This window comes from Acomys russatus, chromosome 28 (genome assembly GCF_903995435.1).
Source record: "Acomys russatus chromosome 28, mAcoRus1.1, whole genome shotgun sequence".
NCBI lineage: Eukaryota > Metazoa > Chordata > Mammalia > Rodentia > Muridae > Acomys > Acomys russatus.
This window is the reverse complement of record NC_067164.1, coordinates 26,923,746-26,990,425: the sequence shown is the minus strand read 5'-3', so window position 1 is coordinate 26,990,425 and position 66,680 is coordinate 26,923,746. Positions and strand designations below refer to the sequence as shown.

At 44.9% G+C, this 66,680-nt stretch overlaps 2 protein-coding genes across 2 annotated transcripts in view; both read left to right on the top strand.

The window, feature by feature from the left end:
• The first annotated feature begins 16,908 nt into the window (after positions 1–16,908).
• On the top strand, positions 16,909–56,807 carry Nup107 (nucleoporin 107). The gene is made up of 28 exons (XM_051170864.1): positions 16,909–17,073; positions 18,947–19,041; positions 19,468–19,554; positions 20,716–20,831; positions 23,166–23,310; positions 26,668–26,771; positions 28,260–28,387; positions 28,937–28,985; positions 30,614–30,685; positions 30,928–31,016; positions 32,083–32,161; positions 34,098–34,211; positions 35,157–35,247; positions 35,363–35,439; positions 36,907–36,966; positions 37,825–37,970; positions 38,086–38,134; positions 38,834–38,903; positions 39,221–39,339; positions 40,451–40,489; positions 41,243–41,393; positions 43,193–43,305; positions 44,347–44,449; positions 47,571–47,731; positions 48,741–48,866; positions 49,392–49,505; positions 55,518–55,685; positions 56,146–56,807. The coding sequence occupies exons 1-28, from the start codon at positions 17,066–17,068 to the stop codon at positions 56,251–56,253; spliced, it is 2,781 nt and encodes a 926-aa protein (XP_051026821.1). The 5' UTR covers positions 16,909–17,065; the 3' UTR covers positions 56,254–56,807.
• Positions 56,808–62,040: 5,233 nt separating this feature from the next.
• Slc35e3 (solute carrier family 35 member E3) overlaps positions 62,041–66,680 on the top strand; it is a 13,821-nt gene continuing 9,181 nt past the window's right edge. The window contains exons 1-2 of the mRNA XM_051170854.1: positions 62,041–62,618; positions 62,948–63,058. Coding sequence (XP_051026811.1) covers positions 62,217–62,618; positions 62,948–63,058 — 513 coding nt within the window. The 5' untranslated portion in view covers positions 62,041–62,216. The remainder of the gene's footprint in view (positions 62,619–62,947; positions 63,059–66,680) is intronic.

The following is a 66,680-nucleotide window of genomic DNA, read 5'->3' as shown; positions in this document are numbered from 1 at the left end:
CTGTTTGCCCGTTTGTACTTCTGTTTATAGTGTGGTAGTTTGTGTCCCCTGTGAGCACTAATTTCAGAACAGGAAACTATTACCGTCAAACTTGTAACGTGTGCCGGGCCTGGGGAAGAAGTGATGAGGTAAACCTGGTGTGTGCAGACAGGTTCAGTAAGTTACTCACAAATACACTACCAAGTGGAAGACTCAGGGTCACGTGAGCAAGGGACAGCTGAGTTGGACTTAACCCTGAAGTGATTTGGGCAAAAAACACTAAGAGTGCCTGGAGAATGGGTTAACCATGACCCAATTGGTTCTCATCCTGTAACAAGCACTTTCATTCTCCGCTTTCAGTTGTTGTCCGGGAGGCTTACGGCCTCTGTGGTAACCTAGGCCTAGAATGTTCTCAGCCTCTGAGACTTACTGCTAAGTAAGTTCACTCTTTCTTGTTCTTACTGAGCTCTGGGCTGGCTGGTTCAACTCAGCTGTTCTGGCTCAAACTCCTCTCCCAACTTATTCAGTCTGGCTTCTCTCTCCTGGAATCGCTCTGCTTGGCCTCAGACTAGCTCAGCAATCTGCTCCAGCCTCCTGGCTCCTTATTCTCTGGCTTGTTCTGCCTTCACCTGTGTCTGGCTTGTTCTCTCATTCAACCAACCTCTCTGTAAAACTCTCCTGGTCAAACTGCCTCCTCTCTCTCATTCTGTGTTGCTCCCTTAAGCAGCTTCCCTGTCCTCTCTGTTCTCCTGAGAGGTGGATGTATGCCATTCTGTCAAATCTTCTCTGACTCGTCACCTTTTCTGCCACTCAGTTCGACGTCACTTTCAAACATAGGTGCTTCCTTCTACAAACTAACTTTACTTTCATCGTTTGGGATTGAAGGCCTGTACCACCACGTCTGGACCTATGAAACTTGCTCTATACCAGGCTGGCCTTGAACTCAGATCTGCTTGCCTCTGTCTCCTGGATTAAAGGCATGTTTGTATTCCAGCCAAATCACACAGAATTAGGTCTTTGGTTGTGATCTCTTGCCAGAGCAGCCGTGTTCTGAATTAAAATTCCTCTACAGCTTCCCCCTTTCTATTTATAAGCTAAGAATTTTACACAGTTTACCTTTTACAATAGAAACAATTATCAATCCCACAAACCTGACAGTCCGTATTTCCTCATGCAGATCCACTCAGCCACTGACGTGAGGATCCTCCATAACTGCAGTCCTTCAACAACAGTCCATTTCCCAGTCCGTCCCGCTTAAGCTGGTTTGTTAAGTTGTCGCCATGCAGGGCAGTCTGCTTTCTGCGTCATCTGCATTGCTGTCTTTCTGCTTCGCTTCCTTGGGTCATGCCTTTCATTTGGAAGCTTCTCTTATTTGGATGGAATCTTTATCAATTTTGATGCATCCTGTAGTCTTTCATTACCTCTGGGAATATAGGCAAAACCTCTTCCCCAACGTAACATACCCAAGTGTCATTCTGATGTTAAAACATCTTTAAAGAGTACAGGTTGGTCTAACTCAGAGTTCTTTCCCACCGTCCAGTGTCTTTAGCTAATCTTATTCCCCTTTCTGGTTATCAAGGTCAATTAGATCTTTATGAATTCACACATAATCTAGACATTTAGGTACCACTATTTTGTTTCCGGCTATATGCCAGTGAGCCGGGGTCCACTCCAGCGAGCCAGGCTTCTTACCTCATATCAATGGGCTGTCTTATCTTGGTTCTCATTTCATTAGGTACCATAGGGTCACAATTAAGCACTTTCTATTCTCTTAATTCTTCTTGTCTCTCAAGCCTTTGTATTATCATAGCTAATTTTTCTTGTACAGCTATTTTTTTCAACCTTTTTTGAGATAAAAGATAACAAAGATTCCAATTGACAGTAGAGAGGAGATTATTCCAGTGGTCATAATTCAGTGAGTACTGCAATGTTTTGCAAGTAACTTTTCTTTCCCCTCACTTTCCTAATGCTATGACCCTTTAATACAGTCCCTCATGTTATAGTGACCCCCAACCATAATTTTTGTTTGTTTGTTTGTTTGTTTTTGTTTTCAAGACAGGGTCTCTCTGTGTATCCTTGGCTGTCCTGGACTCACTCTATAGACCAGGCTGGCCTCGAACTCACAGAGATCCACCTGCCTCTGCCTCCCAAGTGCTGGGATTAAAGGCTTGTGCCACCACTGCCCGGCTATAAATTATTTTTGCTGCTACTTCATACCTGTAATGTTGTTAATGTTAGGATTTATAATGTAAAATATTTTTGAAGGTAGAAGCTTGTCAAATGGGGTCTAGACCCACTGGTTGGTGCCAAAGCTTGGGAAAGAATGTGTAAGGATGGTGTGGACCCAAGGGATTGATTGTCCATGAAGATAAAATAGAGAAGCTGGCAAGGAATTGTAGTTAGGGATACATTTTTAAAGAAATAATACAATAATTAAAAAAAAAAAAAAAAACCTGGAGAAGAATGACTTTATGTTGAGCAGTAGCTGCTGTCCTGATACCCAGATTTGAAGTTGCCCTTACTATTAAGCATGGGTGAAGTTTATTCTCCTAAGAACTAAGCGTGACAACTCGGTATAAGCAGATTAGGGTGGAAAGGATAGGATTACGAGAGTGAATTGATGGGCGGAGCGGTGGCAGTCATGAGTGTCATTTCTCACCCACACAGCACACCATTTCTGCTCTCATTCACCACTTTCTAGTGAGGAATTGACTGTTAATCCAAGGAAAAGCTGTCTTCTGGTGGTACCGGGCCTGTGTGTAAGGGCCAAGTGTCCTGGTGCAAGTGCTAGCCAGCATCCAAGTTGAACTGTGCCACAGCTACCAGTACAAGCCGCCACCACAGATGCGATATTGCATGTTTCTTCCACGCACTTTCCCAATAATGTCTACCATCATCAACATATCATATATTCCTCTCCATTCTCCCACCCCGTTTTTTTGGGGGGGAGAGGGGGTGTTTGGTTGGTTTTTTGTTTTTCAAGACAGAGTTTCTATGTATAGCCCTGGCTGTCCTGGAACTCACTTTGTAGACCACACTGGCCTTGAACTCAGAGATCAAGATCTGCCTGTCTCCTCCCTTGCTGGGATTAAAGGCATGCGCCACCACACCATGCGCCCCCCCCCCCTTTTTTTATTTTTCTTTTACTTTGCCAGAAATGTTTTAAAGATAAATTATTAACTGGGTTTCTGTAATAAGCTTTAGCTCTCTTTATCTAAATTTCGGGGGGGGGGGGATGCATGTGTGTCCCAAACAGAAAAATGTTGTAACAGATGGGGTAATTTAAAGCCAGAGAAGTAAAAAAAATAAATAAATAAATAAAGCCAGAGAAGTGCACCCTCACATCCTCAAATCAAAGCATTAGGGCAGGCTGCACACCAGCTAGAGGCGCTAGAACAGAAACCATTCTTTGGCATTTAAAGATACTTGTGATGCCATTCAAAGCCCATCTGGATAATTTGCCAAACCTTTAATTGCATCCGCAGTTACCCTTTTGTTCAGTTGAAGGTAAACGTTTGAGAAGTCAAGGGTTTGAGATTTGGGGTGTCATTGTGGCCTATGGGGGCCACTGTCGGGCAGAAGCACCTCACGCAGTCCTAATGCAACCTGCTCTGCAGAGATTGTGAGCATCCCAGGGTTAGGTGAGACGTCCATCAGACGTCTGATCCACAAGGACGGAAAGGTGCTAGCGTCTGAGTGGTGGTATTAGGTTGCAAGATTTCAATCCTCCTTGTCCTGCTGCTTGGGGAGGGGGTTTTATTTTGGGAAATGACAGGTAAACTGGGTATGATGACACAGCGCCTAAAATCTTAGTGCCCAAGAGGAGACAGAAGGACACCAGCCTTGACTAAGAAAGGGAGTTAATGGGTGAGGAGGCTTCATGGTAAAGCTTTTGCCCTAGACAGGGTTGATCCTCAGTACATACTCCATAAAGGGGGATGGGTTGATGGAACTAAGTGACCTCAGCTTTGGGGCTCTTCCATCAGCTAACAGGCTCTCCCATTCTTAGGAGTAGTCTTTTGTTAATAATCTTTCTAGTCCGTGCATGACTTTTCCTCTATCTCTCTCTACTATACTTTCCTCTTAAGCTAATAAAATTTCCTTGAGCTGGGAGGTGTGGGGTTAATTAAATGACCCTATCTGGCAGGTCACATGTAGTTCATTAATACAGCACTTTCCTAGCATGTATGAGCCCTTGGGTTCCATCCTAACACCATGAAATTCAACCCACTGATTGGGGGTGGGGGTGGGGTGCATCTAACATCAGGGCTAGGATTTCTGCTTTTATAATCACATCTTGAAAATGAACTTTGATTCCCCCAAGTAATGCTGTGTATCCCCCAAAGTTTTGATTCAAATATCAGCTATTGTAGAAAAATTTTGCTTCATTTCTGAATATTTAGATTCCAGTAAAGCATGGCTTGGGTCTAATAAAGTTTGAATTGGAGTCAGATGTGTTGGCGCACACCTTTAATCTAGCAGTGCAGAAGCAAGCTGATCTCTTGTGAGTTGGAGGCAAGTCTGGGCTACAGAGTGAGACTGTGTCTTTAAAATAATGAAATCTACTACAGACTTTAATACCGTTAGCCACTTACCATATTTTAGAGGACTTCCTCCGTGGAGGAAGTGGCACCCACCCGCCGTGCTTTTCCCCCACTTGCTCTGAAGCAGTACAGGATATTCTAGCAAGGCATCTAGACAGGATGTGGCTGGTGACAGGTGCAGACTTGGTTGCCCTCTGCCCTTGTTTAAGGGAAGATGAAGCACAGGTCTCAGGATGCCATTCAAACAGGGTGGATACAGTACACAGAGCACGTCAGCCATGGAACGTTGACATTTTCAGTGCCACCTCCTCCGCCTGCCAGGATTGTCTGGTGCATACTGTCCCATCTTCCTAAGATGGTTATAGGGAACGTTGGGTTTTTTTTTTTTATTTTAAAGCTTGGTTACTCCTAAAACACCTGGGAACAGTGGAATTAGCCAGTGCCATGACTGCTTTATTGTACTCTGAGAAGGTTGTAAGTTTTAGAAACCAGAAGATTTTGTGATGGGTCTCTGTATTTATTAATTGGGATCTTGAGAGGATTTATTAGACTGACTTACATAGTAGAGCCAGGGTAGTACCTCCAACAATGACAAGCTTCCTGTTGGGCCAGCTTCCCAGAACCCAGTAGCCACTCAGATGGAGAAGCTGGATGTCTCAGCAGCCTGGAAATCCCTGGGAAATCACTGGTCCTCAGTCTGTGTGTGTAGAAGGCTGAAGGAGCTGGATTTTCTCTTGTCTGTGTACCCTGGCTGCTCTGTGGGCAGTGCTGGCTTTGAACTCAGAGATCTGCCTGCCTCTGCCTCCCAAATGCTGGGGTTCTAGGTGTGTGCCGCTGCCACCCAGCTAAGAAGCTAGGTTCTAATGTCAGAAAGGATGAGAGGTGTCTGCCCTAAAGGAGCAAGCAGCAAGAAGGGGAAGCTAGCAAGCACACAGCACTGTTTTTTCCTGGGACTTTGTGGGGATCATGCTGTAAAGGTGAAGTTGTGAAGCTAACAACTACAAAACAATGGAGGGCATAGGTCAGCTTCTGCACAGTACTCAACAAGAAAGCCAAAACATTAATCTCTCTGTATTATCTAGTTTTGATTTCCTGATTCAGCTCTGATTTTGAAATAAGTGAAAGGAAAAAAATCATCACTAGCCAGCAGAGAAGACTGAGTTTAGAAGTATGCACAGATAAAAAAAGAATGTCACTTTGTAAGATGCCACCACCAAACACAGAAACCCACCTGAAAGTTCAAGACTGGCAGGATGGCTCAGCAAATAAAGGCTGGATGACCTGAGTTCAGTCCTCTGAGAAAACCAAATTGTCCCCTGATCGCCACACACGGCTGTGGCAGATGTATGTGCACCACACACAGAATAAATACAGACAAAATAAAAAGCGTATTATGAAAAAATTACTTTTCAGACAGGGTTTCTCTGTGTAGCCTTCATCGTCCTCTACTCACTTTGTAGACCAAGCTAGTTTGTTTGTTTAATCTTTCAAAAAGCCAAAAAAAAAAAAAAAAAAAAAACTAGCTCTCTGATATTACCTGAAACTCAGTCTTTTTAAACAGCTAACTCAGTTTGATCTTGTGAAGGACTACGAAGCGAAAACACTACCCTGGGATTGTGAGCTTTACCTGAAGATTAAACTCACTTATTTTAAGTTGCAAATGGGGAGCCCGGATGGATTCTGAAGCACAGATTTACCTACTGCACCTTGCAGAGCGAGCAAGCTTCCACGCAGCCTTCGAGGGCGAAGTTTACAGCAGTCATTCTTAGTGTTTCTCAAATGGCCAAGAATCCAGGCCCATCTGTGCATGCTTTGAAGTACACTTCTATTTTTAGAAGCCACATAGTCTCTCCAGCCCTAGGAGGCAGTTTTAATGGGAGTTTTGCAGAGACAGGTTGAAGAGGGAACAAGCTAGACACAGATGAAGAAAGAATGAGAAGGATACAGAAGATTATAACATATTTCTAGAGTTAGTTTGAGACCAAGCAGGGCAACTCAGTCAGAAGCTGAGAGAAGCCAGTTGACTCAGCTTAGAGAAGAGTTTGAACCAAAACTGCTGAGTTGAACCAACCAGCCCAGAGCTCAGAAAGAACAAGAAAGGGTGAGCTTATTAAGTAGTGAGTCTCAGAGGCTGAAACCATCCTAGGCCTAGGTTAGATTGTACAAAGGCTAGAAGCTTCCAGAACTAGGCCTAGGTTAGCAGACAGAGGCAGTGAGCCTTGGAGACAACATTACATCAGAATAAATACTGCTTTTGCATTAATCTCCATAGAGAGATCCATTAAATAGTTTCCCGAGATGAGAAACCTTTCTCACAAGTGGTGGTGTTTTAAGATATATCCCTGGCTGGCCTTGAACTTGTAACGGCTATGGCTTCACCTGTGTTTTTGTTTGTTTCAATTTGTGTGTTTGTTTCAGATAGGGTCTCATTTTACCCCTGGCTGGTCTGGAACTTGCTATGTAGTCCAGGCTGGCCTTGAATTCAGAGAGATTCTCCTGTCTCTGCCCCTTGATTGCTGACATTGAAGGCTTCCATCACTATGCCCAACTTTACCTGTGTTCTTACGAGCACAGGAGTGATTCCTCCAGGTGCTGCTTTTAAACACCAAAGGAGAGGTACCTCTACCACACTTCCCCTAAACATCAAACCAGGCAGGATGACAGTGTAGTGACACTAAAGACCAAAGAAGAAAAAAAAACCGATCAATTTGTATAAAGTTCATGCCAGCCACATTCAAAGAATACAACTGAGACAGAACAAAAGCCGTCCTAATTAAACGGCCAGACTTGTCTAATAAGTCATCCCAGGGAAATGTGGGCGTGGGTGGGGTTTGCAGGATGTCTGTGTCTGCGGAGAGGTGTGAAGATGCAGCACGGATGCTGAGCTTGCAGTGACGGTTTTGTGGTTTCACTGGAGAACGTCCTGGGCAACTGGGGAATAACGCTTTTAGTTTTTCAGTTGCTCCTAAGATCATTTCACTATTGATGAGGCCTGCAGTGTCTGCAGAGAGGAGTCGCCGCAATTGACTTACTTGTCTGGCGAGTCTTTCGTCAGCAAATTCGCACTGCCTTGAGAATGTCACCAAGTACACTATGCATGGGATGCTAGAGGGAAAAAGCACAGTAAAAAGGTAAATTAGAACAACGATACAAGCAACGTGACTTAATGGCTAAAAGTACTTCTGACGACTTGAGTGCAGTCTCAACCTGTGGTAACAGGAACGAACTGACTCTGAAAGTTGTCCTATGACCTCCACACATGTGCCATGGCATGCTTAACACACACACACACACACGACTTAAAAGTGCCTGTATTGAAAACATCACTTTGAATTAATGGTAGGAGTCTAAGAAGCATTATCACATTTATTATTTCATGTTAAAAGTCTATCAGATGTCCTAGCTTGGTTTCTGTTGCTGTGATAAAACACTGATCCAAAGCAACTTGGGGAGGAAAAGTGTCCTAGTTAGGGTCACTACTGCTGTGATGAATCACCATGACCAAAAAGCAAGTTGGGAAAGAAAGGGCTTATTTGGCCTACACTTTCAAATCATAGCCTATCACTGGAGCAAGCCAGGACAGGAACTCAACAGGGCAGGAACCTGGAGGCAGGAGCTGATGCAGTGGCCATGGAGGGGTGCTACTTACTGGCTTGTTCAGCCTTCTTTCTTATAGAACTCAAGACCGCCTGTCCAGGGATGGCACCTCCCACAATGGGCTGGGCCCTCCCCCATCAGTCACTAATTAAGAAAATGTTCTACAGGCTTGCCTACAGCCTGATCAAATGGAAGCATTTTCTCAATTGAGGCTTCCTCCCTTCAGATAACTAGCTTGTGTCAAGTTGACATAAAATTAATCAACACAGTCCATCATCCAGGGAAGCCAGGTCAGGATCCTGGAAACACAAGCTGAAGCAGGGACCATAAAAGAATGCAGCTCATACCCAGCTACTTTCTTTTTTAGATAAACCTTATTTTTTATTCATTAATTGTGTGAGCATGTGTGCAATGCATGAGTGCATGGGCGCACATGTGAGTATGTGTGTCTGTGAGTGAATACAGTGCCGATGGAAGGCAGAAGAGAGTGTTGGATCCCCCTGGAACTGAAGTTACAGGTGGTTATTAGCCACCTGATGCAGTGCTGGGACCCAAACTCAGATCCTCCATAGAAGCAGTATATGCTTTTCTTTTCTTTTCTTTCTTTCTTTCTTTCTTTCTTTTTTTTTAAGCTGTGTGTCCTAGCCGGTGAGCCCTCACTCCAGTCTTCCACTACTCTTGCGTGACCCTCTGCCTAAGGGTGGGACCACAGTGAACTGCTCCATCCCACATCAATCAATCAAGAATCAAAAAATTGCCTGCCCCCCAACTTCCTGTTGATGGAGGCAGTTCCTCGCTGATGTTCCCTATTCCCAGATGTCTAACTTTGTGTCAAGTTGACGGAAACTTGTTAGGCACAGATGTCAGGGTTTTCTTTTTACATTGGCTTTATACTTAATGTTTATTGGCATTTTAAAAGCATTTTTGGAAGCCGGGCATGGTGGCACACGCCTTTAATCCTAGCATTCCCAGAGGCAGAGGCAGGCAGATTGCTGAGAGTTCGACACCAGCCTGGTCTACAAAGTGAGTCCAGGACAGCCAAGGCTACACAGAGAAACCCTGTCTCAAAAAACGGAAGGGAAAAAAAAAAAAGCATTTTGATTCAGAGTAGGGCAGCACAGTCCTGTAATCCTAGCATTTAGGAAGCTGAGACAGGAAGATAGCCACAAGATTGAGGAACATGGGGAGATGGCTCAGCTGGTAAAGTAATTGTCTTGCAAACCTCAAAACGTGAGTTCAGTCCCCAGCGCCCTGGAGAAAGGAGGTACGGTGGCTCGTCTGTAATCCCAGGGATGGAGAAACAGGAAGACCTCTGTGCTTGCTGTGAGTCTTGCCTGGCAGGGAAACAACAAGCCAACAGGAAACCCCATCTGCAGATGACATCTGAGGTTGTCCTCCAGCATCCGCGTCCATCACACATTCACACACACACACACACACACACACACACACACACACACACACACACACACGGAACATGCATTCATGTGTAGAGGAATTTCAATTCAGAACACGGTTGCTCTGGCAAGAGATTATGTCCATCCAGCTGGAATACAAACATGCCTTTAATCCAGGAGACAGGCAATTTTGCCAGGAGAGTTTTACAGAGAGAGAGGTGGCTGGAGAGATGTTTCGGTGGTCAAGAGCACTTGTTGCTCTTGCAAAGAACCCAGGTTTGGTTCCTAGCACCCACACAATGGCTTACAACTATCTGTAACTCCAGTTCCAGGGAATCTGATACCCTCTTCTGACCTTGGTATTAAGTATGAATGTGATGCACAAACATGCAAGCAAGACATGTATACACATAAAAATAAATCTTTTTTTTTTTTTTTTTTGGTTTTTCAAGACAGGGTTTCTCTGTATAGCCCTGGCTGTCCTGAATTCACTTTGTAGGCCAGGCTGGCCTCGAACTCATGGCGATCCGCCTGCCTCTGCCTCCCAAGTGCTGGGATTAAAGGCGTGTGCCATCACGCCTGGCTCAAAAATAAATCTTAATAATTAAAAAAAAAAAAAAGGAAATCATTAAATCTCTTCAAGTTGAGTTTGTCTCTCTGAGTAACTGAGGTTGACCTTGATCATTTAAGGCCCAATTCACTCCTAAACGAGTTAACACAAAGTCAGAATACTTCGCAGTTCTCTGCTCTGTTTCCATCTTCAAACTGAACAGAGCTTGAAAGAATTAAAGATGTTATGCAGCAGCCAGGCCGGGCCACTCATGCCTAGGATCCTTTCACATTGGAGATGGAGACTGGGGGATTGCTAGGAGTTCAAGGACTGCATTTCTCACCTAGGAAATGCCAGGCCAGGTAGGATCCTGGGGGATGGGGGCGGGGGGTGGAGAGGAGTAGAAGGATTTGAGTTCGTCCTGCTTCTAAGCTCCGTAAGAAGGGGACAATGACAGTACCATTGAGGCGATTCACTGTATTGTGAAGCTTGTATGTGACAAGACAAAAACAAACGCGGACTTCTCACGATCGATTTATCCTTGCCTTCCCTTCTGCCAGAATACAGTCGAAGATATGAAAGGCAAATGCATGGACTGAAAACGAATCATTTGTTCAAGAATCCAACACCTATTAAGCACAAGTAGGTGCAAGTAGTGTATGAGTTTGTAAGTGTTCCTCCCTTTACATTTCTAATAGTTACAGGTAGGCATAAGTTAATTCTAGTGCATTTTCAGAAAAATGACCTCAAATTCATATGGATGCATGTCAGAAAAGAATGTGAATTAAACTGGCAAGTTATCAAAGACAACCAAAAAAAAAAAAAAAAATGCAGTTCCGTTTTCTCAGAGCTGAACAAAATGTAAAAACTAGGTATCTCCTCATAGTGTGCAATAGGAGGCAATGTTCACTGAGTGCCTACACCAACATTATACTAGATGACTTTTTTTTTTCTTTTTTACATGGAAGAAGAGAGTGTAATTTATCCAAAATTCCATTATGAGAGGGAGACCTAGAACTCTAACCTATGTGCCTGTCCTGTAAACATGTCTCTCTCTCTCTCTCTTGTTGTTTTTTTTTTTTTTTAGTTTTTCAAGACAGGGTTTCTCTATGTGTATCCTGGCTGTCCTGGACTCAGGCTGGCCTCGAACTCACAGAGATCCTCCTGCCTCTGCCTCCCAAGTGCTGGGATTAAAGGCGTGTGCCACCACGCCTGACTGTAAACATCTCTTAGCAGCAAGTGAAACATTATTTCATTCTCTGTAAACTTTTTAGGATTACCTGGTTACTCTTTCAGTTTTATATATGAAGCATAAATACCAAAAGGCAAAATAGTTCACAAAAAGTAAAACTGAGCTGGGTGTGGTGACACAGACTTATAACCCTAGCATGTGAGAGTTGGGGGGCAGATGATGAGTTCAAGAGACTCCCAACTATGTAGCAAGTCTGAGACCATCCTGGGTTACCTGAGACCCTGTCAAAAAGAAGGAAGGCAGGGGGGAAAAAAAGTTATAACAACAAGGGTCCTACCCTAAACTATGCTGTTATCTAGGAAGACAAAGGACAGCCAGACTCCACGTTCAGTCAGAGTCCACTGAATAAACCAGGAAAGTCGCATCTTAAAAGATGTCCCGCATGCAGATCAATAGCTTCCTGCTCCCATCGCCGGCAGCACATCCTTCCAGGAACCGGCCAGCAACTTGTGAAGTTGGACAGCCTTCCCTCCTCTACATGAAATTCAAGCAAAACACCCGAGTTTCAGGACACGCAATTTACCTTCCATGTGCAGCTGTTTTTCCCTCTCCTGATCATGAGCTTCTGAGTTTAACATTTTCCTGTATGTTCTTGCTATCCAGACCAAACTCATATTGGTGTCCGGTATCCACAACAAAGCACTGCTCGGACACAGGTGTGAGCCAATAGAAAGCCTTATTAGCCAGCTAGCAAGTGCACTGAGTGTTCCAGATCCTAGGGTAGACCCCCCCATCCCCACCCCCACCCCCGAGCCTTTTCCATGGTGAGCTTTTAGACACAAAAGCCACATGCCAGGTTGATACACCTCAGTTAATAAGAACAGTTAGCCAGAATCAGAACCACAGAAGCCAAAAGGCAAGGTTCGTACACTTAGAAACTTTCCCAGAATTGTGGTCTTTGGTGGATTAGGTCATTTTGCCAGAAGGTCCTGTCTGCATGCTGAATTTTATGGCCTGAATGGTACTTCCATCATGGAGTCAGTTGTGCTAAGGTCTGAGGACCTTACTGCATAGTTTAGGGTAGGACCCTTGTTGTTTTACCTTTAATACCAGCACTTGGGAGGTAGAGGGATCTCTGTGAGTTCGAGACCAGCCTGGTCTACATAGCAAGTCCAGAACAGTCAGGTCTACACAGAGAGACCCTGTCTCGAAAAACCTCTAATATCTCTAGCACAGTGTATCAAGTCTGATGTTGCCCAGTGAGCTGGTAATCTTTCTTGAGTTGGGTCAGCAAGATAGCTCAACAAATACAAGTATTTGCTGCAAAACCTGGGTTTGATGGCCAGGACCCACATGGTAGAAGGTGAGTACCAACTCCTATAAGTTTTCCTTTCACTCCCTACACATGAACTGTGGCAAGGACTCATGTACAAATCAATCAATTTGTTTTTTGATTTTTTGTTTGTTTGTTTGTTTGTTTTTTCAAGACAGGGTTTCTCTGTGTAGCCTTGGCTGTCCTAGACTCACTTTGTAGACCAGGCTGGCCTCGAACTCACAGCAATCTGCCTGCCTCTGCCTCCTGAGTGCTGGGATTAAAGGGATGCACCACCACGCCTGGCACAGATAAATCAATAAATCTAATATTTTAAAGCTGACATAATGATGAGCAGAGGGAAGGTTATGTTTGGACAGGACACTATGTCACAGATGTTATAGTGCCTTACACACAGATGGTTCAGTATTCCCAATAATCCTATGATCAGGAAAAAAAAAAAAACCAAAGCCTGCATAAGTGGCCAAGGCTACACAGTTAAAAGTGATGGAGCTGGTAGGTGACCCTAGGCGGGTGATACAGCTGTGAAGTCTAAGCTTTTAGACATTTTTCTCTGGTGCAGCATTTTTTTTTTTTTAAGATTTATTTATGCCAGGAGTGGTGGCGCACGCCTTTAATCCCAGCACTCAGGAGGCAGAGGCAGGCAGATTGCTGTGAGTTCGAGGCCAGCCTGGTCTACAAAGCGAGTCCAGGACAGCCAGGACTAACACAGAGAAACCCTATCTTGAAAAAAAAAGACAAATACAAACAACAATAACAACAAAAGATTTATTTACTATGTCTACAGTGCTCTGCCTGCATGTGTGTCTGCACATCAAAAGAGGGCACCAGATCTCATTATAGATGGTTGTGAGCCACCATGTGGTTGCTGGGAATTGAACTCAGAACCTGTGGAAGAGTAGTCAGTGCTCTTCACCTCTGAGCCACCTCTCCAGCCCCGAGACTGGGCATTTTTTTTTAAATGTTTTTTTTTGTTTGTTTGTTTGTTTTTCAAGACAGGGTTTCTCTGTGGAGCCCTGGCTATTCTGGACTCACTCTGTAGACCAGGCTGACCTTGAACTCACATCGATCCACCTGCTTCTGCCTCCTGAGTGCTAGGATTGAAGACATATACTACCACCACCACCCAGCTCCTTTTAATTTTTCATTCACTCTTCTTACGATTTAGTGCCTTCCTTTAATGTGCCCTGTGATATATATTTAAATATATACAGACACATACATCTAAAACATTGGGAGCTGAGAGATGGCTCAGTGAGTAATAGCACTTGCCTTGCAAGTATGAGAAGAACCTGAATTCAAATCCACAGGCCAGGCACAGCTACACAGGCCGGTGGCATTGGCACTGAAAGATGAAGACAGGTGGGTCCCAGGAATGATGGTCAGTCAACCTGGCTATCGCCCTTGCTGAACACTGAGTCGCCCAGCTAAAAAACCTCTGGGACCCTCCAAGAGAGGGAATGAATGAAGATCGCCTGTTTGACAGAAAGCAAAAATGCTACCATCAAAGGACAGATTTACATAAATGGAAACTAAAGGTCTTAACTAGTTTGATGTATGATCCTAGAAGCAGGCAATACTCCATCCCACAGGAGAGAAGTGTTCCAGCGAGCTGAGCAGAAAAAGTTTGCTCTCCCAGCAGAAAAGGGTCAGCAAGCCGCTGCAGACTCTCCCGCTGTGGCCCCACCACAGCTGTCTGTGACAGGAGGCTGCCGCTCTACTCAGAAGTCTCCACTGAGGCCAGAGGAAGAAACGAACACAGCATTGGGAAGCAAGAACAGCAGCCAGAGGCTAAAGCAGGCAGGCCAGACATCCAAAGCCAGCCTGGGCTAATAGCAGAAAGTGTTGAAGAACAAAAGAACAAAAAATGGATTGGGAATCTGAACGTGATCTTTTGCATAAGGCAGGGACGGGGGTGGGGGGTGGGGGGAGACAGGGAGACTGAAACCTAAGCGGCAGCATTAGGCTACTTTTCTTGTAAAATTAAAGCAGAGAGAATTTCACTATGCCGATCAAAACTGGCCTGTTGGAAAATCTGGTTATCTCCCTGTCTCTAGTTCCCTGAAGGTCAGATCATTTACCCTCGTTTCAGTAAATGCGACTCTTGTCAGTCGTTCCGTCTTGGTGACTCTGACTTGTTGCGGTCCCATGCAGGTGCTTATCCGCATCAGAGTTTTTATTTAGTAAATGAAACAGGGAACCTATCAACAGGATAATTTAATAGATAGCTAAGATATCTGTGCACGTGTGTGCGTGTATGTGTGCATGTGGTATGTGGTGTGTGTGTGTGTGGTGTGGCACATGTGTGTGTGGCGAGTGTGATGTGGTATGTGTGTGTGTGGATATGTGTTTGTGTGTGCGTGTGCCTGTGAGTATTTAGCATGCATGGAGGAGGGGCTGAGTTTGGAAGCTGGGAGACAATTTCGTGTAGTTGATTTTCTCCTCCCACCTTTACCAGGGGTCCAGGGACAGAACAGATCATCAAATTTGCAGGGCAAGCTGGCTTGCTATTTATTTTTATTTTTTTTAAAGATTTATTTATTTATTATTTATTATTATGTATTTATGTATTATGTATTTATGTATTTATTATTATTTATTATTATTATGTATGTATGCTGCATGTACACCTGCAGGCCAGAAGAGGGCATCAGATTACATTATAGATGGTTGTGAGCCACCATGTGGTTGCTGGGAATTGAACTCAGGACCTCTGGAAGAGCAGCCAGTGCCCTTAACCTCTGAGCCATCTCTCCAGTCCTGGATGGCCCGTCTAACATTATTTTTGTAATCTGGTCATTTAATAAAGAATGGCTGCTTTCAAAGTGGGGGGGGAAAAAGTAACTAAACTGAATTCTTTAGGTCCTGAATGTACTGCTTTTTACCCAGACAGCACTTTGAAGTAGAAGGGAATATTACATTACTACTTTTTTCTCTTGTTCTGAGACAGGGTCTCAAGGCAAACAAATAACAACAACAAAGGTACCTGGCCTCTAACTTGGTAGGAGCTGACCGTGACCATGATCCCTGCCTCCTCTGTGTCTAGGAGAGGGCAGAATAAGGAAACTGCCGACATGGCTGCTCCGTGAGGGATATGGTTTTTAGTGTGGTTAAGTGAGAGAAAAGACCCAGATGCATCTGGAAGAGTCCAGAGCAGAGAGAAAGAGAAGCCGACTAGACTCCCTAGGGCTAGGGAAGCCGACTAGGAGGGAGTAGTTGAGTTAGCAAGACGTATGAAGTGGCCTAGAAGTTGGCAGAGAACACACCTGGACACCACATTCCCAGCAGAACGGAGATTTATTTCCCCCGAGGGACAAGCAGGGGTGCTGCCTCTGGATGCAGCAAAGACAGCAGCAGGTGTGGCTTTTAAGGAGAAAAGGGGGAAAGTCTGTGTCAGGAAGGGTTGCTAAGTCCCGATTGGACAATGTCAGCCAGTGTAGCCAAATAATGAATTTTGATTGCTGGACCTTGATGTTTTGATAGTTGGACCTTGGAGTTTTAGTCAGGCATAGGGAAGTGGCCAAACGAGGGAACAGGCCTTGGTGGCTAGCTTTCGGAATGTCATCTAACGGTTTAGCAAGGGACAGGGAAAGACCTGCCGGGGCCGTGTCAGAGCCCTTCAAGATAAGAGTTTCATGAGGGAGGTGAGAGAGCAGAAAATAGGAATTAGTGCGGAGTGGGGATTGTGAGGACAGTAGCTAAGGAGAGCGACTCCTTTCGAGGGTGGAAAACGCGTTTCCCAAGTTTTTGACGAATGCCAGCTTTTATCAAATCGCCAGAAACCCTACAGTTCAGCCTGAACTCATTTCCAGACATATAGACATATGGAGGGCCTGAGACATGAGACACTTTGAGGGGCTGACACAGGTCAGTATCCCCATACCCCAAACTTTAAGAAATTGTTATATATATATATATATATATGTGTGTGTGTGTGTGTGTGTGTGTGTGTGTGTGTGTGTGTGTGTATGTATGTATATATATATGAAACTACTTCAAAACCCGTGCACTGAGGCTACACGACAATTGAAGGAGAGAGGTGAGCGCCCCGAGACCCACCCACCCGCTCCTGCGCAGTGCCTCAGAAGGAACGCCAAAGCCAGACTCTTTGCAACAGACTCCTAAAACCAGGTTATCGACTTCCGGCTTCCCAGAAGGACGCCCCACCCAAACCACGCCCACAAGTCCCGCTCGGGCACTGAGCCCAGGCACCGCCCCCTTCCTAACTGGCCAGCCCCGCCCAGGCACGCAGTCACGCACAGGCACACTTCCGCGCCTGCGCCCACTGCGCCTGCGGCTGTAGAACGAAAGTCGCGCATGCGCCAAGCGGGACCACTGATTCTTCCCCCTACCTGGCCTATCAAGGGCATACTTCCGGGTCGAAGGATTTGCTTCCGGAGAGCGGGAAGGCTGAAACGCGGTGTCCTGGCTGCAGTCAGATTTGTAAGGTTATAGGTGGAGAAGGTGGCAGCCATGTACAGGTTAGTCCTGGTGGGGACGCCTGGGCCAAGATTTGTGACTGTCGTCTGTTAGCGGGACGACATAGGTGGACTACCTCTGCGGGAAAGGAGGAGCCGAGGGTAGCCCATTCACTTCTCCCTTGACCCTGCCGCGCATTTGGCCCCTGATGGAGGAAAGGCCGCTTGGCGTGGGTGGGGCCGGGATGCTGAGCACGGGAATCCCCGCATTCCACGCCGCGGCTCCGGGGTCTGTTCTGCATTCTCGCGTCGCCTTTCGTTCTGAAGTGGGCGGGGTCGACGGTAATTCGGCATTCCAAGTGCTAAGCGAGCAGTCGGCGGCCACCACCAGTCAGTGCTGCTGGCCATTCAGAACAGACGTCCTCAAAGTGATTTTATTGTGGTTATTAGCTCATTATCAATAGTACGTTCATGGGTGTCACTGGGATGATCCTAGACTTTAAAGTGTCAGCACCAGGTGGTTGAATTTCTCATGTGATCGTCTGCGACAAAGATGGGTTATTGAAGACCCTTGGCATCGGGGAATTGATTGTGTAGTGTAGACAGCCAACCAGTGCATTACTGTACGAGGAAAGATAAATGAAGGAGACGTTAAATCCCCCTGTCACAGGAGTTTCCGGTCTTTTGAGCAATAATATATAGCACATTATTATTACTGAAGACATTGTGCTAGGGGTTGTTTTGTGTGAGTTCCTTAAGCTTTAAATAGCGCGTTTAAGCCGGGCATGGTGGCGCACGCCTTTAATCCCAGCACTCGGGAGGCAGAGGCCGGCGGGTCGCTGTGAGTTCGAGGCCAGCCTGGTCTACAAAGCGAGTCTAGGACAGCCAAGGCTACACAGAGAAACCCTGTCTCGAAAAACCAAAACAAATAATAAATAAATAGATAGCGCGTTTAGTTTTAGAGCAATCCTATGAGGCTCTATCTATATAGAACAATGAGCCAATAAGAGGTTAAGGAGCCAGATGCTTACATGGAACCAAGTTATGGAGCTAGGGATATAACGTCATCCTTTTGGCAGAGAACAGTGAGCCTGTGAAAGAATTGGGTACCAAGTTGTGAGACTGGGGATATAGCTCAATGGTAGCTTGCCTAGGAAGCCTTAGGTTCTGGGGGGAGAGGGGGGAACCAGAGTGCCAATAGGGAACTCTATCTCTATAAAGCTGATTGATAAATAATCTAAATAGATACACAGGTGGCAACGGAGCAAATGTAGACCTGTGTAAAAGAAGCAGCCACCATGGTGGCACACGCCTTTAATCCCAACACTCGGGAGGCAGAGGCAAGATCACTGTGAGTTCCAGGCCAGCCTGGTCTACAAAGTGAGTCCAGGACAGCCAAGGCTACACAGGGAAACCCTGTCTCAGAAAAACAACAACAAACAAAAAGCGAACTCAGGGATAGAGTTACGAAAACGGCATGACGTCTGTGGATGGACATCATGGTCTTTTTCATGGTATTGTTTTCGAGGCAGGGTTTCACTCCGTATCCCAGGTTGGCCTGCACTTCTTTGGATTACAGGTGTGAGTCTGGCCTAAAACCTATCCTATCAGCAAGCAGTGAAGTCATCACGGTATTTTAGAGACTGCGGAGTCTTTGTAGAGAATTCTGCAGTTAAGCAGCTCTTCTGTTACCTTCATGAAGCTATGCTGAAGTACGGACTTTGGCTTCTAAAATAACTCCTGGGAAACATACCATCGCGATACTAGAAAATCAAAAGGGATGTTCTTAGCTGGGCCCCCAGTGGGGTTTGGGGGAATAAGCAGGACAAGAGGGTATTCTTGGCCAAAGAGTTGGCTGCCCCAGGATCCTTTGCTCTGACTGTAATGATGAAGTCCTTTGTAGATGCTGCCTAAGATCTTAATTATACTATTCTAGGAGTGGCTTTGGGGAGATGATGTCGTCCCCTGTGATCCGGGAGGCAGAAGTGACTCGGACTGCTCGGAAGCAAAGTGCTCAAAAAAGAGTTTTAAGTATCCTTTGTGGTTTAAGAATTATACAAATTGCCCAATGCTTTGAATCAGTGTTGCAGGATTTTCTTTGAGGCGTTAACATTAGCTGTGATAAAATTGGTTTCTTACTTCCATTGGTGTTTTAGTTGATGGGTACATGGTCTCAGGAAACTTCAGTGAGGTTAAGATCCGTTTCTGGGAAAAGCATGTTCTATTTCCTTAGTAGCATGTCATAGTGTTAACTAGTAATCAGTACAAATTATTTAATACCGAAACTGAGAATTTAAATGACAGAAGGAATTAACAACTACATACAAGAAAGGCGGTAGCTATAAAATGCTTTGTTCTTTAAAAAAATGTGTTCATTCATCTTGTGTAATAAACCTATGCTTAATTTTAATGATTTCTTTTTCTCTACATGGAAAACTTTCCTTAATTCTTCCTAAGTTCAGGCCAACCAAGATGAAAATTTTGGTAATACTACACCAAGAAGCCAGATTATTCCTCGAACTCCGAGCTCATTTCGGCAGCCTTGTAAGATTTTGCTTTTGCTTTTAAAGTATTTAGTGGAGTAGTAGTCCTAATACCAGCTGACATTTGTATAATTTACATAACAAGACATTTAGCTGCAGTCAGGGATAAGAATAATGATAATTACACTTATTTAATCTCTCATGAACAAGGAACTGTACCTACATCAATACACAGTAACTGTGCCATACTGTTATCTGCTTGCCCAAACTGGAAGGCAGACTTGGAGAAGCCTGTGTGACTGCGTTGGTGTTGTTATTTAGTCAATAAAAGCAGGATTTTTTTTGTTTTTTTTCCTCTAAAGCTTAGGCCCCTTACCCAGCATGCCTCAATGTGCTTTCTCAAATTAGATGATGAAGACCGGCTGACTCTGCTGCCTTGGTTTGTTTAATTGAGTCTGCTCAGTTACATTTATATTAAAAGCATCTTTTACAGTAAAAAAATGTAATAGTTGTATGATAAGCTCAGTTTTAAAAAAATAAGTTAATTCTTCATATTGTAAAAATGTTAACACTTAAAGTATTTTATTAGAAGCCAGGCGTGATGGCGCAAGCCTTTAATCTCAGCACTTGGGAGGCAGAGGCAGGCGGATCTCAGAGTGAGGCCAGCTGGTCTACATAGTGAGTCCAGGACACTCAAGGCTACAGAGAGAAATCCTGTCCCGAAAAACTAAAAAATAAATAAATAAATAAAGTGTTTGATTTTAATCTAAATAGTTGAAAATAGAAATTATTCGTGTGTGTTTCATGTTCATGTGTAGGTATGTGCATGTTCCTGTGTGTCTATGGGGTTTATGTGTGTGCATACAGAAGTACATGCACACTTGTGCACATGTGTGAGTTCAGAGGTGAACTTGGGTGTAGTTCCTCAGGAGCTGTCTAGCGTTTTCAGATATGGTTCCTCCTTTGGGTCCTGGGCTTTCTGATTAGTCTGGACTGGCTGACTGGAACTCCATGTCACCTGCTTCTTCACCACCACGGAGATTACAAGTGTCCCCTGCTGTGTCTAAGTTTCTCACATGGACGCTAGGGATCAAACTCGGGTCTTCACGCATGCTGACACGCACTTCACTGTCTGAGCCATCTTCCCCACACCCTGAACAATTGCATTTTGTTGCTGGCTTACTTGCTTTGTATTGACACTGTTCTGCCCTTTCACTCCTAGTTACTCCACCAAGCCGAGGCCTACTAAAACATCCAGATATTTCCTGCATTCTTGGAACGGAAGGGAAGTCTCCCCGGCACACACAGTCTTCTGGGTTCTTGGCAAATCTTTCCATGGTATGTAAAATAAATGTGCCTCAATGTTTGGCTTAAAGGCCTTTCAGTGAAAGATGAAGATCTATCCATCATGAAAGTAATTTCAGGTTGCGTAGAGTGATGAAATTGGTTAGACATGTGAAAAGAATCAAATGTTGAATTATGTCAAGTCACAGAAGGAAAAGGACAGCAGTAACACTTAATATAGGTGCAGTACCTGAATCCGACTGTTTGCTAACCAAATGAAATGCATTCTAAAACTGTTGATGGCTGTTGAAGCTGAACCCTGCTTTTGTTTTGCTGGTTGGTTGCTTTTAGTTTAGTTCTTTTGTTTTTTTGGTTGGTTGGTTGGTTGGTGTTTTGAGACAGGGTTTCTCTGTGTAGCCCTGGCTGTCCTGAACTTGCTTTATAGACCAGGCTAGCCTCGAACTCACAGAGATCCACCTGCCTCTGCCTCCCAAGGGCTGGGATTAAAGGACTTATACCACCATGCCCAGCCTTGTTTTGTTTTTTTCAAAACTGGGTTTCTCTGTGTAGCCCTGGCTGTCCTGGAATTCACTCTGTAGACAGGATGGCCTCAAACTCCACCTGCCCAGCCTCCCCAGTACTGAGATTAAAGGTGTGGGCCACTGTACTTAGCTGCTTTAAAATACAAAGAAGACTAAAGTGGTGGCTCAGTGGGTAAACGGCTTCCTTCAGAAGCATGAAGACCTGAGGCCAGGTCCCCAGCACTGATGTAAAAGCTGGATGTGGCAGCACTGTGACCCCAGAGCTGGGCATGAGAAGGACTGGGACCTGGAGTTCACTGGCCGGCCGGTCTGACCCATACAGTAAGCCCAGATTGAGTGAGACACCCGGCCTCAAAAGTGAGGTGAAGGGGTGCTAGAGCAGGACACATTGACATCAGCCTATGGCCTCCTCGCTGCCCTCCACACACAAAGCACAAAGCAAAAAGTGACCATTAAAAGATGAACGACAAGGAAAAAGAGGACTGTCTGCCTGTGGGCTCTGACTGTAGGTAGTGTCCAGTTGAATTGAATTAGAGGACCCCTGCCTATGTCTGCCTCTGAATCGATCGCTTCCTTCTGTAAGGAAAACCCTCTTCTCCACATTTGGTGATGTGACTGGTCTGTATTGTGAAAGTACAGGAGAAGCTGAGTTGGCTTTTTCTACTCAAGACGGAAGAGAACATTTTAGGAAAGGATGAGACACTCTAGCAGACGAATTGTTATGTATGCTGTAATGCACAGTGGCTTTATCTGGTTACCAAAAAATACCAACTAGGAAAAAATGTGTCAAAGAGGCAAACAAAAATACTGCTATATTAGCAACTCTAAAGGCATATTTAAGGGCAGGAGAGATGGCTTAAAGGTTAAGAGCACTGGCTGCTCTTCCAAAGGTTCTGAGTTCAATTCCCAGCAGCCATGTGGTGGCTCACAACCATCTATAATGAGATCTGGTGCCCTCCTCTGGCATGTACTATACTTAATTAGAATTCAAGCAGGTATGGTGGCGCATGCCTTTATTCCCAGCACTTGGGAGGCAGAGGTAGGTGGATTTCTCTGAATTCGAGGCCAGCCTGCTCTACAAAGAGAGTTCCAGGATAACCTGGACTATTACACAGAGAAACCCTGTCTGGGGGCTGGGAGAAAAGGCATATTTAATTCCAAATTAAAATGGTTTAGACTTTGACATTGTGGTTTATTAAACACCCAGTGAGTTTTTATGCACATATGAAGTTACCTAACGTAGATATCCTCTGAAGAAAAGTTTGCTTTAATGGTTCAGTTCGTTTCCGCCCCTGCCCCTTTTTGGGAGTCAGAGCAAGGGTCTCGGTGGTACATGCCCGTTAGGCCAGCACCAGAAGATAGAGGCAGGAGGGCCAAGAGTTCAGCAGCACAGAATGCTGGACATAGCCTTGGGCTGCAGTAAGACCTGTTGTAAAACAAAAATTTTTAAGCTGAAAGAGTAATTCTCAGATATTGGGGCTGGTGAGATGGCTCAGTGATTAAGAACACTGCATGTTTGTCTAGAGGATCGTGGTTTAAGTCCTAGCACCCACATGGTGGCTCACAACCACCTATAACTCCAGCCCTGGGGATTCAGTGTTCTCTTCTGGCTTCTGTGAACACAGTGCGCACAAGTGGTGCATAGGCACATACTCAGGCAAAGCATCCAAACACAGAAAATAAAATAAAAGATAAAGAAAACTGTAGCTTCCTTAATGAGATCATGGTCTATTGGCTGTCTTTTAAAAATAAAAAACATGTAAGATTAAAAAAAAAAAAAACTATTCATTATTAATTTACTTATTTAATAATGATAGCTCTATTGCTTTCTTTCTTTCTTTTTAAGGTGACTAATTTGGATGACAGCAACTGGGCAGCTGCATTCTCATCACAGCGGTTGGGGTTGTACACAAACACAGAGGCCCATAGTATGACCGAGGACATAAACCTAAGTGTTGTCATGTTACAGGAAGATGACCCTGGAGAGGCTGGTAAATGGCTTTGAGATTTAAGTTGCTTATTCACCAAGATGAAGGAAAGATGTTCTTGGACATCATCAAAATGTGATTTTTCCTGGGCATAGTGGTACAGGCCTGTAAACTAATACTTGGGAGGCAAAGGCAGGTGGCTCTCTGTGGGTTTGGGATAAGCCTAGTCTACCTAGTAATTTCCTGCCAGCCAGGGCTATGTAGGAGAACTCTGTCTCAACAGTGTGTATGTGTCTGTGTGTGTGTGTGTGTGTGTGTGTGTGTGTGTGTGTGTGTGTGTGTGTGTGTTTGTTTGAGTGATATAGCTCTGAAAAATACACATTTTTTAAAATTCTAGATGCTAGAAATCCAAGAAGAAGGCATTGCAAGGCTGGGTCTTTTAAGGCCTGCTTCCCTCCTTGGCTTGCAAGTCACCCCTTTGCTCCCTCACCTTTCTTGGTCCTTCTATAATGCAGTTTTGTTAAGCTGATTAGTCATGGCCATCTTCTTTGTTTTGTTTTTTAATGTGGTTGGGTCTTTCAGCTGCATATATGTCTGCACATTGCATGCCTACTACTTGAGAAGGGCAGAAAAAGACATGTATTTCCCAGAGTTACAGAGAATTGTAAGAGCTGCTATGTGGTGCTGGGAATTGCGTTGGGTCATATGAAAGAACAGCCAGTGCTCTTGACTGCTGAGCCATCTCTCCAGCCCCAGTATCTGAGGATTATTCTTTAGCTTTAAAAAGGTTTGTTTTAGCCAGGCACAGTGGTACACACCTATAGTCTCAGCAGAGTCAGAGTCAGCTGGATCTCTGTGGCTAGCCTGGTCTACAAAGCAAGTCCAGGACCACCAAGGCTACACAGAGAAATCCTGTCTCAAAAAGCCGCGCCCCCCCCCCCCACCCACCCCCAAAATTATTTTACATCATGTCTGGAAAAGATTGAGAGCTTCATCCTAATGTTCATTGAGCAGTATTTGCCATTTTAATGTAGCCAGCTCTCATCTTTATTTCTTGTGTCATGTGGAGAGCCTCTCTTTCTTTAAGTTTAGATTGGAGTCTAACGCTCTTGTTACGTTTTATTTTGCCTGAGGCGGTGATCCTGATGTCCAGACAGTATTGTAAACTGCTAGTTTGGTGGTTGCCCCTCTTCCCTATGGGAAATGTCATATGCTTGTAGAGTCTGCACCTGTGCACCACTGTGTGGCCTTTTCTTCATTGCACCATCACCTTAACCAGCATAGACGGTAACAGTGCTAACCCTGTACTTACCGCCGCACCAGGGTTAGCTCACTCGGTCCTGTCAGCTCTGTTCAACTGTTAGGTGGACATTCCTGTCTTAGAAGAAAAGAAAATGCTGCTCAGAGAGGTGACTAGCTTGGTGCACTGGCCAGCAAGTGGTGACACCAGGAGGAAACTAAGCAGTCTGACTCCAGAGCCTCACTGCACGCACTGGACACACAGCTTTCGTGTAGCATCTCCAAGTAGTGTGTGTGTTGAGTGACTCAGAAATACTTACTTGGTCTGTACAATATAGCCCAAAGTATTATGCAGGTAATGTTAGAATGCCTGCCTGCTCCTCTACTCCAGGTAGAACATGCTGGTTGGCACCTATCCTAACTCTCAGTTGCTTTGTTGTGATACACTTAAAATACAAGTCAGACCGGGCGTGGTGGTGCATGCCTTTAATCCCAGTGCTCGAGAGGCAGAAGCAGGTGGATCACTGTGAGTTCAAGGCCAGCCTGGTCTACAAAGCGAGTCCAGGATAGCCAAGGTTACATAGAGAGACCTTGTCTCGAAAACCAACCCCCCCAAAATTGTGTGTGTGTGTGTGTGTGTGTGAGTGTGTGTGTGTGTGTGTGTGTGTGTGTGTGTGTGTGTAATTCAGATGGTCTAAAATTTGGCCCACTTTTATTTGGTAATAATTGATAATACAGAAAATTCTAACTAAGTACATACTGAACCTTAAACAAAACATATCAACAAAACAATAGCTCAGTGCTAGGTGTGGTGGAGATCATTTCATCCCAGCACTCGGCAGGCAGAAGCAGAGGTGGATCCCTGAGTTCCAGGCCAGCCAAAGTCATCTACTAAGCTTCTCTAAGTGTTATGGGCACACTGTTTTAGCACGCTCCTATAATCCTAGCCCCTCAGAGGTGGAAGCAGGAGGATCCTTATCTCTGTGTGAGGCCAGCCTGGCTGTATGAGACACTGCTGTGCAGGCTCAATTTTCTTAACAATTATGTTTTATTATAAACTTTTTAACTGAGTGTACCTTACTTATAACCTGACTAACCTAAACAAAAGGAAAAGGAGATTAAAGAACACAATAATGAAATCTTAAGGATATCATTTCCGAGGAACGATTCTCCTGGCGTGGTTGGCAGGATTTCTTTTGCTGGAACCTGGAGCAACCGGAACCCAGAGCCTCAGCCAGAGCCCAGAACCCCGAAGTCTTCCCTCGAATGGTTCTCTCTAGGAGCATCTTGAAGTGGAGCTGTGAACAGCCAAAACTATCTCCACTGTCCAGAACAGTAGCCCCCGCGTCCTATTTTGGGCTCCGATACATACCTCCCCCTAGAGTCTGCTCTTGGGGTTTGGTCACGGGTTTTCTTCAGCTGGCAACAGTCAAGCTCCTGCAGGAGGTGGTTCGTCTTCCAGTAACATCGCCAGTTCTCACACAAGTCCGTTCCCCATCCCACTCTTGGGATCGTATCAAACAGCATGTTTGTCTCTTCTTCACTGCTGTGGGGAAAAGCTACTGTCTCATTTCACACTGATGAGGGGCATGAAGGGGATACACTTACGGAGACGTGGAGCGGAATGATGGCTGCCAGGGGCGACGGTGTTACTGTCAGTGCAGGCAATAGCGCAGTGTGTGTACCTAATGCCACTGGACAACACACTTAAAAATTGTTACAAATTTGTAAAGTTTTGTTTTGTTTTTGAGACCAGGTTTCTCTGTGTGTTCCTGGCTATCCTGGAAATTATTCTATAGATTAGGCTGGTCTTGAACTCAGCGATCATCCACAACTTTATGTGTATGAATGTTTTGCCTGCATGTGTGTATGTGCACCGTATGAGTGCCTGGTCCTGTGGAAGTGCAGAGGAAGGCATCAGACCTCCTGGAACTGGAGTTACAGATGATTGTGAGTGTATGGCGTGGGTGCTGGGAACCAAATCTGGGTCCTCTGCAAGGACAGCAAGTGCTCTTGAGCTCTGAGCCAACGGCTCTCTCCCCAGCCCCACATCACTATTTCTTCAAGGTACAGTCGTGGATGGAGGGCAAAGACTTGTAGCTATTTTTGTGGTTTTAAACCAATAGAATTTTGTAAGCTTGTCACTTCCTTCTTGTTCGCTTTTGTTCCCATGTGTTTTAGCATCCGTGAGTATGTTCTCTGATTTCCTGCAGTCTTTCCTGAAGCACTCCTCAACCACAGTTTTTGGTCTTGTAGAAGAGTACGAAAATGTCTGTGGTAGCCAGGTAAGCTCACTCTCTCCCGGGGCTGCTCCCTACATGCTTGTGGCTTTCTTGTGTATTAACTTGCTAATTCCTACGCTGTGCTTGCTGGGGGCTCAGGCTGGAGGTTAGGGGAACTGGCCAGAGGCTCTCTGCTTTGTACATACTGGGGAATAAAAGGAATCTGCTCTTTAAAAAGCAAAGTCTGAGGCTAGAGAGAGCTCAGTGAGAAAAAGCTTGACTCTGCAAGCATGGGGGCCTGAGTTCCGAGTCCGAGCACCCCACGGTCACAAACCTGTGGGGAGCAACAAGACAATTCCAGGAGGCTGTTCACTTGTGGTGACAGATGCAAACTCTAGGGGTTAGCTTTCCCTCTACTGTGTGGCTTGGTACTATTTCCCATTGGACTGTCGATCTCATCAGCCCTCAGTTGATGATTCAGTAATCATCTGGGCAAGGTGAAACTTGCCCTAAACCTGGTCTTCAGACAGAGCATTCTTAGTGCATGTTTTCTTAAGGGTGGGTAGTGGGTGTGGTGCTTGTAGTCCTGTGAGGGTACTGTTTCTTCCCCTCACTGGTCACCCTAAGCCGGTCCCTTTGCCTCCAGTCCCCAAGCCTCCTGGTAAACAGTCTGTGTGTGTTTCAAGGAAAATACTTGAGTAGTTCTTATTAGATTCACTAAATTAGAGAGAGGAGGAACTTTGTTGAAGTTTGGTTTGGAAATAACATCTTGGTACCGATCATTGGTACCAAGAATTTGAGCCAGGTGGTGGTAGCGCACGCCTTTAATCCCAGCACTTGGGAGGGAAAGGCAGGCAGATCCCTGTGGGTTTGAGGCCAACCTGGTCTACAAAGAAAGTTCAGGACAGTCAGGGCTACTACACAGAAAAACCCTGTCTCAAACAAAAAACAAAACAAAATAATATTTTTCGGCTGGAGAGATGACTCAGAAGTTAAGACCACTGACTGCTCTTTCAGGGGTCCTGAGTTCAATTCCCAGCTACCACATGGTGGCTCACAATCATCTATAATGTGATCTGATGCCCTCTTCTGGCCTGCAGGTGTACATGCAGGCAGAGCAGTGTATACATAATAATAAATAAATAAATCTTAAAAAAAGAATTTGATTTTCTTGGTTTGTTACATGTCATAAGTTTTTCAGATAGTGTTATTGGTTTATATGATTTTTTAGGTAAATTTAATTTATCCTCTGGGTAGATATGGGGAGAGAAAAAATATACACCTGTGGTTACTGTTGTTGAATCTGAAGATTAAAGCATATTAAACTTTTATATATAGTCCCATAAATATATCTTACATTAGCATCGTTTCTGGCGAGGACGTTACATTGCATTCTATTCAGACAGGATAGGTAATGAGGAAAAGGTCTGTTTGTGTATATATCCTGTACAAGATTCCTGGTAGCACTGTGTACCTGAACGCAAAGATACAAGTAACTTGGAATAGCAGAAAAGCAGCTGCTTTTTAAATTTACGTCTGTTTTTAATTTAGGTGAATATACTGAGTAAAATAGTGAGCCGAGCAACTCCTGGACTGCAGAAGTTTTCAAAGACAGCCAGCATGCTCTGGCTTCTTCAGCAGGAGATGGTCACATGGAGGCTGCTCGCCTCTTTGTATAGGTAAAGTTGTATAGAATTCATAGGTGAAATACGCATAGGGGAACAGTGAGGGGTGGGCTTGGGAAAGGGTTGCTAGCCTTGAGATTTATCCTTTCTAATACGTGAGGAGTTGAATGTCAGGTGTGAGAAGAGGGGCTATCAGGTCAGAAAGCTGGTGGTTAAAAAAAAAGCCTGTAGCCAGACAAAGAAGAATATACCTGTAATCCCAGGAGGCTGGCGCAGAAGAGGTGAGATTTTGAGGAGAGCCTGGGCTGCAGAAAGCAAGCCAAGAGACCTGATGGTTTGGGGTTTTATTATAAAATAATAATTAATTTTGCCATGTGAAAAAAGTACATGCCCTTAGGTGGCATTAAAGGCTGTAATAGTGATTACCAGCCTTGTTCAGGGTGACATTAGAGTCACCAGGCACACCTGCATCTTACTTTACATGTGATGACTAACCTAATTGGTAGCTCATTTGTTTTTGCCTAGTAGGATGTGAAACAGCTTAAAAGTGGTTTCATGCACTTGTTGAAATAAAGCGTTCTCATTTTGTATTATTTTCCCCAGAGACAGAATACAGTCTTCATTAGAAGAGGAAAATATGTTTGCAATTGCTGTAAGTTTTCTAATAATTTTGTCCATTGGAAGTCCTTACAATTCGGAGGTTTGACTTTTCAACCTTCCATTTGCATTTCCCCATTTAGAAAACATTATAAGTGCATAAAAGATACTCAGCGTAATCAAATATTTATGCTGTGGGTAAAGGCTGTTTTTTATTCCTCTGGTTATGTAACAGAATAATTTGATGTGCGTCCGATCAGATGTTCTCCATGCATCTTTGTATATACACATATAATCAAACTACTCTGCAGTAGTGTGGCTTGTTTTGGTTTCCCTTTGAGGTGGGGTGGTTTCACAGTCCACATGTCCTCCAAGCCACCACCCTCTGTCCCCTCCTGAGTGCTGAGATTACAGGTGTGCACCGCCACACCACCTGGCCTTGGGTTGTTGTTTTCATTAATGTGTGTCCTATTGGGCAGTTTTGAGGCAGTCTCCCGAAGGATACACTGGCATAGAACTGTGTCAGCTGAGAGCTGCTGGGACTGGAAGGGGCACTGCCACACTCTCAGATGCTCGTGTATGCAGGCAAGCACTCTACCTGCTGCACTGCAGCCCAGCCCAGAGGTCTATGATTTGCTTTTTAAAAATCCGTTAGTAATAAATCTGTATGTGAGTAATAGTAAATTTTTTGTGGGGTGTATAGTTTAAATTTATTTATTTGTTTGTTTATTTGTTTATTTATTTATTTCAAGAAAGGGTTTCTCTGTGTAACCCTGGCTGTCCTGGAACTCACTGTGTAAACGAAGCTGGCTTTGAACTCAGAGATCTGCCTGACTCTACTTCCCAAGAGCTAGGATTAAAGTTGTGCAGCACTACCACCTGGTTTTATAAATGTTATTTTTAATTTTTTGTTGGTGTGTTTTTGTTTTTTGATTTGTTTTATTTTTTCCTCTTGTGAGTTTTCTTTTTTTCTTTTTTTTCTTTCAGAGACAGAGTTTCTCTTGTAGTCCTGCCTGTCCTGGACTTGCTTTGTAGACCAGGCTGGCCTCGAACTCACAGTGATCTGCCTGCCTCTGCGTCCTGGTCTACAAAGTTAGTCCAGGACAGCTAAGGCTACACAGAGAAACCCTGTTTCGAAAAACCAAAAAAAAAAAAAAAAAACAAAAAGAATACATATATAGCACGTGTGATGCACAGACATACATGAAGGCAAAACACTCATACACATAAAATAATAAAAATAAATCTTAAAGAAAATACATATAAGCCGGGCGTGGTGCCGCACGCCTTTAATCCCAGCACTCAGGAGGCAGAGGCAGGCGGATCGCTGTGAGTTCAAGGCCAGCCTGGTCTACAAAATGAATCCAGGATGGCCAAGGCTACACAGAGAAACCCTGTCTCGAAAAACAAAAAACAAAAAAAAAAAAGAAAATACATATACAGCCAGGCATGGTGTGATACACACCTTCAGTACAGGAGATGGGAGGCAGAGGCCAGCAGGTTGCTGAGTTGCAGGCTAGCCAGGGGTACACAGTGAGACCATGTCTGAAAACAAAAGAGAAAGCCCTGTAGAGGGAAGGGTAAATACACGATGGTTAAGTACAGTTCTCTGTAACTGGCCTCTGTCTTGAAGTCATCTTAGAGCGCCCACTTTTCTCTCTCCTTTAACTGTTTCTGCCACAGGCTATTAATGCGAGCGAGAAGACAGTTGTGGAAGCGCTGTTTCAGAGGGATTCGCTGGTCCGACAGAGTCAGGTGTGGCTGGGATTCTTAAATTATTTCTTTAAATAACAGCCTTTGTGTTTCCAGGGATAGACTATTAAAAATAGCATTATTTCTGTAGGAAATACTATTGTTGTATGTTTATTTCAAAAAAGTAAAAATAGTGGTTGGAAAAGCTATTTGATACAGAAACTTCAGTTTAAGGGTAGAAGTTCCACTAAAATTAGAATGGATTTTAGAGCTAACCCATCTTTCCTTCTTTGTTTCTCTCCTAGTTGGTGGTAGATTGGCTAGAGAGTATTGCCAAAGACGAAATTGGAGACTTCTCTGACAATATTGAGTTTTATGCAAAATCAGTATATTGGTAAGGCACTAGGCTTTTGTTTTATCTTTAAGAATACTTTTAAGGTGGTGATGACCCACATCTTTAATCTCAGCACTTGGGAGGCAGAGGCAGGTAGATCTCTGTGAGTTCAAGGCCATCCTGGTCTACATAGTGAGCGCAAGGCCAGGCAAGGCTACATAGAGAGACCCTAGCTCTAAAAAGAAAAGAAGAAAAAGACACTATTAAGAAAATAAATGGGGAGCCGGGCGTGGTGGCGCACACCTTTAATCCCAGCACTCAGGAGGCAGAGACAGGCGGATCGCTGTGAGTTCGAGGCCAGCCTGGTCTACAAAGTGAGTCCAGGATGGCCAAGGCTACACAGAGAAACCCTGTCTCATGGGGGCTGGAGAGATGGCTCAGCGGTTAAGAGCACTGACTACTCTTCCAGAGGTCCTGAGTTCAATTCCCAGCAACCACATGGTGACTCACAACCATCTATAATACGATCTGATGTGCACTGTATCCATAATAAATAAACAACAACAACACAAATACCTTCAAAGAAAAAAAAAAGAAAAGAAATGGGCAGCCAAGGCTACACAGAGAAACCCTGTCTCAAAAAACCACTTGTGACACCAGCTCCAGGGGATCCAATACAGGTTCTGGCCTTTAAAAAAAAGTTTTTTTTTAAATCATGAAAAGATAGATAAGCGTGGTGTCACATACCTATGGTCCTAGCACTCAGAAGGCAGAGGCAGGTGAGTCCCATTTCTAGGCCAGCTGGTCTACATAGTGAGTTCCCCCTCCAGGACGACACAGATAACATGGTCAACAGCAAGGACGTTAACAGCTGCCTCATAAGAGCAGGCTTTTGTGTGCCACCAAAGCGTGAAATGAGTTCACCATCCTCACTCATCTGAGACAAACTGCCATGCTCTGTTAACGACTTGCATTTTTCTATATTGTCTTTTTTTTCCCTTGTTTTGAACACACAGGTGTACTTGTGGGGTGGGTGGTTTGAGTTGTTGTTATTTACAAAAAAAATAGTATTTAGATTGCTCCTTTAGAAAACCTGTTTGTTTGTTTGTTTGTTTGTTTGTTTCAGGGAAAACACCCTCCACACCTTAAAACAGCGCCAGCTGCTGCCCTATATAGGAAGTTCCCGTCCTCTGGTCACTGAGTTGGTAAGGGTGACTGTCACTGTGATGAGACAACCAGGACCAAAGCAACTCGAGAAGAGTCTGATCACTCGCGCTGTTCATCATCGAAGGCAGTCAGGACAGGAACTCAAACAGGGCAGGAACCTGGAGGCAGGAGCTGATGCAGAGGCCATGGAGGGGTGCTGTTTACTCTCCTTATGGCTTGCTCAGCCTGCTTTCTTTGTTTTGTTTTTGTTTTTCAAGACAGGGTCTCTCTGTGTTAGCCTTGACTGTCCTGGACTCGCTTTTGTAGGCCAGGCTGGCCTCCAGCTCACAGCCATCTGCTTGCCTCTGCCTCCTGAGTGCTGGGATTAAAGGCGTGGGCTAGCCTGCTTTCTTTCTTTCTTTTTTAAGATTTTTGTAAAAAATTTATTTATTATGTATACAATGTTCTGTCTGCGTGTGTGCCTGCACGACAGAAGAGGGCACCAGATCTCATTGTAGATGACTGTGAGCCACCATGTGGTTGCTGGGAATTGAACTCAGGACCTCAGTGCTCTTAACCTCTGAGCCATCTCCAGCCACAGCCTGCTTTCAGCCTGCTTTCTTACAGAACCCAGGATACCTGCACTGGGATGGCACCACCTACAATGGGCTGGGCTTTTCCCCATCAATCACTAATAAAGAAAACACCCTACAGCTGAGTCGTAGGGAGGCATTTTTCTCAATTGAGGTTCCCACCTTTCAGATAATTCCAGCTTGTGTCAAGTTGACATAAAACTAGCCAAGACAGTAAGTGTTCTTGGAAATAAAGATTGTCTCTCTTTTTTTTTGTTTGTTTGTTTTGTTTTTGTTTTTCAAGACAGGGTTTCTCTGTGTAGCCTTGGCTGGTAGACCAGGCTAGTTTTGAATTCACAGAGATCCTCCTGCCTCTGCCTCCCAGTTCTGGAATTACAGGCATGCACCACTGTACCCAGCTTGTCTAGGGATGTTTGTACTTGTCAGTGCAGGTGCCTACAGAAACCAGAAGAGGGCGCTGAGCCACCTGGAGTTAGAGGCAGTTGAGAGCCGCCCATCCTGGGTTCTGGGAAGCAAACTCAGGTTTTCTGCAAGAACAGAACTCCTGATAACTGCAGAGCGATCTCTCCAGCCCCATTTATGGTGTCCCCACACCCCCTTGAGACAGGATCTTTGTGTCACTCAGGCTGGCTTTGAACTTGCGACCTTCCGCCTGCCTTCTGAGTGTTCTCGGATATTCTTGTTTATTGGCAGCTAGTCTGTGGTTGGGTTTGTTGTGCTGTGTTGTCTCTGAAGGGGTGGAAGTGTATTCATGCGGTTGTATTTTACACTCCTGAGCATGGCCCATGTGCATGCTGGACAACCTCTCTCCCGCCAGCCCCACATCCAGCTCCATTGGTGTTTCTCACAGAGTCACCTCAAACTGAGGACTGAGTGAGCTCTCTTGTCTGTGTTCTGAAAAAGCTCATGCCTTCTAGTCAGCCTAGAGGTCTTAGTTTTCCCTTTGTATTTGTCCATTCTCTGTGTCTGTGCTAAGCACAGCGAGGGAATAAGCTCAAATAATGTAGGTTACCTGGCTGTGCCGAGCTAGGATAATGGTATCGTGAGCTCCGCTGACTAGACGTGTACTATATTGGGCCAACAAAATCTATTTGGGGAGAGGAGGTGCAGCAGACAAATGGACCTATTAGGAACCCTTGTGACACTTCATTGTATTTATTAACTAGATTTTAGATGAATTTATTTCCGTGTAAACACCATGTAGATCCATCCTGTCATAATTTTTAAAATATAAAGGTGTGTATAGGGCCAGAATTGTAGCTTATAAGCTCCTCATTATAGCTACATCCTGAGTTGAATCTCTAGCACTGCTTATATAACTGACAAAGGTAGAAAATAACGAATAAGTTTAAATGTGTGTAGGTTCCAAATATTTAAGTTAATGGTGAGTTGTTTTTTATAGGACCCCGATGCTCCCGTTAGACAGAAACTGCCGCTTGATGATCTGGATAGAGAAGATGAAGTTAGGTTACTCAAGTATCTTTTCACTCTAATCCGTGCTGGAATGACCGAAGAGGTAAGTGATGTCATTCCCTGCTTGTTCGTGCCCCAGGTGCCATAGACGTGAAGTTGGAATATCTTCGTGCCCCAGCTAAGCTGCTTCCGTGTTGTGACCCCATCCAGTGACCTGCTGCCCTCCGTGGCACTGCAGATAGAGCACATGGCTGGGACATGCCCACCAGTGCATTCTGGCTTCAAGAATGCTGAGCAGCTCTTCAGCAAGCTGAACGTGGGCGCGTCCATTGCGCTGCACATTCTAGTTAGAGCCTCCTTCCTCCGCCTCATGAGTACATGTGTAGCCAGCTGATGCTGCTGACACGCTTAGAGCTATGTTGGCTCTTCCATTCCTTCCTGGTTATGTTGAATTTTAGGAAATATCAATGGAGTGAATAAATGATAGCTCTCTTCTCATTATAGAGTCTTGTGTGTCTGTGTGTGTATCTGTCTCTGTGTGTGTGTTTGTTTTTCCTGGCTGTCCTGGAACTTGTTCTGCAAATCAGGTTAGCCTCTCTGCATCCTGAGTACTGAAATTAAATGCATGTGCCACCACCATCTTGGCTTATAGAGACTTTTTATGGTGATTGTTTATTCCATAAATCAAGGGTCCACCAAATCCATTTATTTTTAGTAAAATTCCATGTTAGTGGGTTAGTGCTATAGTACTCTATTAGCAAGCCTAAAATGAGGAAAGAAGGGAATTACTAGAAAAGTAAAGGGCTCAGTTGGTAAAATGCCCCCCCTCACATGCTTGAAGCCCTGGATTGGTCCCCAGCCCAGCCAGAATAAATAAGGAACATCCCAGCTGTGGGTGTTTGTGGGCAAGGTGGGTGGGTGCCATTACCATTGCCTCTACCTTCCCCAGGGACATGGTGCCACTGGTAGCTCACCTTGTCACCTCGGGTTCAGTGCTTTTCAGTTCTACACCAATGATGTCACGCACAGTTCCTTCTTTTTTCTGAAGGCACAACGGCTCTGTAAACGCTGTGGGCAAGCATGGCGAGCTGCGACCCTGGAAGGCTGGAAACTGTATCACGACCCCAATGTCAGTGGAGGTGCGTTGTGCTTTATTCAGAGAGTCTGGGTGGGGAGATTTAGCGCTGCACTGTCTTTGTGGAAGTGATTGAAATGCTTCCTTTTCAGGGATGAATTCCGTTTACTGTTTTGTAGGGACAGAGCTAGAACCTGTTGAAGGAAATCCACATAGACGGATTTGGAAGATCAGCTGCTGGAGAATGGCTGACGATGTAAGATGGTGACGTGCTCACCGAATGTACTTTCACTCCAGATGATTCCAGATTAACTAGTGAAGGTGACCTGGGGAGCTGTGGAGTGTTCAGTGTAGCATACGACTAAAGTTCCTGACTCAGAGAAGCTCAGTCAAGTTAGGACGAGGCTTGACGACTTAGCAGAGTGGTTCAGACCCCAGGTACTAAGACTTAAACATTACTGTGAGGCAGAAGCGTGAAGGCCGAACCACATGAGTTTAGAGAAGAGTAGTGGGCTCCAGCTTAAAGCGGCTTTCTGAGAAGACATCTGAGGTTAACGTTTAAACCCATGTGGGCTCTTGAGAATGAGTGCTCGAGGAAGGAGTTAAGGTAAATACGTAGGTTGGGAAGCTGTAGGGTGGAGGGGTGGGAGACTCGATAGCCCATGCAGGAAGTCCCAGTTCTAAAGAGATGACGAACACAGTCCTAACGTCACTACAGAGCGCAGGATTATGCAGGAACTCTCATAGGGTTTATGGGAGAATGGGGTTATAAGAAAATGCTTTAAAATTGTCATCAGTTGTGCATAAAAAGTGAATTAAAAGGAAAGCTGGAGAGATGGCTTAGCGGGTAAAGACACTTGTTGCACAGGCTTGACGGCCTTTATAAGGCAAAGGAGAGGACTGACTGCGCAGAGTTACCCTGTGACTTCCGCACATGCACATGTGCGCCACATGTACACCCACACGCACACAGGCAGATACATGTATCCTCCACACAACAATAATAATGAAAACTGAAGTGTTTTAGAGGCAATAAAATCATTACCTCTCTCAAATAGTAGAGTGAAAAATAAGTGGGGCACATTTTTTTTTTTTTTAAGTCCTGGAATTTGCCTGTTGCATTGAGTGTTGGGAAACTGGGAGCAGGAGTGTTTAAGAAGTGACATGGTCGCACAGACTAAACCAGACACAGCTGAAATCACAGATAGGAATCAAGAGTCTGTCAGAGTTACCCAGCCCTGAGTGATAAGGTCATGCCTGTGATGGTGGTGCGAGGACTAGAAAGGAGTCTTGTTTGATGACAAGAAATCTTGACATGACAGAACCCTTGACATAAAATGGAACAAAGTGACGGCTGTAATTGTGCTTAGGAGTCAGATGTAGCTGATGACACCCACGCTTGATGTTTTTCCAGGTCAACCCCAGAAGGCGTTGGTGCTGAGCAACACTAGGAGGAAACACCGAGCTCAGCTCCATGCAGCTTAAGACTTTACCATAATGACCAAAATAGCCATTGGACTTGCCTTGCTTTAAAATTTAAATAGTTGATATTTTTTCCCCTGAAGATTTTAGAATTATTTTATCAAACCAAAAAGCCCTTCTTGCTCCCATCTGCCACTGAAGCTTATGAACAAAGTGACTAAGACCAATCTAGAAGAATTATGAAGAAAACCCACACTAGGAAAAGGAATAACCTCAAATCTGTTTTCTCATGGTATTTTAGGAACTTTTTAATAAATATGAAAGAGCGATTTATGCAGCACTCAGTGGGAACCTCAAGCAGGTATGCAATGTTATAATGCTTGTTTTGATGCTGCCCACTCACGCATGCTTGTCAGGTTTTTGTGTCTATATGTGGGTTTTTTATTGTTAGCTTAGCTTGTTTCTCTTGTTATTTTGCTATAGTTTCTTAATATGTAGCTCATTCTAGCCTCACACTTACTTTTTTTGGTGTTATGTTTTGTTTGGGTTTTTTAGACTAGGGTCTTGCTCTGTAGGCCAGGCTGGCCTGACTCATGACCCTACCTCCTCCGCCTTCTCAGTGGTCAGATTATTCATGCAGCTGACTCTGACATGACGACTCCCAGCATCCATTTCCTGATGATCTGCCTAGAAATGCAGAGCTGACGCACAGTGCCTGCTTGGGCTTATGCTTGTGTTGTGTACCTCATCGCCCTCTGTCCCTCACACTTCTACAGCTGTTCTGAGAGATGCTATAACAATTGGAAATACTCTTTGGTGTCAGCATGCCAAGTCGATGTGACTATGAACTTGGTATGGAGAAAGTCTTAATCATTCAGACTTCTAGTTTGGGAGAAAGATTATTTGGTACACATTTTTAACCTGACAGTGTTCTCTGTCATTAGTTTGTTTTTGTTCATTTGTTTGTTTGTCTGTTTGTTTGTTTGTTTGTTTGTTTTTTGAGACAGGATTTCTCTGTGTGATAGCCCTGGCTGTTTTGGACTCAGTGATTCACCTGCCTCTGCCTCCCAAGTGCTGGCACTAAAGGCATGTGCCACTTTGCCAGGCTTCTCTCTCATTAGAAGATGGTTGATTTTAAGGTTTTTGGTCAGAGGATAATTGGTTTCCCTTTCTTTTGTGCTGACTGTATCCGTGTTTCTTCTCTGGAACGGATGAAAAGCTTCTTCCTGTCTGTGACACCTGGGAAGACACAGTGTGGGCCTACTTCCGGGTGATGGTGGACAGCCTGGTGGAGCAGGAGATTCGGACATCGGTGATGACACTTGATGAAACCGAAGAGCTCCCTCGAGAGTACATGGAAGCCAAGTGAGTGTGGTGGTCACTTCGTGCTGGGCGCGGCCCTGTCACTGCTTGGAAGCTCTGTTGCACAGCCCTCCTCATCTTGTCATTTCTGTCCCTTTTTGTTTTCCCTCTTCTGAAGCTGGACCTTAGAAAAGGTTTTTGAAGAACTTCAAGCCACTGATAAAAAGGTAAATGTTAATATAAGCCTGTTACATGTAGCATATGAAATAAATGTTATGTAGTGTACACTGTAGTTGAAAGGAGGAAAATGTGGAATTCTCTTTTCTCATTTTTTCCTCACTGTTATTAAAATGGGAGAAAGTATTTATTGAATAGGGCCTGGTGTCTGGTCACCATGTGCTTTGTTACTTGGTGACACACGTAGAAAAAAAAAATGACCTCAAAGTGATTTTGAACAGTGCTGCTTGTGTTGAAAGATTATCTTGTAGTTTATTTTGCCTGAGACCCATGGGTCCTTCCATCCTAGGCCTGACCAGGAGGTTCCCCTCTAGGGCCCACATTGTGTTTGGACACAGCGGACCCCACAAGTTGTCTCCTGACCTGCCGTGCACTGTGCCACGCATGCCCGTACACATATGCATGCATACCCACAGGGTAAATAAATGGATGTTTTAAAAAGATAATAAACAGAATACCATTCCCTAAGGTTAGATATCTTATGGAAGATACTGTTGGTCTCTAGGTTCGTGGGCTGGGAGTGTATTGTGGAGGCAGCATCCTTCCCAGGGTTTTTGATGCTCCTAAAACAGTTCGTTTCTAGCTTTGTATATGTCCCGTCAAAAATGTGACATTTTCAGTGTAGTGGTTATGTACATACTTCTGAATGAACGCAAGTCGCTTATGGCAATGTAAAACATTTCTTTCAGAGGGTTCTGGAAGAGAATCAAGAACATTACCATATAGTTCAGAAATTTCTTATCCTCGGGGACATTGATGGTAAGATACAGCTTTATTTTCCTTTGCCTGGGTTCTTGGTTTATGGGTAGTCAACTTTGCAACACTGTTCTTGAAGCGGTGCACATGCCTCCTGACATCTTCTAGTCTTCCACTGGCATCCACCCCTCAGGTGTACCGTGTTTATTTCTTTCTGTAAGGCCCAATCTGAGTTGAACCCAGGTTTTCAAGGTGGAGAGCATCCCGTGTGGGGTGCAGTGAGATGTCACATCCCATAGGTGTTCTGGGGTGTCCTTCGTGGTACTTCTGTCTCCCCTGAGTGTTTCTCACTATCTGACCTTTGCTCTGGTGGCTTGTAGGTTTGATGGATGAATTTAGCAAATGGCTGTCCAAGAGCAAAAGCAATCTGCCTGGACACCTCCTCCGCTTTATGACTCACCTTATTTTGTTTTTCCGCACCCTGGGACTGCAGACCAAAGTAAGTAAAAGTGGACAGTTTTCCCTGCTCTCCCACTTGTGATTAGCCTCCTACAGTCACTGTTGATGACTCGTCATGTGTGACTTGTTAGCTCTAGCCTGTGGCCACGAATGCTGACGCTTGCCTAGTTTTGGAGAATTTGGTCTTTGTTGGTACCCAGCTAAGCTAATGGGCTCAGAATAAATTCTGTATGAGAGTTTAAGCTCTTTCTTTGTCATTCCTGTTCTTGTTTTTCTAAATGGCAGTATTTGGGAGGGATACACACAGAAGTATAGTGCAGAAGGTGGGAACTCCGGCTTTGGAGCTGACACTCTGGTTCAGGTCTTCGGCTCTGTGACTTAGGTGTGTAAGGACTTCCTCCGTGCTTATAAACATAAGCAGAGTCTACCCTCAGAGCTGTGGTGAGAGGGCCGGGGACCAAGCTCAGCAGGTAAAAGGCCTGTGCCTCATGGGGCAATCCCTGGACCCCATGAGCGAACTGACTCCCACACATGAACCCTAGGCACACATGAACCATAAATGTTTAAAAAGAGGTTGTATTTTGTTTCAAGTAGAAAAAGAGCTGTGGTGGGGTGTAGTGAGGCATTGCCTGAGCTTTGGTAAGCACATAGCTTGGGTAGCTACCACTTAGTGTAAATATTAAATTTCTTAAACTTTTTTTTTTATTATTTTTAAGTTTTTCAAGACAGGATTTCTCTGTGTAGCCTTGGCTGTCCTGGACTCGCTTTGTAGACCAGGCTTGCCTCGAACTCAGAGCAATCTACCTGCCTCTGCCTCCCGAGTACTGGGATTAAAGGCGTGCACCACCACCATCCTGATGGTTTATGCACTCTCAATCCCAGCACTTCGGAGGCAGAGGCAAGCGGATCTCTGAGGAGTTCAAGGCCAGTCTGGTCTACAAAGTTAGTCTAGGATAGCCAAGGCTACACTAAGAAACCCTTGTCTCGCAAAACCAAAAAAAAAAAAGAAAGAAAGAAAAAAGAAAAAAAAGAGTGCATCACCACCGTCTGGCTTCTTAAACAATTTAAAAGTGGAATTTTTATTAGAAATTGTATCATTGTACCTATAAATAGTTGTATTAATAACTGGATCATGTTTTTTTCCTATGAAGGAAGAAGTTTCCATTGAAGTATTAAAGACATATATACAGGTAAGCATTTAGAATCTACAACTTGATTTTTTTCCTATTTTAATGTTTATACATGTTTGCATTTTTTTATATGCTGTGTGTGTGTGTGTGTGTGTGTGTGTGTGTGTGTGTGTGTGTTGCCATAGGTCAGAAAGAGTGCTGGAGTACTGAATGGTTGTGAGCCACCATGTGGGTGTTGGGAACCAAACCTGGGTCCTTTACAAGAGCAGAAAGTGAGCCTAGTGTGGTGGCGCACACCTTTAATCCCAGCACTTGGGAGGCAGAGGCAGGTGGATCACTGTGAGTTTGAGGCCAGCCTGGTCTACGAAGTGAGTCCAGGACAGCCAAGACTACACAGAGAGACCCTGTCTCGAAAAACCAATAAATAAATAAACAAACAAACAAATAAAATAAAGAGCAGAAAGTGCTTTCAACCAGGGAGCATCTCTCCAGTCCCTAAACAACAGTATTTTAATACCATGTGGTCTGAAGCCACCTGAATCCAATCATTCTAAATACTAAATTCTTTTTTCGTTTTTTGAGACAGGGTTTGGCTGTCCTGGACTCACTTTGTAGACCAAGCTTGACTAGAACTCACATCAATCCTCCTGCCTCTGCCTCCCGAGTGCTGGGATTATAGGCTTGCGCCTGTATTAATGATCTGAAGCACATATCTATCTATGACTCTTTTCTGAATCCATTTGAAATTTTGAAGCAAACTTTTTTCAAGGCACTGCTAACTTATTTGGTCTCTTTTGATCTTGTGTTCCTTAGCTTTTGATAAGTGAGAAGCATATAAACCTCATAGCATTTTATACCTGCCATTTGCCACAAGACCTCGCCGTTGCCCAGTATGCATTGTTTTTGGAAGGTGTTACCGAATTCGAGCAACGACACCAGTGCCTGGAGCTGGCTAAGGAAGCAGGTAAAAAGCACTTAAGAATTTCATCTGTTAAAAATAAATTTCATCTGCTATTTGTTTTTAGGCATATATTCTATAAAATAATGACATTTTCAAATGAGAATTTATAGCTATTTTGATCATTTTTACCCCCATGTCTATTCACATTTTTAAATATGAGTTTGTGTACATACGAATTGGAAGTGGGGGATATGTACGTGCCAAGGCATGACCATGCCACAGCACATGTGAAGGTCAGAGAACAGCCTTGGGTGTTGGTCCCCCTCCTTCCACCCTGTTTTGACACAGGGTTTCCCTTGTTTTCCTGCTGCATGAGCCAGGCTAGCTGGTCCAGGGGCTTCGGGGCTTCTCCAGTTTGGCCTCAGTCTTCCTGTAGAAGCACATGTTTCACTCACGCTGCTGGTTCCAGCCTTCATTAGATGCATCAGAGATTTGATTGGGGTTTTCATGTGCTGGTGCACATGCTCTTTGCCCACTGAGCCGTCTCCCGGCTTCCTGATTGGCCTCTGTAGGCTGTTTTCTTTTTGTTTTTTGGTTTGTTTTCTCTGTGTAGCTTTAGCTATCCTGGACTCACTTTGTAGACCAGGCTGGTCTTGAACTCACAGAGATCTGCCTGCCTCTGCCTCCCGAGTGCTGGGATCACAGGTGTGTGCAGATTTTCATTTTGGCTCTGGCATTTTTCTTTGTATTAAGTCTTATTTCTTTTAAGTGGGAAAACAGCTGTAAAAATCTCAGCAAAATTCTTTTGGAGAATGAAAATATCTTTTAACTTGTGTAAAACTTGTGTTTCTGTTTTTGCTTTTGTTTTTTGATTGTTTAGTATGGGTTTTTTGTTGTTGTTGGGTTTTGTTTTGTTTTGTTTCTTAGAAAAACACATCTTACTCTTTAGCTCAAGGTGGCCTGGAACTTGCCCCAGCTAGCCTCAGGTTCAGCAAGCCTCTTGCCTGGTCTACCAAGTACTGAGATTATAGGAAGAAATCAGCACACTCAGTCTAAAATATTTTTAAATTATGATATTGTCTATGTTTTTTTGTTTTGTTTTGTTTTGTTTTGAGGTTTTTTTGGTTTTTCAAGCCAGGGTTTCTCTGTGTAGTCTTGGCTGTCCTAGACTCACTTTGTTGACCAGGCTGTCCTTGAACTCACAGCGATCTGCCAGCCTCTGCCTCCTGAGTGCTGGGATTAAAGGCGTGCGCCACCACATCCAGCTGTCTATGTTTTTCAAATGTATGTATTATATTTAAAATAAATTTTTAGCAGTACGTATATGTTCACGTTTTATGCTGCACATGTGAAGATCAGACAAGTCACAGGAGTGACTATCTCCTTCTACCATGTGGGTCCTGGGAATTGAACTCATGGTAGCAATCCACTTTACTTGCAGAGCCATCTCACTGACCCTATGTATTATATCTTTAAGAAATTGTTTTGGGGCCTGGAGAGATGGCTCAGCAGCTAGGAGCACTGACTGCTCTTCCAGAGGTCCTGAGTTCAATTCCCAGCAACCACATGGTGGCTCACAACCATCTATACTGAGATCTGGTGCCCTCTTCTGGAGTGCAGGCATATGTGCAAGCAGAACACTGTATACATAATAAATAAATCATAAAAAAAAGAAAAACATTGTATTGGGGCTGAAGACGCAGCTCAATGGCAGAATGCTTATCCAACATTTGTAAAGTCAGTGTCAAAAATATGAAAAAGAATTACTCCAAGTTTACCAAATTATTGTAGCTGTCTAGGGAATACTCATATTAATAATTAATCTTTGGTTTTCTTTTTGTCATTTCCAAAAAATGCATTAGATTTGGATGTTGCAACAATAACTAAAACTGTAGTGGAGAATATTCGTAAGAAGGATAATGGTGAATTCAGCCACCATGACCTGGCTCCGTCCCTGGACACTGGCACGACTGAGGTAATAGGGTGAGGAGGGGAGGATGAGAGCCAAATGTGATTTATAACCTATCTTCTTGTCTCTTGGTGAACTTGTTCCTTAAAATACACTGGCTTCTGTCTTTTTTAAAGAACATAAAGGCCTTAATTTTTTATTTTATGTGAATGGGTGTTTTGCATGCGTGTATGACTGTGGACTTTGCCCGTGGCTGATGTCCAAGGAGTCCAGGAGAGGGTGCTGGGTCCCTTGGAATTAGAGTTATAGACATAGGGTTAGGGTTAGGAGTCACCATGTCGATTTTGGGAATCGAACCCATGACCTCTGGAAGATGAGCCAGTGCTCTTAAACACGGAACTATCTCCAGCTCCCAAGGCCTTAAAAAAAAAAAAAAAAAAAAAAAAAAAAAAGATTTATTTATTTATTTATTTATTATGTATTCAGTGTTTTGCCTGCATGTACACCTGAAGGCCCAGAAGAAGGCACTAGATCACATTATAGATGGTTGTGAGCCACCATGTGGTTGCTGAGAATTGAACTCAGGGCCTTTGGAAGAGCAGCCAGTGCTCTTAACCTCTGAGCTGTTTCTCCAGGCACCCCCAAGGCCTTTTAAATGACAAAAATTGGCAGCAATTTTAAGTAAGGTTTTGTGAAACACCGAATTGTGTTCAAGAAGGCTTCTTTTCAGAGCACCTGAGTGTTAGCTTTCCACTCATCAGGTTCTGCCAGGTGCTTTAAGAGCCACTGACTTCTGTCTTTAGGAAGAACAATGAAATCTCAAGAAAAACAACTTGGGGCTGGGAGTGCCGTGTGCCCTCCTAGCACTGTGAGCCCTGGGGTTACTTCCTGCATCCTATCAGATGACTTAGGTTGGTGGGACACAGTGAATAATTCCAGATTCATAGGCCAGTGAGGTTTTCCTGTAATTCAGTAGTTAAGTAAGAAAGACCGGGGAAAGATGGGTCCTTTTGTGATTTTATATGTTCCTCACTAGCGTGCACTATAGGTCTTCTTATTTGTGAATACTTTGAGGTAAAATGGATTTTCTCTTCTTCCAATGACCAGGAGGACCGCTTGAAGATCGATGTGATTGACTGGCTGGTGTTTGACCCAGCCCAGAGGGCGGAAGCGCTGAGGCAAGGCAACGCCATTATGAGGAAATTCTTAGGTGGGCTGTGCGTTTACAGTTTCCGATCTGATCCTTATGGTTTTTACATTTTACTTTGTGTTTGTAGATCATTTATTTCATAAGTAAGTGGGAAAGTAGACAGTTGGTCAGGACTGTAAGCTCGCTTTGGTGCCAGAGCAGGTGTTCTTGGCAGTCAGCTGCCTCCAGCTGTGCCCACCCTGACCCCGTGAGCACAAGGAAGCCATCTGAGTTGACTCGAGCACTGAGCGGTCAGCCATCCTTAGCAATGAGGAGTAAATGGTTACTGGGGCTAAGGAGACGAACAGTTAAGAGAGTTGGCAGCTTTTGTAGAGGAAGCAACCGTTCTGAGGTTTCACTGCCTTGACTTTCTGCTGTGGATTCTAACCTGGAGCTCTGAGCTAAAGTAGACAGACCCCTCTCTCCTGGATTGCTTTTTGTCCGAATATTTCACTATAGCAACAGAAATGACATTAGGACACTTCCCCACTTGGTTTGCAACCTGAGAACACAGACCCTTGTTTACACCCACCTTAAAATGGTGCCGTGTGCCAAGGAGGCCGTGCTTGTTTGCACAGAAAGTGTTGCTGTTAGTTTAATGGTAAGGCATCATATGTTTATTATTAGCCTATAGTTGTTATAGTGGTATTTTAAGATTTTGTTATTTATTTTATGTATGAGAGCTCTATCTGCATGTACACTTGCATGGCAGAAGAGGGTATCAGATTCCAGTATAGATGGTGCGAGCTGCCACGTGGTTGCTAGGAATTGAACTCAGGACTTGTAGAAGAACAGACAGTGTTCTTATCCACTGAGCCATCTCTCCAGCCCTGGTGTATTTTCTAACCCTCTATCAATCAGTAAAAGACAGACACCTGTTGTATTTTAGAAGAGCCTTAATTCACCAGGGGCAGGGCAGATACTATGCCCTAAACTACCTTCCATACCTCCCTGTCCCCATCTCATGCCATCTGCTTCTAATGATTCCTGCTGAACTACCTGCTGTTCATAGTCCATAAATACTTGATAACATTGTCCATCTCCTGCATCCACGCTGATCCAGCCATGTGCTTTCTCCACCTCACCCATTGCTGCTGACCCATTTTTTCCTTCTATACCTGGCCTTCCTTCTCCCAAGATGCTCTCTGTCCCACAAGCCCACAGACTTTTGCTCCACCTCATCTTCCAGCCCTGCCCAGGTATCAGCTTGCTTTCTTTCTTTTTTTTTTGTTTTTTTTTTTTTTTTTTGTTTTTTTGAGACAGGGTTTCTCTGTGTAGTCTTGGCTGTCCTGGACTTGGTTTATAGACCAGGCTGGCCTCAAACTCACAGAAATCTACCTGCCTGTGCCCTTCCTGAGTGCTGGGATTAAAGGCATGCGCTACCACTGTGGGACATCGCTTTCTTTATTAGTTAAACAGGGAGACAAGGTTAAACAGCAATACTTGGGTTGTGTGACAGTCTCCAATAAAAACCTGGGGAAAGGGGGCAAGCAATTAACATACACAAAGCACCATACTATACTGCAACAGAAAGCTTCTTTCTGCTTCTCTGAACAGCTGCAGCTCAGTGTGCTTCTCAGCACACCAGTGACAGACAGACGTAGGCTTCCCAGTTACAGGGATCAAAAGCGAATCGGCCAGATCCATAAGCAGAGTACAATTTGCTCTGATCCTATTCTGAAAAGAAGTTGTGGACAGGAGCCCTGGCTTTGCCATGCCACAAGTAAAGCCTTGACAAGACTGGCTTCCCACTGCTGGCAAGGTCACGTGTCTGTAAGGAAATGCAGCCCAGTTCCTAGCCAGCTGCCTGCCATGGCCAGCTCTTCAGACAGTGTCACCACTTACTTGGTTTTGGTTTTGATATTTCCACCAAAGGGGAGAGAACCAGTTACCCTGTCGGCCTTTGCATTATGAAAGCAAACCCACTTAAAAATCAGCGTTCACTATACTACTCAGCTTTGTGTGTGATGTCATGCAGACTTGGGGAAGTATAATTTCTTTCTTTATATGTGAAAACAGCTGCCTTTGTGTTACTGTCACACTGATGGAGGAACGAGCCAGCCCATTGAGTAGGAAGATCACCCAGACCTTTAGTGAAGTCTGGGACCTGAAATACGAACTTGTAATCAGTGAGTTGATGCTATAAGAGGCCAGTACACAAGACTAGGTGTGGTGGCGCACACCTTTAACCCCAGCAGTAGGGGGGCAGAGGCAGGGGGGACTCCTGAGTTCAAGGCCAGCCTGGTCTACATGGCAGTTCCAAGGACTCTGTAGAGAGACCCTGTCTCAAAAAACAAACCATTAGAGTCCAAGAATACCCACACAAGCCACTCAAGACACCCATCTCAGTAAGATATTGATGGGTTTTTTTGAATGCTTGATCCAAGCTGATTGATTGGGGCGACAGAGAGGACTCAGGAGTCTAACTGTGGTGGTGACCTGCCTTTTAGGGCAGCCTTTTTTGTTTTGTTTTGTTTTTTAAAGATTTATTTATTATGTATTCAGTTTCCTGTCTGTAGGTGTGCCTGCACACCAGAAGAGGTGGGCAGAGATCTCATTACAGATGCTTGTGAACCACTATGTGTTTGCTGAGAATTGAACTCAGGACTTCCAGAAGAGTAGACAGTGCTCTTAACCTCTGAGCCATCTCTCCAGCCCTTCGAGCAGCCTTTTTATAGGAAAACCAAGTCCAGAAGAGGAGGGGAGGACAATAATACACTCTAAGTTCATTTTGGCTAACTAGACAAAGAATTATCGCTGACCTTTAAGTTGAATGGTCCTAAGTGAGGTGGTGGTTAGGGGTCTTCCAGTGTGCAGCCAAGTGCAGAGAGACCTGAGCATAAGTAACGACATCAAAGCCAGGAAGTAAGTACTGCCTTTTAGAAGGACTATTCACTGTCAGCATTATTAATAATATTTGGCAGGCAGAGTCTGAGAACTTGAACTTAATTCTGTCTCATGACCAAGATGGAGACCAAAAACAAAATGGCTGTGGTTATGCCAAAGGCTAAAGCAGGTTTCAACAAAACAAACAAAAAAAGCCATTGGCACACAGACGTCCATATATATATATATATATATATATATACACACACACACACACACATACATACATACATATTGATTTTTTTCACCCCCACAGCATCCAAGAAACATGAAGCTGCAAAAGAAGTGTTTGTGAAAATTCCTCAGGATTCCATTGCGGAAATCTATAATCAATGGGAGGAGCAAGGCATGGAGAGCCCTCTTCCTGCCGAGGATGACAATGCTATCCGAGAACATTTGTGTATTAGAGCCTATCTGGTGAGACTGGAAAGAAAGCTGCAGTCTTCATGGTCTTTCTGCTCCATTCTTGGAGCTAAGCTATATATATAATATTTCATTTTTAATTATCTGTAGGTGTGTAAGTGTGTAGGTGTATATGTCAACAAATGCCTGTGGAGACCAGAGACATCTGATCTCCTAGAGCTGTCACAGACAGCTGTGAGCTGTCTATCGTGAGTGCTGGGAACTGAACTTAGGTCCTCTGGGAGAGCAGCAAGTGCTCTTAACCATTGAGCCATCTCTCCAGCCCTTGGAGTTTGAACTTTTTCCAAAAGCAGTGATTGATTCATCTAAGGCCCCCTGGTATGACAGTGCTGAGTCACTCACAGGGGTTGATGTTATGACCTTGTCACGTTGGCATGAGTCTGCCGATTGCTGACCAGGCAGGGATACACAGTGCGTGATGCTTGGAACTTCCTTGCCTAAGATTTAAGATTGTGTGTGCTCTTGTCACCCTTCGTCCTTGGCAATGAATTAGAAAGGACGCAAGATGTTCCACGTGTTAGAGTAAAAGTAGCAGCGTCCTAGTGAGGTTTATTGAGCACACAGTGATGGGTCAAGTAGTCAGGCTAAGTTAAGGGTAGAACTCTGCCTCTGACTATAAAAGCCAGTGTGCCAATCAAGAAGCCAAGGAAGCATGCCTTATCTCATAGAGTGACTGAGCATGGTGCTAGGGTGAGAGGAGATGCCAAAGCAACACCAAATGCTTGCCAGTGTTTGTCACTTTATACAACACTGGCCTGTTCAAAACTTAGGAGTAAGAATTACTTCTAAGAACTGGAACTCCTAGAAGCCTCTGAGCAGTAAAAATGGAAACGTTCTGTAATCTCAGCACTCAGGAAACTGAGGCAGGAGGATAGCCACAAATCTGAGGCCAGTCTGGGCTTCATATGAGTTCCACACCTACCTGGTCTGGAGAATAAGACTCTGTATGAAAAAAAGCAAGATATAAAACCATGTGTTTCATTTTGTTTAACTTCACCTTTAGGAAGCCCATGAAACCTTCAATGAGTGGTTTAAGCATATGAATTCAGCTCCACAGAAGCCTACAATGACATCTCAACCAACTTTTACAGAGAAAGTGGCTTATGAACATAAAGAAAAGAAATACGAAGTAAGTTACGTGTGAGTCTGAGATAACGGTATGTCACCAAAAAAAAAAAATTTTGTGTATTTAGGTCAGTTTTTTTCAGCATTTATGTTCTGATGAATAGAATCTTCCTGTTACACATTGTGCTTTGAATCATGTTGACTTCTCCATAAGGATTAATCTTTGAGAAATGATGCAAGGCATGATGGCCCAAGCCTTTAATCCCAAGGCTTGCGAGCCTGAACCAGGCAGATCTCTGAGTTCAAGGCAAGCTTGGTCTATATCCTGAATTCCAGGCCAGCCAGAGCTACACATGTGATACCCTGTCTTGGAAAAACAAAATAAGAAAAAGAAAGTAAAAATGCCTTTAGACATTAGTATTCGTGTATTAAGTTAACATTTTAGCATTTCATTTCTCTCCTCCTGTTAATAGTTTTTCTTTATTTACATGGCTACCGAATTATCAGTCATAGGAATGATGTCTTTGTCTGTGCTCTGAACATCTCTCATTTGCTGATGGCCCACTGTGTATGGCTTCTTGCTCTGCAGATGGACTACAGCATTTGGAAAGGGCATCTAGATGCCCTGACTGCCGACGTAAAGGAGAAAATGTACAATGTCCTATTATTCGTTGATGGAGGGTGGATGGTAGATGTCAGAGAGGTAAGCTGTGTGTTTTGTTAATAGCTACAAAAGTCAGAGTAACAAGCCGAAGAGATGGCTCAGCCAGTAGAGACACTCTCCATCAAGCCTGGGGACATGAATTCAACCCCTAGGACTCAAGTAGTGGATAGAAGTGACTTGTGCAAGTTGTCCTCTGAGCTACACATTCAGACCCACACATGTAAACACATACAGGCACACACACAATGCAAATACATTTGTTAAATATTATTACTTTATGTGTATGAGTGTTTTGCCTGCATGTACATTTGTGTACCATGTGTATGCCTGGTGCCCATGGAGACTAGAAAACGGCATTGCATCCCCTGGAACTAGAGTTACAGATGGTTGTGAGCAGCCATGTAGGTACCAGGAATCCAACTCAGGTCCTTTGGAAGAGCAGCAAGTGTTCTTAACTGCTGAGCCATCTCTCCATCCCCCATTTTTAAAATTAAACAACAAACCAACAACAGTAACAAAGACCACTCAGGCTGTGTCTTCTACTGTCCCTTCTCTAAATAGGAACATCGCAGTTATAACTACCCCCCTCCATGTTTAAGCTTAACTAAAAATACTAGCTTGCAATAGGAGTATTTTTTTTTTTTAAGATGTATTTATTTATTGAATGGTTGATGGATGGATTGATTGATTTTATATGAGTGCTTTATCTGAGTAAAAGGGCATCCGATCACATTATAGATGGTTGTGAGCCACCATGTGTTGCTGGGAATTGAACTCAGGACCTCTAAAAGAGACAGGGTCTCTCTGTGTAGCCTTGGCTGTCCTGAACTCCCTTTGTAGACCAAGCTGGCCCCAAACTCACTGCAATCCGCCTGCCTCTGCCTCCCAAGTGCTGGGATTAAAGGTGTGCGCCACCACTGCCCGGCTGCAGGTGGCGCTCTTCACCACTGAGCCATCTCCAGCCCCTGAGTATTTCTTTCTTGAGTAAACTATTCACATTCAGTATGTTCACTCAGAGTAACTAAAATCTTACGCTTTTAAATGTCCAGACCTAAAGTTCTATGTATGCGTTTGCTTACCTAGTTGTTGAGATGGTCACATCTTACTGTGTAGTGCAAGGAAACCTTGGGCTCAGTCTGTGCCAGGCTGCCCTGGAACTTGAAATCCTGACTGCTGGTTTACAGATAAATGCCACTAACCTGAGTCTCTTTTTTTTATTAGATGTATTTATTATTTTATGTGAGTTATTTGTGTATGTGCACCACATGTGTGCATAGTGTCTGCAGAGGTCAGAAGAGGGAACACGTCTTCTGGAACTGGAGTAAGAGATGGTTGTGAACCACCATGTGGGTGCTGGGAAGCAAACTTGAGTCCCCTCAAAAGCACCAAGTGCTCTTAACCACCGACCCATCTCTCCAGCCCCACAGAGTTTTAAGTCTTTAATGATGTGTATCTCACCTAACTTAGAAATGGGTAGGTCTAATACTATAAGGATTTCAAGCAGTAGCTTCCCTCTGCACTACCCACGTACATGCCTCAGCCTGTCCTGTAAACCACAGGCTTCACCTCTAAAGAATGAGCTACAAAAATGCTTACGGCACAAACCAGGGCTGTAGTGCCAGCATGTGGGGGCTGAAGCAGCCTCAACTGTCCCTCTCCCCAGTGCCAGAAGAAGGCACAGTGGAGTCAGGTTTGGGGTTCAGATTTGGGCAGCATATTGCTCATGCTTGGCATGCACGGGGCCCTGGTTTGGCCCTACAGCACATCAGTAGAGGAAAAACAAGATTGCTTCTCCCTGAAAAGGATGCCCAAGAGGCATCGCACTTAGAGAATCTTGGATGAGCAGTAGAAACCCTGAGATGGGGAAAGGAAGACACAGACGGAGCCGTGGGGGTGAGAGACGGGCCAGGGCCTGTGCCAGTCCCCTGTCTTGGTAGTGCTTCGTCTCTAGTCTTTGTCTTTGGCCGGCCTCCATACCCTCTTGTACTTATAGTTTCCCATTTCTTTAACTGTGTAAGAAAGTGATACATTTCTTCTCCTTGCTTGCCCCTCCTCCCACCCGGATCCTTCTTGCTAGCTGTGATCGTGACTGTCAGGCTGGTGCAAACTCTTAGACCTCAGGACCATCCGCAGATACACACATGCTCCTATTCTTTCTTTTCAGGGAAGCTATAAATATTTCTCTGTCTGGCTTTGCTCTAGTGGTTTTTAGCCTCACTCCTTTGGTGTGTGCCCAGTACCTAATGAGGAACAGCTTGGGAGAGGAGGAGCTTGTTTGGGCTTGCAGTTTGAAGGGCACAGCTTTTGGCAGCAGGGGTGAGAGGCGGCTGGTGTGTGTATTTAGGAAGAAGTGTGGGCAGGCTGTAGCCCTCACCCACGCTCTGACACTTCAGCCATCATCTGCCTCCCTGAAGGTTCCATCTGCTGGGGACCCAGTGCTCACATACTGGATCCTAAGAGGGACATTCACACTCAAGCGACAGCAAGGCCTGATCCTGAGGTGTGACGGAATGTAACTGAGTTTTGCTTCTGCAGACAGATCTCTAAACTCTGCGTCTCGGATGGTTGGCGCGTTGTCCTGAGCAGTGCTCAGTTCTGCAGCTCACAGGCACCACTGTCCTTTCCTCTGCCGCCCCCCATAGCATGTGTCTTGCTTTTTCTTTAATTAACTTAGTTGCTACATTTTTCTACCTCTGGCTTCTGTTTTCTGACAGGGCCAGGGGTTAGATCAGAGCTTCTGATTGCTGCTGCTGTTGCTACTACTGATAGCAGTATGTTCAGTGTCCGCTCTGAGCTTTTTGGGTCTTTGTTCGTGGTACTAGGGATTGAACCCAGGCCTTACACATGCTAGGCAGGCACAGTTCCACTGAACTATTTCCTCAGCTCTCAGAGCCTACCTCTTAGTCCTTAGTTTATATGAAACTCCTCAGCATGATTTTAAGTGTTTGGTGCGCTCCTTAGGCCAAACCTTCCTCCTCTGATCCGTGCTTGTTCTAGTGAAGTGAGATCTGAATGCTGCAAAATACCAAAACTCGAGATCATAATGCATAAAATATTTTTTATTTTGGCTATAAAGGCTCCTGATGGCACATATTACTTACATATGAATGAGAAAATTGCACCCCTTCCCCTGCACAGTCAGATTACATGTCATGTCCCCATGACCTGTAGACTGGCGCACAGCTCAGACTTCAGCCCCATGACTGATTACATTTGAGCTCTACCTCTGAACATAGAACCTTCTCTCTCTCTCTCTTTTTTTTTTTTTGGTTTTTCGAGACAGGGTTTCTCTGTGTAGCCTTGACTGTCCTGGACTCACTTTGTAGTCCAGGCTGGCCTTGAACCTACAGCGATCTGCCTGCCTCTACCTCCCGAGTGCTGGGATTAAAGGCGTGCGCCACCACCGCCCGGCAGAACCTTCTCTTAAGAAAACAAGTGTTTCCATTTTAAAGCTAAAAAACATGAAGTTTGCATTTTAATATTTGGTTTTATGTATTTGTATTTTAGAGCAGTTTTAACAGGTTAGCAAGCAGTGATCCTTCCGTGTAGAAGCCTCGCCCAGGTCAGCTGCTCCTGGTAGCATCGCCACGTCCTGTGTGTTGCTTAACCCCTGCAGTATCTGCCCGTGAGATACACAGAAGGGGATCCTCCTCCCCCTGGGGTCTTTGTGCAAGACAAGTCAGGCCTTGATATCACAGTCCCCTTTGCTTTCGGGATCCCTGTGCCACTGTGTCAGCCGTTACACTGTGCCTGCCTTAATGAGGCTTCTTAAAGGAGCCGTTGCTATAGCTTGCCATTTCTCTGCTGTTGCTCTTTTGTAGATTTCCATTTGACATCCTGTGCTGTTGAGCATTAAACTCAGGCTCCTCCTACACACAGTAGGCACGTGCTCTATCACTGACTTAACTCCCAGTGCTTCCTATAAAAAGGGTTTCATTTAAATTATTTGTGTGTGTGCTCCTGTCTGTGTTAGGGTGGTGTCCATGGAGGGGGGGTGCATTGTATCTCCCAGAGCTGGAGCTGTGAGCCCCCATCATGGGTCCTCTAACCGCAGTGTGTGCTTTCCACCTCTGAGCCATCTCTCCAGCTCCTCCCTCCTCGTCTTAAAGATTATTTGAAGAATTGTGTCTTTGGGTATAAGAAAATATAGTGAGCAAGGAATGGCTAATTATTTTTCTGCATCTTACTGTCCAGATAATCTTGAGAAAGATTCCATTTTTGCTATAGCAGGGTGTCTTCAGATCTCTGTCTCTGTCTCTGTATTTGAGACAGGGTTTCTCTGTGTAGCCCTGGCTGTCCCAGAGTCTACAGCCCTCTGTAGACTAGGCTGACCTTTAACTCAGACTTGCCGGCCTCTTCTTCCTGAATGCTGGGACTAAAGGCGTACTTGACCACTCCTGCTTGAGTTGGTTTTTATGTTTAATCGTATGTGTGTGAACGTGTTGGCTGCGTGCATGTCTGTACCGTGTGCATGCAGTGGTCAATGAAGGCCAGAAGAAGGCAGGGATCCCCTCCTGCTGGAGTTAATGACAATTGTTAGCCACCGTGTGCGTGTTGGAAATCAAGCCAGGGTCCTGTGGAAGAGCCTCTAGTGCTCCTAAAAGCTAAGCCGTCGTCTCTCTTCTCTTATTCACTGTTTTTGTAGTTGTTGTTTTGTTTGGTTGGGATTTGTTTTTTGTTTTTTAACTATACAAAGAAATATTCTCCCACAGCCTTCCTCAGCCCTCCTTGTCTTGACCCTTCCTGCCGACCTGATTGCGGTCAGGTTGGTACGTTCTCTCAGATCATAGATACTCTGCACTTACATCTACATGTATTGAGGGAAATAAATGGTAATTATTTTCTGCTCTGGCATTTGCTCTTACAGTGTTCAGTCTCTGGCTCTTTCCTTCTTTGTGGGCTGTTTAGTCTGGATGCATTAGAAACACATTCGGCAGCATCATATTTCCATACTGTCTCCACTGGTATATTCTGCTCATCTTCATATCTTTGGCCATAAAATTTTATTTAAAAAAAAAATCTAGTGTGATAGGCTGGTTAATTTGATTGGCACACCCAGTGTTCATTTTTAGTGGGCATGATGAGGGCTAGGGTGATGGCTCAGTTGATGATGCTTTTCTTTTTTTTTTTTTTTTTTTTTTTTTTTTTGGTTTTTCGAGACAGGGTTTCTCTGTGTAGCCTTGGCCATCCTGGACTCACTTTATAGACCAGGCTGGCCTCGAACTCACAGCGATCCACCTGCCTCTGCCTCCCGAGTGCTGGGATTAAAGGCGTGCGCCACCACGCCCGGCTTTGATGATGCTTTTCAAACACCAGGATGTGTATTTGATCCCCAGAAGCTCCCCTTAAAATGCTAGCACTGAGGAGGGAAGGACAGGAGGACCCCGGCACTTACCGGGTGGGCAGTCTAGCCTAATATTGGCGAGCTCCAGACAGTTGAGCTCAAAGGAGACAGATGGCATTCCCAAGGATGACACCTTGGCTTCAGTGTGTAAGCACATTGCCCTGCACCCATACACATGTGTACCCACACACATATTAGCATGTACTCATACATTTTAAAATATAGGCATGATAAGCTTTGCGGGGGAAATTAAGTCTTTTCCTGTCCTGGTTTTGACTCAGTAGTCAACCCTCAATGTGCCTGGGCCATTGATTCTAGGACATGATAGAGACAAAATTGTTCCTTTCTTTATAAAAATGAATTGCATGATAATTTTATATAGCCCTCACACATCCTCCAGGTCTGTAAATTTTCTTCAGATCATCTATACCTACTTTAGTATAAGGTTTTGGTTTTGTTGTTGGGGGGAGGGAGTTGTTTGTTTGTTTGTTTGTTTGTTTTGAGACAGAGTCTCTCTAGCAGCCAAGCATACTGTATAAAGATCAGGCTGACCTTGACCTTGCACTTACCCTCCTGCCCTGGCATCCCGACTGCTGTGGTTTGGGATGGCCTTTGTGAGCCAGCACACCTGCCTGTGGCTGACTCTTCTGTTTGTAAGGGCGTGTAGCTTAAAGTTGTCCAAATGTTGACTTGGTGCCTGTCTGTAGGATGCTGAAGAAGACGCTGAAAGAACACATCAGATGGTTTCACTGAGAAAGCTCTGTCTGCCCATGCTGTGCTTTCTGCTTCACACCATTTTGCATAGCACTGGTCAGTATCAGGAGTGCCTGCAGCTGGCCGACATGGTGTCCTCTGAGCGCCACAAGCTGTATCTGGTGAGTTCATGCACACTTGCAGTTTTAAGGATTTTGTTTGTTTGTTTGTTTGTATTTCGAAACAGGGTTTCTCTGTGTAGCCTTGGCTGTCCTGGACTCACTTTGTAACCAGGCTGGCATTGAACTCACAGAGATCCACCTGCCTCTGCCTCTTGAGTACTGGTATTAAAGCCGTGCACCACCACGCACAGCTTGCAGTTTCAGCTTTTATAAACGATATGCTTTCACGATCATATTTGTAAATACATGCTTACATCTTTTAGCTCTGAAAATGATGTTCCCGTTTCAGTGTCCCTTTTTCCAAAGGTGTCGGTGTACATGAGCAGAGGTGGCCTGCCCTAAGGATCAGCATGTGGCTGCTGAGACATGTACCTCTTCACGGAAAATGTTCTAAGACTGACTAGGTTTTTTAAAAGTTGATATTCTCATTTTATTTTACTTTTTTCTGTTCAAATGTCAGGTGTTTTCTAAGGAGGAACTAAGGAAACTACTACAGAAGCTAAGGGAGTCCTCACTGATGCTCCTGGACCAGGGACTAGACCCACTTGGGTATGAACTTCAGTCCTGACTCACCTGCTCTCTGACGCCATGACCACAGGAGGATACTTGGCTGGTTGGCTGCTTGCCTGCTTGGTTGGTTTTGACCACCTATACATATTTGTAATTATTGGTTTGTTTGTTTTTTTCTTTGACATTCTGAGGAAAAATGTAAAATTTGGACATTTGAATTTTGTACTATATTTTTCTGAATATTAAAGTTAAGATGAGTCTAGCAAGAGTGTCTTAAAATGGAACAGGTGAGATGGCTCAGGAGTGAAGAGGACCAGGATTCATTTCCCAGCACACACGGCAGCTCACAACCATCTCTAATTCCAGTTCCAGAAAATGCAGTGCCTCTTTTGGCCTCTGTGGGCACCAGGCATACACACAGGCAAAACATCTACATAAAAGTAAAAAGTAGAAGCTGGGCTGTGGTGGTGCACGCCTTTAATCCTAATACTTGGGAGGCAGAGGCAGGTGGATATCTGTGAGTTCAAGGCCAGCCTGGTCTACAGAGTGAGTTCCAGGACAACTAGAGCTGTTACACAGAGAAACCCTGTCTCGAAAAACCAAAAATAACAAAAACAAAAAACAAAAGTAAAAATGAGCCCAGCACGCACCGGGGCAGCAAACCCACTCACCTGTAATTGTCTTCAGAGGTTCTGACCGCTCTGAGCACCTGCACTCATGTGCTCACATACATACACGTGATGCATAAATATTTAAAGGGAGGATAGAAGTGCCCTCCCTTATTCTTAGGAGCTGCATGCTGAAATATTTAGGGTTGAAAGTCATAAAATCTGAACTTTTTGGAGAGGTGGAGGGTTCCGAAACAGGGTTTCGCTATGTCTTCCTGACTGTCGGGGACCAGGCTGGCCTCGAACTCACAAAGATCTGCCTGCCCATTTGTACTTTGTGTTGAAATAGGTTAGCTTTAAATTTTAAGTCTACACAGATGAAGCAATGTGGTAAAAATAGGAACAGTCTAAAGAGCTTTTTTTGGAGGGGGTGGGAGATTCCAGACAAGGTTTCTCTGTGTAGCTCTGGCTATCCTGGACTAGAGTCCAGAATAGACCAGGCTGACCTCGAACACACAGAGCTCCACCTGCCTCTGCCTCCTGAGTGCTAGGATTACAAGCATGCACCACAGTGTTCAAAAAACTAGCAGGAGGCAGGCAGCGGTGCACACCTTTAATCCCAGCACTTGGGAGGCAGAGGCAGGCAGGTCGCTGTGAGTTTGAGGCCAGCCTGGTCTACAAAGTGAGTCTAGGACAGCCTGGGCTATACAAACAAACAAACCAAGAACCGTATCAGAAGAACTGAGTGTGCGCAGGCCATAAAGGAACTTTGATGCTGACTTTATCCCAGACAGAGCTCACTAGAGATGATGGTGTTCCTTCGTGTCAGAGTTACTGTGGCTCTATGAAGAGCAGAAGCCTGGCGTGGTGTTGGGGGCTCAGCACTCGGGAGGCTGAGGCAGGGGAATTGCAGCGATGGCAAAGGCACCTGACATTAGTGAGCATTTCTCTATCCTGTGCCAAGCCCTGGGTTCAGTGCTCAGCACAGCAGGGACAGAAAAAAAAGTATCAATCATGCTAAGATGATCAGCTCAAATCTATAAGCACCAAGGCCCAACTGGGTAAATAAAGCACTTCCTGGGTGTGCTCTTGCTCCCTCTCCCCTCCCTCCCTCCCTCCCTCCCTCCTTCCCTCCTTCCCTCCTTCCATCACTGCCCCTCACACACACATTCCCTCTCCCCTCCCTCCCTCCCTCCCTCCCTTCCTCCCTCCCTCCATCACCACCTCCCCTCACATACACATTCCCTCTCCCCCTCCCCCCTCTCCCTCTCACCAGCACAAGCAACAAAATCCAAAAGCTAATGTTTAAAATAAATTTTAATAGCAATACATGAAATCATGTAAAACAATAAAATAGTCTGTATAACTCATTCAAGTGCGTTAGGTGCTGGCTAGTCAGCTTGACACACAAACTAGAGGTATCAGAAAGGAAGGACCCTCAATTGAGAAAATGTCTCCCTAAGATCTAGCTGTAAGGCATTTTCTTAATTAGTGATTGATGAGTGAGAACCCAGGTAATTGTGGGTGGTGTCATCCCTGGGCTGGTGGTCCTGGGCTCTATAAGAAAGCAGGCTGAGCAAGCCAGTGAGCAGCACCCTCCATGGCCTCTGCGTCCAGGATCCTGCCCTGACTCCCTACAGCGATAAACAGTGCTGTGTAAGTGTGAGCCTAATAAACTGTTTCCTCTTCAGCTTGCTTTTTGCCTGCGGTGTTTCATTCCAGCAATAGAAACCCTAACTGAGATGAGGCATTTTAGTAAAGCGAGCAGTTCTCTAAGAACATAAGATGCCAAAGCTTGATTCAAAGGGAGGAAATATCTACTCCCCTGCTGAAGGCACTTGTTCCCAAACCTGACAGTTGAGTATGGACTCCTGCAAGCTGTCCTCTGACCTGTAAAAGGAACTTTTTTTTTTTTTAATTTTATTAGGTATACAGTATGCATCCAATCACACTATAGATGGTTGTGAGCCATCATGTGGTGCTGGGAATTGAACTCAGGACCTCTGCAAGAGCAGACAGTGCTCTTAACCTCTGAGCCATCTCTCCAGCCCCCTGTAAAAGGAACTTTTACCCACCTATTTTCCATTGTTGTCTCGGAAGCTCACTGTCTCTGTCTGCTAACCTAGTTCTAGTCCTGGAAGCTTCTAGCCTCCATACAGTCTAACCTAGGCCTAGGTGTTTTCAGCCTCTGACACTGCTTAATAAGATCACCCTTACTTGTTCTTACTGAGCTCAACTCAGCTGTTTTGGCTCAAACTCCTCTCCCAGCTGACTTACTCAATCTGGCTTCTCTCTCGTCCTAGAATTGCCCTGCTTGGCTTCAAACTAACTCAGCAATCCTCTCTAATCTTGTGGCTCCCTCTCATTCTCTGGCTCGTTCAGTCTTCACCTGAGTTCTTTCTCTGTAACCTGTCTCTATTACTGCCTCATCTCTCACTGTGTTGCTCCCTTAAGCAGCTTCCCTTTCCTCTCTGTTCTTGTCAGAATTGGGCATATCCTGTTGTCAAATCTTTCTCTGATTTATGACTTTTTATGCCACTCAATTAGACATCACTTTCAAACTTGGGTGGTTCCTTCGACAAACTAACTTGACCTCTGCTTGGGATTAAAGGCCACCCCTGGACCTAAGCTTTTCTTTACCTGAAATTTGCTTATACCAGACTGGCCTTGAACTCAGATCTACTTGCCTCTGTCTCCTGGTTTAAAGGTGTGTGTGTATTCCAGCTGGATTGCACAGACATAGGAGGTCTTTGGATGTGTTCTCTTGCCAGAGAAGCCATGTTCTGAATTGAAATTCCTCTACACTGACCTCTACACGAGCACTCATACACATACATGTAATTAAAGATTTATTTTAATATTGATTTATCTACCAAGAAAAGACTTGATACCCTATGAGCATATACAGGGGGAAGAGGTCCCCCTCAATCACAGTCATAGGGGAAGGGAGTAAGGGGAAAATAGGAGGGAGGGAGGAATGGGAGGATACAAGGGATGGGATAAGAATTTAGATGTAATATGAATAAATTAATAAAACAAATTTTTTAAAAAGATTGATTTATTATGTATACAGTGTTTTGCTTGCATATATGCCTTCACACCACAAGAGAGCACCAGATCTCATTATAGATGGTTTCTGGGAATTGGACTCAGGACCTTTGGGAGAACAGCCAGTGCTCTTAACCTCTAAGTAATTTCTACAGCCCCATACGTATGTGTGTTTGTTTTGGTTTTTCGAGATAAGGTTTCTCTGTGTAGCCTTGGCTGTCCTGGACTCACTTTGTAGACCAGGCTTGCCTCTGAACTCACAGCGATCCACCTGCCTCTGCTTCCTGAGTGCTGGGATTAAAGGCATGCACCACCACACCTTGTTGGAATAAAGTTCTTAATATGACTTTGGAAAAGTCATCCAAGAATCTACTGTGCTTCTGAAGCAAGGAGCTTCTTTTCAGTGTCAATTAGAAAAACAGGTATCCTGGAGGAAATGGGCAGAGAATCGAAATAGGCAAGTAGCTCATATATGCCAGGAAACAGCGCTCAATCCATTAGAAACCAAAACTACACACTAAAAGCCCAGTTGCAGAGCGTGTAGCAGCAGGAGGAGCCATTCAGTGCCAAGCCTCGTGTACTTGAAATCCCATCTCTAAACAAATAAGTAAAAGCAGGGTTCATGTTTTCTCTCAGTGTGTAAGACAAATATTTGACTTTGCAGATGAAAAAAGTCACTTTCATTGTAACAATATGACTATAAACCCGGCCGTGGTGGGGCGGTGGCGCATGCCTTTATTCATAACACTCTAGGAGGCAGAGCCGGGTGATTTCTGAGTCCAGTCTCTTCTGCAGAGTGAGTTCCCAGTCTTGAAAGATAACAACAAAGGTGTGGATATACTTTCATTTCCAAATAATAGTACAAAACTAAAGTCCTCTCCAACTCCCTAACTTTTGTTTTGTTTTGTTTTGTTTTTTGTTTTTTCGAGACGGGGTTTCTCTGTGTAGCCTTGGCCATCCTGGACTCACTTTGTAGACCAGGCTGGCCTCGAACTCACAGCAATCCGCCTGCCTCTGCCTCCCGAGTGCTGGGATTAAAGGCGTGCGCAACCACGCCCGGCTTCCAACTCCCTAACTTTTGAAGTTGGATTGCATACTTGTTACTGTAGAGGCCAACGAATGCCATTTTGTGTTCAGGGCCTGAGAACTTGACACCCACACCCACCCCCGCCATCCTGTAGTTCCACGCGAGTTTCCAGGGAGAGCCACGAACTTACAGCTAGCAACTGTTCCTAGGAGCTTGCACCCGGGATCAACCAATCAGAGCTATAGGTAACAGTGACCAGAACAAACAAAAAACTTCCCCCTGTTGTCTGGCCCTGGACCTCGCCAATCAACTTAAAGGGCAACATTCCTTTCGGCCTCTGACCTGTCATGTAACCGCAAGGCTTGGAAACCCCTGCCTACAGTTTTTCCCTTTAAAAGCCCTGTCCCCTAGCCCTAGGGGCCACCATCTTCCCGACTTACAAGGGGGCTAACAGTCTGAGCTTGATCAGTAAACGAGGCCCTGTGTGATTTGCATTGGGTTGATTCCTGGTGGTCTTGCGGGGGGGGGGGGGTTGTCTCATGACGTGGGCATTAGACTACTATAATATGCCTCTTAGGAGTGCAAATATCTTGGTCATACAGAAAAATGTACTTTTTTCTCAGGTTTACCAAAGAAAGATGTATTGTGGTTTAAATTTTTTTTTCAAGGCAGCCAAGTGCGTTGGCACACACTTGTAATGCCAGCACTCAGGAGGCAGAGGCAGGCGGATCTCTGTGATTTCGAGGCCAGCTTGGTCTACAAAACAAGTCCAGGACAGCCAAGGCTACACAGAGAAACCTTGTCTCGGAAAAAAAAATTTTTTTTTTCCCCTCACGCCAAAATAGGTTTAAATCTACATTCTGGACATGTTTGGACTTTTAAAGATATTTAAAAGTATGCTTTCAGTAAGTAATGCTTTCCCTTCTGCAAAGGGATCAAAATTGTTTAGCACCCGTGGAGTGTAAAATTGGCGAGGAATCTACCCCAAATAAGCCGGGTGATCAGCCACAGAAATTAATAGTCAGAGACCAAGGGCTCCCGAGACTGATTGAGGCAACATAGCGGGGCGCCTAACGCGCCTGCGCGGCGGAAGTGCGGGTCTGGTCACGTGGCCACGGGAGGCGGGGCTGGGAGGAGCTGCGGCGTACCGGTCCTGAGGGCGGCGGCCTGTGGTGCCTGGGCGCGCAGTGGCCAGGGACCCGGCCGGCGCATGCCAGTCCCCGGCCGGAGCGTGAGGCGGGCGGCTGCGTGCACGCGGCGGTGGAGGGCCGGGGCAGCCAGGGAAGGCTGGACAGCCCGGGCTTGGCCGAGGGCGGTGCTCCGCCGCCGGCGAGCATCATGGCATCGCTGGCGGACCGGGTCCGGGGCAACGGGCGCATCGCCGCCGGGCTCCTGTTCAACTTGCTGGTGTCCATCTGCATCGTGTTCCTCAACAAATGGATCTATGTGCACCACGGCTTCCCCAACATGAGCCTGACCCTGGTGCACTTCTTGGTCACCTGGCTGGGCTTATACATCTGCCAGAAACTGGACATCTTTGCCCCCAAAAGTCTGCCGATCTCCAAGCTCCTGCTCCTGGCCCTGAGCTTCTGCGGCTTTGTGGTCTTCACCAACCTTTCTCTGCAGAACAACACCATAGGGACCTATCAGCTGGCTAAGGCCATGACCACGCCGGTGATCATAGCCATCCAGACCTTCTGGTACCAGAAGAGATTCTCCGTCAGAATACAGCTCACACTGGTGAGTAGCTACAGCTGTGCGAGCGCTACCCTGGCCAGCTACCTGGTTCTTTCTCCCCGGGAAAATTGAATACACCTTAGAGCCTGGCACCCCGGGAGCTCATTCCCATCATCCCGCCGGCTTACCTGGGGAGGGGTGGAAGAACCCATCTTGGCACATAGAGTTCTATGTAAATGTCTGCAGAGAATCACACTATTTTAGGATTGGCAGCTTTCCCCAAAAGAAGAAAACAGACAATTCAGTGTTCCCCGGCAATGTGTTTTATTAGTCTTGTTAAGACATCAGCCGTGGATTTAATCTCAACAGCATTTGCCTCTTTTTCTTTACAGATCCCTATAACTGTAGGTGTAATCCTAAATTCTTACTACGACGTGAAGTTCCATGCCCTGGGGATGGTGTTTGCAGCCCTTGGTGTGCTTGTTACATCTCTTTATCAAGTGGTTGGTAAACTTTTTTTTCTTTTATGTGCCTTTTTAGCAAATTCATAAATTTTGAAGCTGTAACCCAGGGTTTAGAAAATGCAGTAGAGAGACGATAGACTGTTGGGAATTGATAAATTGTCTAACTGGTGGTGAAGAGAACAGAGGAGACAGAGACACGTGGGTGTGTGAGGCTCACCCAGTGTCCATTTGTAAGTGCACAGCGCCCATGCAGAATCAAAGTTTGGAACCGATTTGGGTTCTTGGTTTTCCTTCTGAGAAGTCTTTATAAAATGAGCAGTAAGGCTTTGCTTCCAAAGTTTACTGCTCATGTTTGTCACTCACTCTTTAATTATAAAGTTGCTCTGAGGAAAAGTATACATTTCCAAACACAAGCATGAAAAGGCAGTGTTGGTGTTACAAAGCTTGCCTATTGGATCTTAGTAATTTGCCCATATCAGTAGTGTTTCTAGGTTTTTAAGTCCTTATGGGAACACAGTGCAAATACTGTAACCATAGACTCACTTCATTACCATAAGTTTCCAACAAGCTGGTTTTTGTGTGTGCAGTGGGGAGAAATAACAGGGTGAAGGGAACAGTGAAACAGTATTCTCTCTATACTGGAAACCTTGGTCTGGAAATTCTGGGTGTGCCTGCAGGAGGGGAATCAAAACCAAATACAACCAGTGTTCCCTCTGTCACAGAGCCCCAGGGGTGATAAAGTAAGGCATTCTAGTTAGGAATGGTAGCTCAGTGCTCACCTAAGCACCTTACTCTTTCCTGGTGTGACTGTCCCAGAAGCATGGTTCCAGAAAATACTATGCTTTGGGTGGGGGTGGGAGCGCTAAGGATGGACCCACCTCCTCCTTGCATTCGAAGCAAGCTCTGTACATTGAGCTAAAACTCACCTGGCCTGCTCGCAATGTCAGCAACAGCTGCTGCCTCTGCTGGTTGTCATCCTGGGATCAAACCCAAGACCTTGCACACACTAGGCAAGTACTCCACCACTCACCTACACCCAAGCTCGCTCTACCTTTTATTTTTTACACCTTTGTATTTTGTTTGTATGCACATGCACTCATGTGTATATGTACATGCCAGTCACCTGTGCATACAGAGGTCAGAGGGCAATTTTCAGAGTCTATTCTTCTCTTCTATCCTGTGGGTCCCTAGGATTGCACTTTGGCAGTCAGGTTTGACAGCAGGGACCTTTTCCCACTGAGCCATCTTTTTTTTTTTTTTTTTTTAAGATTTATTTATTTATTATGTATACAGTGCTCTGCCTGCATGACAGAAGAGGGCATTTGATCACATTATAGATGGTTGTGAGCCACCATGTGGTTACTGGGAATTGAACTCAGGACCTTTGGAAGAACAGCAGAACAGTCAGTAGTTCTCTTAACCTCTGAGCCATCTCTCCATCTCTCCAGCTCCCCACTGAGCCATCTTTATTGATCCTCTTTTTACTTTTTGTTGTAATGTTTTTTTGTACTTATTGTTTGGTTGATTGGTTGGTTGGTTTTGTGATGTTGTTTTTTTGGTTTTGTTTTTTGTTTTTTGTTTTTTTGGTTGGTTGGTTTTTGGTTTTTCTTTGTTTTGTTTTTTGTTTGTTTGTTTGAGACAGGGTTTCTCTGTGTAGCCTTGGCTGTCCTGGACTTGCTTTGTAGACCAGGCTGGCCTCAAACTCACAGTGATCCGCCTGCCTCTGCCTCCCAAGTGCTGGGATTAAAGGCTGTTTTGTTTTTCTTGAGACAGGACTATGTAGCCCTGGCTGGCCTGAAGCTCACTATGTAGACCAGGCTGTCGTGGAACTTACTGAGATCTGCTTGCCTTCTGAGTGCTGGGACTAAAAGCCTGCCATCATGCCTGACCTCTCTCTCTTTATTTTTTGTTTATTTCCCATCGAGACAGGGTTTCTGTGTAGCCCTGCCTGTTCTGGACTCACTTTGTAGGCCAGGCTGGTCTCAAACTCACTGAGATCCATCTGCCGCTGCCTCTCAAATGCTGGGATTAAAAGTGTGGCTGTGAACCACCATGTGGTTGCTGGGAATTGAACTCAGGACCTCTGGAAGAGCAGTCAGTGCTCTTAACTACTGAGCCATCTCTCCAGTCCTCTTTTTACTTCTTAAGAGAGAAGTATAGCCGGGCGGTGGTGGCACACGCCTTTAATCCCAGTACTTAGGGGTAGAGGCAGGTGGATCTCCATGAATTCGAGGCCAGGCTGCACTACAAAGCAAGTTCCAGGACAGCCAGAGCTGTTACACAGAGAAACCCTGTCTTGAGAGAGAGAGAGAGAGAGAGAGAGAGAGAGAGAGAGAGAGAGAGAGAGAGAGAGAGAGAGAGAGAAAGTATAGGCCTGTGTTACCACACCTGGTTTACTTGTTAAATATTAGAATTTCTTTAACTCCATATACATAACTTCAGTTCACATTACTCACTGGTGTTTTTGTTTTGTTTTGCTTGGGGTTTTGTTTCTTTGGCCATTTCTGTTCACAAAAGTTTCAAAATTGCTGTAGATTAGAATCAAAAGGTCCTATATCCCTAGGTTTGCGATGAGATTACTCAAGGAGCAACTTGAAGACCAAGGAGCGAAGGTTCTAATAAACAGCAACTATGTCAGAATAGGTAGACACCTTACACACTCCTGACAGCCCCTCCTGCTCCAGAAAATTCCTTTTAAACAAAAATTATATCTGCCTCTTGTATCCTAACTGGGTTTCTGAGTTATTTGATTTTTTTTCTGCTGCTGGGAACATTAAGGGAAGGTGAAAGAAGACAAGCTCTTAGCTGGAGAAAGACAATGGGCTTCTTTGTTTGACAGACATTTCCTTTATGCTCACCCTTAAGGACACAGTGAGGGAAAGCACTGTAGTCTACCATTGACCGCACATGTGCAGACTTGCCTCAGTCATGTCCCTCCAAGCTCAGGAGAGTCCTGGAGGGGCACCTGGAAATGGCAAAGCTACACATTTGCTGGGCAGTGAAGCACTGTGCCTCTCCTGTAATGCGTGTGAAAGCACAGAGCCCGTGATGTGTTTGGTGAGGTGTTACAGGTAGGTGATGCCTGGCAGCGAGGACCAGGAGGGAAAGATCTTGCTGTCACTCAGCGGGTGCCAGCAAAGGAGACCGTTTAGCTTGGGAAGAGGCTTCCTGGTGACTTGTGTTCAAGAAAGCACAGTCTAGTGGCAATGGAGGATACAGAGAGAAAGGGCGAAGAGCCTGGCCTAGGGCAGGGGTGTGAGCATCGGGCATCTATTTGGGAGGAAGAGTTAGTAGGACCCTATCGGCTAGGAGCCAGGAGAGTTAAGGAGGTGGGTGTCCGAGAGAGAAGTTAGCAGCAGGAGTGGAGGCTCACCTACAGACAGAGGGGCTTGATCTTACACAGGGCTGTGCAGACTAAGGGAAAGTGACCAGGAAGCCATGGTGGCTAAGAAGTTACAGATACTCGGGGTGGGGACCAGGAATGGAGGCCAGGGCTTGCCCAGCACGTACAAGGCCCTGTGTTCTATCCCCGGTGCTTGCAAGCATTTTTAAAAGATGCTGGGAAAAGAGGTCAGAGCTGTTCAGTGACTGCAGATAAGAAAACGAGTCAGTCAGATGGCTCTTTCCGGTGTGGCTTGCGGGGTGGTGGATCAGTTAGTAG

Bases quoted from the DNA above. Each gene is read 5' to 3' on its own strand.
- Nup107 (XM_051170864.1), top strand. The intron at 19,042-19,467 runs GTATCCTTTGTG...ATTCTTCCTAAG, and splicing joins TGCTCAAAAAAGAGTTTTAA to TTCAGGCCAACCAAGATGAA. The intron at 38,904-39,220 runs GTAAGATACAGC...GGTGGCTTGTAG, and splicing joins TATCCTCGGGGACATTGATG to GTTTGATGGATGAATTTAGC.